This window comes from Mustelus asterias, chromosome 21 (assembly GCF_964213995.1).
Source record: "Mustelus asterias chromosome 21, sMusAst1.hap1.1, whole genome shotgun sequence".
Lineage (NCBI taxonomy): Eukaryota > Metazoa > Chordata > Chondrichthyes > Carcharhiniformes > Triakidae > Mustelus > Mustelus asterias.
In genome coordinates this window covers 67,586,675-67,658,763 of record NC_135821.1, presented here as the reverse complement: position 1 = coordinate 67,658,763, position 72,089 = coordinate 67,586,675, and the positions used below count along the sequence as shown (strand labels likewise).

At 46.8% G+C, this 72,089-nt stretch overlaps 1 long non-coding RNA gene across 3 annotated transcripts; it reads left to right on the top strand.

Moving 5' to 3' along the window:
• Nucleotides 1-12,377: 12,377 nt before the first annotated feature.
• On the top strand, nt 12,378-52,264 carry LOC144509370 (uncharacterized). Of its 3 annotated transcripts, none has more exons than XR_013500457.1 (3): nt 12,378-12,713; nt 36,616-36,778; nt 50,963-52,264. It is a non-coding gene; the product is annotated as an uncharacterized LOC144509370 (long non-coding RNA). The 3 variants fall into 3 exon arrangements; XR_013500458.1 differs by lacking the exon at nt 50,963-52,264 and adding an exon at nt 43,604-44,249; XR_013500459.1 differs by lacking the exon at nt 50,963-52,264 and adding an exon at nt 39,856-40,491.
• The last annotated feature ends 19,825 nt before the right edge of the window (nt 52,265-72,089 follow it).

Here is a 72,089-nt window from a genome sequence, read left to right as displayed (position 1 = left end):
TCATGCCATTCAATAAATACTTCCTTGTCAAATGACTCCTTCCAAAGTGAATCACCTCACACTTTGCAAGGTTAAATTCCATCTAGCTTGATGTATTTAATGATAAGTAATAATTTTTTGGGCTGGATTTTATGCATGCTATGATCCCCATCCAGCTAAAATGTTGGGGGTCTCTGGGTAGGGGGAGGCTGCTCACTTCCACCCGCTTTCCTGCTGGCTGCCATTCAGCAGTGGAATGCTGGGAGCAGCATTAATTGCTTCAGGGTAAGACTTCCATTCCAATCTGGGAGGCACAGTGGCACAGTGGTTAGCACTGCTGCCTTCACAGCGCCAGGGACCCGGGTTCAAATTCCCGGCCTCGGGTCACTGTCTGTGCGGAGCCTGCACGTGCTCCCCGTGTCTGCGTGGGTTTCCTCTGGGTGCTCCGGTTTCCTCCCACAGTCCAAAGATGTGTGGGTTAGGTGCATTGGCCATGCTAAATTCTCCCTCAGTGTTACCCGAACAGGAGCCTGAGTGTGGCGACTAGGGGATTTTCACAGTAACTTCGTTACATTGTTAATGTAAGCCTACTTGTGACTAATAAATAAGCTTAAATTTAAAATCTCCGGACAAAGTCCCACCTGAGAGAGCTGCTGGCCAATTGGATGTCTTGATGTGGAGATAATTGGATGTCTGGCAGTGCTGTAGTAAGAAGTCTAACAAAGAACAAAGAATAATACAGCACAGGAACAGGCCCTTCGGCCCTCCAAGCCTGCGCCGCACATGTGCCCAACTAGACCATTCGTTTGTATCCCTCTGTTCCCAGTCTGTTCATGTAGCTATCTAGATAAGTCTTAAACGATCCCAGTGTGTCCGCCTCAATCACCTTAATTGGGAGTGCATTCCAGGCCCCCACCACCCTCTGTGTAAAATACGTCCCCCTGACATCTGTGTTGAACCTTGCCCCCCTCACCTTGAACCTGTGACCCCTTGTGTTCGTCACCTCCGACCTGGGAAAAAGCTTCCCACTGTTCACCCTATCTATGCCCTTCATAATTTTATACACCTCTATTAGGTCGCCCCTCATCCTCCATCTTTCCAGGGAGAACATCCCCAGTTTACCCAATCTCTCCTCATAGCTAAGACCCTCCATACCAGGCAACATCCTGGTAAACCTTTTCTGTACTCTCTCCAAAGCCTCCACTTCCTTCTGGTAGTGTGGCAACCAGAACTGGATGCAGTATTCCAGATGTGGCCTAACCAACGTTCTATACAGCCGCAACACCATATGCCAACTTTTATATTCTATGCCCCGTCCAATAAAGGCAAGCATGCCATATGCCTTCTTGACCACCCTCTCCACCTGTGCTGCCACCTTTAAGGATCTGTGGACTTGTACACCCAGGTCCCTCTGTGTTTCCATACTCCTGATGGTTCTGCCATTTATTGTATCGCTCCCCCTTACATTAGATCTACCGAAATGCATCACTTCGCATTTATCCGGATTAAATTCCATCTGCCATTTCTCCGCCCAATGTTCCAGCCTATCTATATCCTGCTGTATTCTCTGACAATGTTCATCACTATCCGCAACTCCAGCACTCTTCGTGTCGTCCGCAAACTTACTGATCACACCAGTTATATCTTCCTCCAAATCATTTATATATATTACAAACAGCAGAGGTCCCAGTACAGAGGTTAACAACACCAGGTTAAAGTTAAACTTTAATGAAGTTTCAGGTTGGACTTTAACCTGGTGTTGTTAAACTTCTTACTGTGTTTACCCCAGTCCAACACCGGCATCTCCACATCAGTGCTGTAGTGCCAGCAGCGCCAGGTTGGTGCAGTGGCCACTGTTGGAACTGCAGGCAGTCCCTGAAGATGAAGGGCACTTTAGGGTATGGCTGGGGCCAGGCTGGCAGGTTCAGGAAGGTTGTCGGGGGGTGGGTGTTGAAGGTGCTAGATTTTAGAGGCCAGGAGGTTGGAGGGTACGTTGGCAGAAAGACCCGTAGGACACCATCAGGTTGAAGAGCTCTGATCAGAAGAACCTCTGCCACTTCTTTGCCGATACAAAGGGGATGTACATTAACAGCAAGGAAAACACCTCAGTGCAGCGGAAACCAGTGACTGCCATCCATTGGAGACTCATGGTGAAATAGAGCGTTAACAAAGCTCTCCCAGCTCTCCCCAGACTGAAACTTGGTGCCTCCAATGGGTCCACGAGTCCTGGAAAAGAAGTCCCTTGTGCAGCTGAAGCTGCCTGGCTACCTTCCCCTTGTGGGCCTCCTCTTGCCTTGGGTAAAAGGCGAGGATGGACCAAAGGCGCTTATGTGCCCATCAATAGGCCCAAGCTTGAGGAGGCCGACTGATAGCTCCACTGCTCCTTGTAAATTGGAGATCATAGAATCCTACAGTGCTGAAGGAGGCCATTCGGCCCATTCAGTCTGCACCGACCGCAATCCCACCCAGGTCCTATCCCCATAACCCCATGCATTTGCCCTATCTAGTCCCCCTGACACTAAAGGGCAATTTAGCATGGCCAATCCACCGACCTGCACATCTTTGGACTATGGGAGGAAACCGGAGCACCCGGAGGAAACCCATACAGACATGGGGAGAATGTGCAAACTTGACACAGACAGTGACCCAAGCCGGGAATTGAGCCGGGTCCTTGGCGTTGTGAGGCAGCAGTGCTAACTACTCATAGAAATTATAGAAACTCTACAGTGCAGAAGGAGGCCATTCGGCCCATCGAGTCTGCACCGACAACAATCCCACCTAGGCCTTATCCCTCTAACTCCACATATTTACCCTGCTAATCCCTCTAACCTACACACCCTGGGACACTAAGGGGCAATTTAGCATGGCCAATCCACCTAACCAGCACGTCTTTCGGACTGTGGGAGGAAACCGGAGCACCGGAGGACATCCATGCAGACACGGGGAGAACATGCAAACTCCACACAGGCAGTGACCCAAGCTGGGAATCGAGCCCGGGTCCCTGACGCTGTGAGGCAGCAGTGCTAACCACTCTGCCACCGTGCCACCCAGGTAGGTCAGGGTAGACAGGTAGGTAGCAGGCAGGCCAAAGTGCTGCACTCTACAAGCCTCCCCTGCTTGAGGGAGAGCTTAAAATCCAGTCATTGTTGCGCCTTACATCAGAGTCTGGTAAGAAAATCAGAAGTCAATGCCATGAGCAACCTATTCATGTTCATCCAATAAATGGATTCATCTTTACTCAACCACTCTCAGGGGAAGGAAGATACGGTTAAAATAGTCAATCAAGGGTTACCCAAAGATTCCAAATGAGGTCACGATCACTGTCTATTATACACAATCCTCTCCAATATCATTGTACTTCAGAGCAACTCAAATTGTCATTTGGTATGTTTGAATAATTTTACATTTAAAGAAATTATTTTTAGCGGTTATAATGAGCATATAATGCATTCTCATTTCTCTGGGGGATGTCATTTAGAAAAACAATTGAAATAAAATGAATCTCCAGAGTTGGTCTAATGCACTCATTAGCCCCCAGAACAATTGCACAATAGAATCTGGGAAACTTAAGCGACAGCAGGGGAATTCAAAAGGAAGAGGCAAGAGGAGAAATGGGGAGGGAAAAAAATGAAATGAAATCTTTCGAGGCCCTTTAATCTATTTTGTATACAGCTCGGTACCTAGTTATCATAGAACCCCTACAGTGCAGAAGGAGGCCATTTGGCCCATTGAGTCTGCACCGACCACAATCCCACCCAGGCCCTATTCCCGTAACCCCTCATACTTACCCTGCTAATCCCCCTGACACTAGGGTTAATTTAGCATGGCCAATCAACCTAACCCACACATCTTTGGAGTGTGGGAGGAAACCGGAGCACCCAGAGGAAACCCCCGCAGACACAGGGAGAATGTGCCGACTCCGCACAGGTAGTGACCCGAGGCCGGAATTGAACCCGGGTCCTTGGCGCTATGAGGCAGCAGTGCCAACCATTGTGTCACCGTGCCGCCCCATTATCCGGGATGACCATTATGTACGGGATCCCGAGTCCATCATTGGTGTAACATGCCCTAACACTAGCCTCCTTATTTGCATATTTGGAAGCCAATGTCTCCTCATTTGCATATTTGGAAGCCTGGTGAATCTGTGGAATTCTTTGCCACAGAAGGCTGCGGAGGCCAGGTCATCGAATGTATTTAGACAGAGACAGATAGGTTCTTGATTGGTAAGGGGATCAAAGCTTACGGGGAAAAGGTGGGAGACTGGGGTTGAGAAACAGATCAGCCATGATTGAATGGTGGAGCAGACTCGATGGGCCGAATGGCCTAATTCTGCTCCTATATCTTATGTTCTCATGTCCTGCTACAGTTGCCCTCAGGAGACAACAACATTCCAGAAATATCTGTGTCCCTAGCCAAGCTGTTCCAACACTGGCATCGACCCGGCAATGTGGAAAATTGCCTTGTCCTCAAAAAAGGCTAAATCCATCCTCTCCAATTACCACCCTTCAGCCTGTTCTCGATCATCAGTAAAGTGACGGAAGGTGTTGTTGACATTGTTATCAAGAGGCTCTTACTCAGCAATAATCTCCTTACTGATGCTCAGTTTGGGTTCTGCCAGGGTCACTCAGCTCCTGACCTCATTACAGTTTTGTTCCAAATATGGACAAAAGAGGAGAACTCCAGAGGTGAGGTAAGAGTGACAGGCTTTGACATCAAGGCTGCATTTGACCAATATGGCATTATGGAGCTCTAGCAAAACTGGAGTCAATGGGAATCAGGGAACAAACTCTCTGCTGGTTGGAGTCATTCCTGGCACAAAGGAAGATGGCTGTGGTGGTTGAAAGTCAGTCATCTCAGCTCCAGGATAGCACTGCAGGAGTTCTTCAGGGTAGTGCCCTCGGCTCAACCATCTTCAGCTGCTTCATCAATGACCTTCCTTCCATTATAAGGTCAGAAGTGGGGATGTTCGCCGATGATTGCACAATGTTCAGCACCATTAACGACTCCTCAGATACTGAAGCAGTTTATGTCCAAATGTATCATGACCTGGACAATATCTAGGTTTGGGCTGACAAGTGGCAAGTAATATTCATGCCACACAAGTGCCAGGCAATGACCATCTCCATCAAGAGAGAATATAACCATCTCCCCTTGACATTCAATGGCATGGCCATAGCTGAATCTCCCATTATCAATAGCCTGGGTGTTACCATTGACCAGAAACTTAACCAGGCCAGCCATATAAATTCTCCCTCAGTGTACCCGAACAGACGGCGGAGTGTGGCGACTAGGGGACTTTTACAGTAACTTCATTGCAGTGTTAATGTAAGCCTACTTGTGACTAATAAATAAAAACAAAAAAAAACAAAAAACAAGATACTCACTTCCTGGTTTCCCAATGCCTATTGACCATCTACATGGATAGGTGCAGCTCCAACAAAACTCAAGAAGCTTGACACCATCCAGACAAAGCAGCCCCGCTTGATTGGCACCCCATTCACCACCTTAAACATTCACTCCCTCCAGTACCAATGAGCAGTGGCAGTATTGTGTACCATCTATAAGATTCACTGCAACAACTCACCAATGCTCCTTCGACAGCATCTCCCAAACCCAAGACCTCTACCATCTAGGAAGTCACATCACCACCTGCAAGTCCCCTCCAACTCAGTCACCATCCTGACTTGGAAATACATCTCCATTCCTTCACTGTCATTGGGCCAAAATCCTGGAACTCCCTCCCTAAAAGCACTGTGGGTGTACCTACAGCAGGTGGATGACAGAGATGGCCCAGCACCACCATCTCAAGGGCAATGAAGGATGGGCACCAAATTCTGACCTAGACAGCAGCGCCCACATCCCGAGAAAGACTAAATGAAAAAAATATTTCTCCCATTACCCATTCTAAAAAGTTAGAAATGAGAATATCATCGCCTCATTAAAATCAATGGCATTTCAATTTTGCTGCACCTATACCAATTCTCACATCAGTGAAACTTTGTCTGGTAAATATTAGCACTGATAGGATGGCAGTGCATGAGTGTCCTTCCAACCATTCTCTGCTAATATTTAAATGTTGTGTTGATGGATGCTGCTTTAAAGGACATGTTCTGAACCCAGCGCACAGTCATGTCAATAAAAATATTCTGTTTCGCTTTTTAAGCTATGTTTGTCCTTTAAAGCATTTGTGTGTATCTGTGTGTGTGTGCACATGTGTACATCTGTGTACCTTTTTGTGTGTGTGTGTTTGCTTGTGCATATGTTAAGTTTATTTATCAGTGTCACATGTAGGCTTACATTAACACTGCAATGAAGTTACTGTGAAAATCCCCTAGTCATCACACTCCGGCGCCTGTTCGGGTCCACTGAGGGAGAATTTAGCATGGCCAATGCACCTAAACAGCACATCTTTCAGAATGTGGGAGGAAACCGGAGCACCCGGAGGAAACCCACGCAGACACGGGGAGAACGTGCAAACTCCACATAGACGGTGAGCCAAGCCAAGAATCGAACCTGGGACCCTGGCTGTGTGAGACAACAGAGCTAACCACTGTGCCACCGAACTTCCCATGCATGTGTACACTTGTGTGTATGTCTGCACCTGTATGTATGTGTAACTGTGTGTGTGCTTGTTTGTGTGTGTGTGTTTGCATGTGCGTGCGTGTATGTATGTGTGTACCTGTGACTCTTTTAAGCAAGCAAAGCAAATTAAAACTAATTAACCAAATCAGGATAAATGAAACAAAAAGCAAAGGGAACAGACGGTTGAAGGGTGGCACAGTGGTTAGCACTGCTGCTTAGTGCCAGGAACCCAGCTTCAACTCTAGCCTCGAGTTACTGCCTGTGTGGAGTTTGCACGTTCTCCCCGTGCCTGCATGGGTTTCCTCCGGGTGCTCCGGTTTCCTCCCACACTCCAAAGAATATAAGAACATGATAAATTGGCGGTATTGGCAGGGGGATTAGCAGGGCAAATATGTGGGGTTACGGGAATAGAGCCTGGGTGGGATTGTGGTCAATGCAGACTTAGAACCATAGAAAATTACAGCTCAGAAACAGGCCTTTTGGCCCTTCTTGTCTGTGCTGAACCATTTTATGCCTAGTCCCACTGACCTGCACTTGGACCATATCCCTCCACACCCCTCTCATCCATGAACCCGTCCAAGTTTTTCTTAAATGTTAAAAGTGACCCCGCATTTACCACTTTATCCGGCAGCTCATTCCACACTCCCACCACTCTCTGCGTGAAGAAGCCCCCCCTAATATTCCCTTTAAACTTTTCTCCTTTCACCCTTAACCCATGCCCTCTGGTTTTTTTCTCCCCTAGCCTCAGCGGAAAAAGCCTGCTTGCATTCACTCTATCTATACCCATCAAAATCTTATACACCTCTATCAAATCTCCCCTCAATCTTCTACGCTCCAGGGAATAAAGTCCCAACCTATTCAATCTCTCTCTGTAACTCAGCTTCTCAAGTCCCGGCAACATCCTTGTGAACCTTCTCTGCACTCTTTCAATCTTATTTACATCCTTCCTGTAACTAGGTGACCAAAACTGTACACAATACTCCAAATTCGGCCTCACCAATGCCTTATATAACCTTACCATAACACTCCAACTTTTATACTCGATACTCCGATTTATAAAGGCCAATGTACCAAAGGCACTCTTTACGACCCTATCCACCTGTGACGTCACTTTTAGGGAATTCTGTACCTGTATTCCCAGATCCCTCTGTTCAGCTGCACTCTTCAGAGTCCTACCATTTACCCTGTACGTTCTTCTTTGGTTTGTCCTTCCAAAGTGCAATATCTCACACTTGTCTGCGTTAAATTCCATTTGCCATTTTTCAGCCCATTTTTCTAGTTGGTCCAAATCCCTCTGCAAGCTTTGAAAACCTTCCTCACTGTCCACTACACCTCCAATCTTTGTATCATCAGCAAACTTGCTGATCCAATTGACCACATTATCATCCAGATCATTGATATAGATGACAAACAACAATGGACCCAACACCGATCCCTGCGGCACACCACTAGTCACAGGCCTCCACTCAGAGAAGCAATCCTTCACAACCACTCTCTGGCTTCCTCCATTGAGCCAGTGTCTTATCCAATTTACTACCTCCCCATGTATACCTAGCGACTGAACCTTCCTAACTAACCTCCCATGAGGGACCTTGTCAAAGGCCTTGCTGAAATCCAGGTAGACAACATCCACCGCCTTCCCTTCATCCACTTTCCTGGTAACCTCCTTGAAAAACTCTAATAGATTGGTCAAACATGACCTACCACGCACAAAGCCATGTTGACTCTCCCTAATAAGTCCCTGTCTATCCAAATATTTGTAGATCCTATCCCTTATCACACCTTCCAATAACTTGCCCACCACCGACGTCAAACTTACTGGCCGATAATTTCCCGGATTTCTTTTGGAACCTTTTTTAAACAACGGAACAACATGAGCCACCCTCCAATCATCCGGCACCTCCCCCGTGAATACTGACATTTTAAATATGTCTGCCAGGGCCCCTGCAAGTTCAACACTAGCTTCCCTCAAGGTCCGTGGAATACCCTGTCCGGTCCTGGGGATTTATCCACTCTGATTTGCCTCAAGACAGTGAGCACCTCCTACCCTTTAATCTGTAAAGGTTCCATGGCCTCCCTACCAGTTTGCCCTTTTTCCGTAGACTCCATGCCCGTTTCCTCAGTAAATACGGATGCAAAAAAACCATTTAGTATCTCCCCCATCTCTTTTGGTTCCATACACAGTCTACCACTCTGGTCTTCAAGAGGACCAATTTTATCCCTCACTATCCTTTTGCTCCTAACATACCTATAGAAACTCTTTGGATTTTCCTTCACTCTGTCTGCCAAAGCAACCTCATGTCTTCTTTTAGCCCTCCTGACTTGATGGGCCGAATGGCCTCCTGCACAGTAAGGATTCTATGTTACTGAACAGAACAAAATCTTGAAGGAAGCTTGTAAAATTAAGTCAAAATGTTGACACACGCCAGCCCCTGCAGTGTCCACTGGTCCTGGAAGGACTCAGGCTTGCCAGTGGACACTGTATGCTCCCATTCCAAGGACACCCGGCCAAGAACATATTAATGAATGAGGGGCATTTAGTTGGGCCAAAGGATGCCATTGAGGTCCTACTGCTTGGATCTGTTATTGGCCAGTTTGTGTGTGTGTGTCTGTAATGAGAGGCAATATCGATTAAAATTGGAAGAGAAAAAGTTGTCTCATCATTGAGACAGAGTGGAACCGTAACGTTGCGAGGCTAGAATTACCTTTCATACTACAAGACTGGAGAAGAAAAGCAGCAAGAGGTTGGAGAGCGAAACCGAGCTTAATCTAAGAAGGGATTGTGTCACAAACGAAAGTTTATTAGATTACACTGGACGTAGTGTTTTAATCCTGGTCTTTAACACCAGGTTATAAACAGCTTTCTCACAGTTGCCACATTTCATATAGCCAGCCTACATGCTTTTCCATTAAAATGCGTTGCAAACATATGACCTACACTTCTTTGTCAGATCCAGGATAATCTGCTTGCTATTTTTGCAGCCATGTATTATAAACTGTCTCACTCCAGCAGACAGAGCTATAATTTGGAGCCAGATAGAAATGTTGCCAAACTGCCTAGCGGTAGAAGCAACAGTAAGTCCTCATTAGCAGTGAAAATATGAGCAGCCATCTCTGCCTGACCTTTTGTAAAAATGTAGCTAGTCAGTCACCTGCGGAGCCTGCAGCTAAGCAATGGAGGCCATGGATAACAAACTGGGATCTACTCAGGAGAACTGATAGCTTTGTGAAGCAATGAAGCTGATCTGAAGATGTCAACAGGCGCAATAATATACCAAATACTGAAGCATTGTGACTCACGGGAATAGAGGCAGAGATCATTCCGATAGAAGGATCCAGAAAGAAGTCTCACAACACCAGGTTAAAGCCCAACACATCCCGCCCGTTCTCGGGATGTGGGCGCTCCAAAAGCTCGTGCTACCAGATAAACCTGTTGGACTTTAACCTGGTGTTGTGAGACTTCTTACTGTATTCACCCCTGTCCAACGCCGGCACCTCCACATCAAGGATCCAGAAGTTAAAGTGTAAACACAAAGTGTTGAATTGATCTCTGGGTGACAGCTGTACACGGTATCCCTCACTAAGAGTAAAAGAGTAAGAGTAAAAGTCTGAGGTCACGTACCAATCGACTCGAGAACAGCTTCTTCCCTGCTGCTGTCAAACTTTTGAATGGACTTACCTTGCATTAAGTTGATCTTTCTCCACACCCTAGCTATGACTGTAACACTACATTCTGCACTCTCTCATTTCCCTCTCTATGAACGGTATGCTTTGTCAGTGTAGCGCGCAAGAAACAAGACTTTTCACTGTATACTAATACATGTGACAATAATAAATCAAATCAAATCATATCAAAAAGATTCGGTGGCACAGTGGTTAGCACTGCTGCCTCACTGCGCTAGGGACCCGGGTTCGATTGCCGGCTTGGGTCACTGTCCATGCAGAGTCTGCACGTTCTCCCCATGTCTGCGTGGGTTTCCTCCGGTTTCCTCTGAAAGATGTGCGGGTTAGGTGGATTGGCCATGATCAATTCCCCCTCAGTGTACTGTAACAGGCGCCAGAGTGCGGCGACAGGGGATTTTCACAGTAACTTCATTCCAGTGTTAATGTAAGCCTACTTGTGACTAATAAATTAAAAAAGGATTCACAGAAAAGCAAGAAGGTGGTACCTTGCTCAACTGAATCTTATTTATGCTTGATCCCTGACAGCGAATGTTAATTCTGTGAGACATCGCACCTCATCTCCAACCTCCGGCTGCAGTCATGCACTATAGATCGTGATGAAGTGTCGGAACCCGTGCCTAACTCAAGAATGCTGTGACACGGTTGCCCGTTTTCGGAGCACAGATCTACGATTGAGCTCAGGACTGTCTGTTGGTTACTCTAATTCTACACAATCCTGCATTAGCTGCCTAAGCTTTCAGGATAATCCTCAAGAACAGCAAACCTGTATTTATATATTGTATACATGGGCATAAAGCAACGTTTGATACAGGGCTCAAAAAAGCGACACCATCCAGGACAAAGCAGTCGCTTGATTGGCACCACATCTACAAACATCCACTCCCTCCACCACCGACGCTCAGTAGCAGCAGTGTGTACTATCTATAAGATGCACTGCAGAAATTCACCAAAGATGCTTAGACAGCACCTTCCAAACCCACAACCACTTCCACCTAGAAACACAAGGGCAGCAGATACATGGGAACACCACCACCTGCAAGTTCCCCTCCAAGCCACTCACTATCCTGACTTGGAAATATATTGCCATTCCTTCACAGTCGCTGGATCCAAATCCTGGAATTCCCTCCCTAACAGCATTGTGGGTCAACCCACAGCACATGGACTGCCGCGATTCAAGAAGGCAGCTCACCACCACCTTCTCAAGGGCAACTAGGGATGGGCAATAAATGCTGGCCCAGCCAGCGACACCCGTGTCCCATGATTGAATTTAAAAAATACTTAGAGAAGTTTCTAAAAGGAGGAAGGGGATAGGAGGTAGGCAGGTGGAGAGTCTTCGGGAGGGAGTTCCAGAATTTAAGGGCTTAGACAACTGAAGGCACAGTCAGCAATGGTGGATTAAAAGTAGGAAAAAATTCAGACTTAAGCATAGGACTCAATCTCTTTTCCATTTTAGGAAAGATGGCAAGCCCTTGGAGAGGGTGCAGAGGGATCCCTGTTCCATACAGATAAGAAGCTGGGATTATTCTCTTTAAACCAGAGAAAGTTAAGGGGAGATTTAATAGAGGCATCAAAATCTTGAACATTTTCGATTCAATAAATAAGGAGAAACTGGTTCATAGAATCCTTACAGTGCAGAAGGAGGCCATTCGTCCCATCGAGTCTGAACCGAAGACTATCCCACCCAGAGCCTATTCCCATAACCCCACATATTTACACTGCCAGTCCCCCTGACACTAGGGTCAATTTAGCATGGCCTATCAACCTAACCCACACATCTTTGGACTGTGGGAGGAAACTGGAGCACCCAGAGGAAACCCACGCAGAGAACGTGCAAACTCCACACAGATAGTAACCCAAGGCCGGAATTGAACCCGGGTCTCTGGAACTGTGAGACAGCAGTGCTAACCACTGCGCCACCTTGTCGTTCCAACAACTGAAAGGTCAGTAATTAGATAGCTCACTGATTTTAGATAATTGGCCAAAAGAGTCAAAGCTGTGAGAGGGGAAACTATTTTCTGCAGCGACTTCTGGTGATCCGGGTCACGCTGTCTGAAAGGGCAGTGGAAGCAAGTTCAATAGTAACTTTCACAAAGAAATCGGATAGAGGAGAGAATTACAGGGCTACCAGGACTGAGCAGAGGGAGGCAAACAGCTCCTTTCAAAGAGATGCCACTTGCACAACGGACAAATGGCCTCCGCATGGGCTGTACGATTCTATAAGCTAATATCAGAAGTTAAAGCAGGTCATAAATATACCCTGACAGCTGCTCTGGTATATAAAGGGCAAAATTAATTCCAGCCGGCTTCAGTGCGTTAAAAATGAATTCTCAACTGGATGCAGTCGAAGCGTTTGGAAGCTCTGTGATACCACTCTGTATTTAATACATGCTCTGTGGCTGCTGCCTTTCAGTGAAATGAGGACTGCAGCTCTCGGCCAAGCTTCAAGGTCACATTTTCCAATACATGAGGTAAAAAAGCCACTGCCGTGCCTGTCCAAACTTAGTTCTGCTCTGTACAGCTTGACCTGATCTGTTCCAGTCAAACCTCATCTGACACACTGCTCGCTGACAACTTGATGTTTGGCCTTGTTTGTTCTACCCTGTGGCCTCTCTCCGTCGCAACCTCTGCCCATTCCACGCCCCAGCTCTGGGCCGCCCTCGATCAATGTATTATGATAGCTGCCGTATCGTGACGGTCATCTGGTAGAATGCTGATTGCCTGCCTCGATCTCTCCAGTGCCCGTAGATTGAGGGATTTGTAAGGTTTTAGATTGTAATGCGTTCAGGCACAAGAGTTGGATTCCCACTGCAGCTTATGAAATAAAATCGCCAGATTCTCCACTGATGGTATGTTTGCAGGATAGACTGTCCCATCTGTTGTGTTCCAATCAGTTGGGCACGCACACACACACACACACAGTGGCATGGCTTCAATGCCACCTTCTGTGCGATAAGTATTGCATCCCAGGTGTCCGTAGCGGAGGGGCCTTTTTCCTTGCCAGGCAGCACTCTCGCCCTAGTAAGGGGTGAGGGTTTTCCAGTCCTGCCCACGGCGGGAATTGGCACAGGCAGGACTGGAAAAGTTGGAGAACGGCCAAAGGTCTTTGGGACGTTGGGTGAGGATTTGCGGTTCCACCAGCCTGTCCGTGGATTCAAACCCCATCAGATACTCATCAGAGGGGGTGCCGCAGTGTTGGGGGTGCTGCCTTTCGGGTGAGGCGTTGTGCCAAATCCTGGTCTGCCCTCACAGACGGCCGTGGCAGATCCCACGGCACTATTTTGATGAAGGACATAGGGAGGTTCTGACCTCTTGAGCCTCCCCGATTTTAATGGCTCCACCATTGGCAGCCATGCTTTCAGTTACCCAGGCCCTTCGCTCTGAAACTCCGTCTCTAACCGTTCTGCCTCTCAACCTCATTTTCCTCCTTTAAATTGCCCCTTACAACCGACCACCTTGACAAAACCTTTGGTTTTCTGCCCCAGTGCCCCCTGATGTTGCTTGGGGTCAAACTTGTTTTATAATGGATGGGATGATTTGGAGATGACGGATGTCCCTCAGCGCCAACCCCCTGCCCCGCACATCCCCCCTCCCCCACCCCGTCAGCCACTGAGTACCTTTGAACAAGGGACACCAGCTCTCTCTCCCGCAGCCCAGGAGATTGCAAACATGCCAGTGCTTGCAGCCATACTCCCCTCATGATGAGCCCTCCACCCGCCATTGGGTTAATACCAGCCACACTGAGATTAGGCCCTTGAGTAGGCATCAGTTGGCCAGTTAAGGGTCTCAGTTGGTGGCAGGGTGGGAAGGCCGCCCGTGAGCCTTCCTGCCAGGGACTTAACTGGGGTGGAGGTGGGAAGGTGGTGGGGACTCTGACCACCATTCTCCCATCAATTGCCACACCACTAAGATTGCCCTGGGGGAAGACACAAGTCTCTGCCAATTTCATCTTGTTGAAGCAGCTTGGGCTGTTTTACAATGTTAAAGGGGCTACATAAATGCAAGTTGTTATTGTTAAAAGAAGCTATATGAATGCAGGTTGTTACTAAAAGAGGCTATATGAATGCAGGTTGTTGTTGAAAGAGGTTATATCAATGCAGGTTGTTGTTGGAAAAAGCTATATCAATGCAGGTTGTTGTTGAAAGAGGCTATATGAATGCAGGTTGTTGTTGAAAACAGCTATATCAATGCAGGCTGTTGTTATAAGAGGCTATATCAATGCAGGCTATTGTTGTAAGAGGCTATGTCAATGCAGGTTGTTGTTGTAAGCAGCTATATCAATGCAGGTTGTTGTTGTAAGAGGCCACATCAATGCAGATTGTTGTTGTAAGAGACTATATCAATGAAGGTTGTTGTTGTAAGAGGCTATATCAATGCAGGTTGCTGTTGAAAACGATTATATCAATGCAGGTTGTTGTTGCAAGAGGCTATATCAATGCAGGTTGTTGTTGTAAGTGGCTATATCAATGCAGGTTGTTGTAAGAGGCCATATCAATGCAGGTTGTTGTTGTAAGTGGCTATGTCAATGCAGGTTGTTGTTGTAAGAGGCTATATCAATGCAGGTTGTTGTTGTAAGAGGCTATATCAATGCAGGTTGTTGTTATAGAGGCTATATCAATGCAGGTTGTTGTTGTAAGTGGCTATATCAACGCAGGTTGTTGTTGTAAGTGGCTATATCAATGCAGGTTGTTGTTGTAAGAGGCCATATCAATGCAGGTTGTTGTTGTAAGTGGCTATGTCAATGCAGTTTGTTGTTGTAAGAGGCCATATCAATGCAGGCTGTTGTTGTAAGAGGCTATATCAATGCAGGTTGTTGTTATAGAGGCTATATCAATGCAGGTTGTTGTTGTAAGTGGCTATATCAATGCAGGGTGTTGTTGTAAGTGGCTATATCAATGCAGGTTGTTGTTGTAAGAGGCTATGGCAATGCAGGTTGTTGTTGTAAGTGGCTATATCAATGCAGGTTGTTGTTAGAGGCTATATCAATGCACGTTCTTTTCTTTTTCTCTTTTCGATGTGAGACAGGGCAGATTCACTCAATCCCTCGTAGCAGCTTTGATAGCGGGTCCCACATTAAACCATCAGGAGCCTGTATAAAATATAAGCCACGCTACAAATCTCGATGTCAGGGCTTACTGTGCTTGGTCTCAGCAGTCTAATCAACATTTTGTTTCTTATCTGAACATTGCCCCAGTGCGACTGTATTGTAAATGGTTTTAATCCTTATTTTGATAGCGTTAGATTAAACCATGCTGAAGCCGGTCCAGTCACCAGGAGTACGTGGGGCTATACATAGTCTTTTGCAATCAGGTTATCTGCGGAATGTGCTGGAGATCGTGCCCTCCCATTCTTTGGAGCAGTTGTTATCAAGCCTCCTGAGATTGTGTTAATGAGTGTCCTTGGTGATTAGGTCACCATCTGGTGGTAGTTTGTCATCGATTGGATTTAGATGAATCAACAGGCCAAGGAGAAAGAACAGCTTTACACCAAGGCTGTATGAAGATATAACTCAGACCGGCGGCATGGCATCACATCACATTTGAGCTTTCAAGTGTGCTCAATACCCCCAGAGGGCGGCATGGTTAGTACTGCTGCCTCACAACGCCAGGAATGGAGGCTCAATCCCAGCCTTGGGACACTGTCTGTGTGGAGTTTGCACATTCTCCCTGTGTTGATTCCGGAGTTGAGAGGGTTGGCTTGTGAGGAGAGACTGAGTAGACTGGGGCTACACTCATTGGAATTCAGAAGAATGAGGGGAGATCTTATAGAAACATATAAGATTGTGAAGGGAATAGATAAGATAGAAGCTGGGAGGATGTTTCCACTGGCAGGTGAAACTAGAACTAGGGTGCCTGGCCTCAAGATAAGGGGAAGCAGATTTAGGACTGACTTGAAGAGGAACTTCATCATACAAAGGCTTGTGAATCTGTGGAATTCCCTGCCCAGTGAAGCAGTTGAGGCTACCTCATTGAATGTTTCTAAGACAAGGATAGATAAATTTTCGAACAATAAAGGAATTAAGGGTTATGGTGAGTGGGCGGGTAAGTGGAGCTGAGTCCACGAAAATATCAGCCATGATCTTATTGAATGGCACAGCACGCTCGAGGGGCCAGATGGCCTACTCCTGCTCCTTGTCCTTATGTTCTTATGTCTGCTTGCGTTTCCTCCGGGTGCTCCAGTTTCTTCCCACAGTCCAAAGATATGCAGGTTAGGTGGATTGGCCATGCTAAATTACCCCTTATGATCTAAAGAATTGCAGGTTAGGTGGATTGGCCATGCTAAATTGCCCCTTAGTAACTAAAGATGTTCAAGTTAGGTGGATTGGCCATGCTAAATTGCCCCATAGTAACTAAAGATGTGCAGGTTAAGTGGATTGGCCATGCTAAATTGCCCCTTATTGTCCCAAGATGTGTAGGTTAGGTGGATTGGCCATGGTAAATGCACGGGGTTATGGAGATAAGGTTGGGAAAAATGGCCTGGTGGAATACTCTGTGAGTGCAGATTTGATGGGCTGAATGGAGTCCTTCTGCACTGGAGGGATTCTATGATCTTCTATGAATAAGTTCCCATCTTGCTTGTCATTGTAAAGATACGAGATTCTGTCCTTCTCTATAAGAAGGAGAGAAAACCAATGACAGATCCATTGAAGGGTGCTTTCATCCACATCCTCACGCGATTATAACAATTTGGGCATCGGACATCCACTGTTCCCCAAGATAAAGAACGATGTGTGATGGGGGGGGATTAATTAAAAATTACAAAAAGAAATGGTCTTTAGCTTTAGATTTTTGGAACTGAATCTTTGATGGTGTCAGAACCATTGGGTCTGGAAACCAGCCAGTAAATAGGCTGCGAGAATTGAAAGACGTACCTTGGAACGTGGAGCTCAGGACTGATGGGTGAAGGCTGATGGGTGGTGGGTGCCCACCATCTGGCACTGAGTCCAAGTCAGCTCACGGGTAGCTCCTCAGAGGCAGTGAGGTGGCACACCAGAGATGGGTCAGTTGATGCTGCCCTGTCTCCAACAGCAAGAGCTCTTCTGCTTCCCCTCCATGAATCCACAGAAACAAAAGTAGGACCAAGAAGTTTATTTTTTGGTTGGTGATCGCTATAGACAACAACATTTTTTAAAAAATGTGATTGTGGACATGGCCGTTGCTGGCTGGGCCAGCATTTATTGCCCATCCCTAGTTGGCCTTGGAGGGCAGTTAAGAGTCAACCACATTGCTGTGGCTCTGGAATCACATGTAGGCCAGACCAGGTAAGGTCGGCAGATTTCCTTCCCTAAAGGACATTAGTGAACCAGATGAGTTTTCCCGACAATCGACTGTGGTTTCATGGTCATCAGTAGATTCTTAATTCCAGATTTTTTATTGAATCCAAATTCCACCATCTGCTGTGCCGCGATTCGAACTCTGGTCCCCAGAACATTAGCCGAGTTTCTGGATTAATAGTCATGATAATACCACTAAGTCATCGCCTCCCCTAACAACAACAACTTGTATTTAAATAGCACTTTTAAGAGAGTTAAACATCAAGAGACTTGGGCACAAAAATCCATGCTGGCACTCCAGTGCAGTAATGAGGGAACAGCTGCATTGTCTTTTCAAAGAGCTGTTGAACTAATGCTCTCGAGCCGGTGTGAAAGACCCCATGATACTGTTCTGAAGAAGTCACAGCATTGTTGTGGCACAAAAGGAAGACATTTGGTCCATCATGTCTGCACCTACCCTCCACATGACCACTATGACCCAATACCATTGCCCAGTTTTTCCCTGTGCCCCTGTGCATTGTTTCTCTTCAAATAATAAGTGCAGGGGGAGTTCCCCTAATGAAGCAAAGAACAAAGAACACTACAGCATAGGAACAGGCCCTTCGGCCCTCCAAGCCTGTGCCAATCATGATACCTGCCTAAACTAAAACCGTATGCACTTACAGAGTCCGTATCCTTCCATTACCATCCTATTCATGTATTCGTCTAAATGCCCCTTAAATGCCGCTATCGTACCTGCTCCCACCACCTCCCCGGGCAGCGCGTTCCAGACATTCACCATCCTTTGTGTAAAAAAACTTGCCTCGCACATCTCCTCTAAACTTTCCCCCATGCACCTAAAACCTATGTACCCGAGTACCTGACTTTCCTACCCTTGGAAAGAGAATCTGACTATCCACCCTGTCCATGCCACCCATAATCTTGTAAACCTCTATCAGGGCCGTCCCTCAACCTCCGTCTTTCTGGTGAGAACAAACCGAGTTTATCCAACCTCTCCTCGTAGCTAATACCCTCCAGACCAGGCAACATCCTGATAAACCAATATTTATCCCTCAACTGACATCAAAAATAGTAAGTAGTCTCACAACACCAGGTTAAAGTCCAACAGGTTTATTTGGAATCACGAGCTTTCGGAACGCTGATTTGATTTGATTTATTATTGTCACATGTATTAGTATACAGTGAAAAGTATTGTTTCTTGCACGCTATACAGACAAAGCATACCGTTCATAGAGAAGGAAACAGAATTTAGTGTTACAATCATAGTTAGGGTGTAGAGAAAGGTCAACCTAATGCGAGGTAGGTCCATTCAAAAGTCTGACGGCAGCAGGGAAGAAGCTGTTCTTGAGTCGGTTGGTACGTGACCTCAGACTTTTGTATCTTTTTCCCGAAGGAAGAAGGTGGAAGAGAGAATGTCCGGGGTGCGTGGGGTCCTTAATTATGCTGGCTGCTTTACCGAGGCAGCGGGAAGTGTGGACAGAATCAATGGATGGGAGGCTGGTTTGCACGATGGATTGAGCTTCTTTCACGACTCTTTGTAGTTTCTTGCGGTCTTGGTCGGAGCAGGAGCCACACCGAGTTGTGATACAACCAGAAAGAACCGCTGCTCCTTCAAAGTTCAAATAAACCTGTTGGACTGCATAGTTTTGCTTTGTGGGACATTGTTGCACATGGGTTTTACAACAATGAGAACACTTCAAAAGTCCATAGCTTGGATAAAGCGCTTTGGGAACATCTCTGTTGCTACTTAAATGTAAGTCTTTCTTTTGTTCTGGGAAGCGGCGGTCTCCCTGACCTTACAACCAGACGAGATGGTGTATTTATCCACCGAATCACGCGGATACCTTTTTGCATTTCAGAATGATCCGTAATTCAGACACTCTGAAAGGTCATTACGGCAAAGGAAAATGAATGTGTGCGTCTGTAGAAGGATTGAAGTTTTGATCCCTCTGACTAAGGGAACTACTGCAGCAACAGATCAATAATTATTTGTACACCGGCCAATTTGGATCATTTGGTAAAGGAACTGACTGAATTCAGAGGCAGCTCCGACTCGCTCCTTTTGACCTTAACAACAAAGGTTGACTTGTCATGAAAACAATTGTGTAACTGCACATTCTGGCTCCGGAATACTAATTAGAAGTTCAGAAGCTGGCTTTGCACAATCCAACACAAACAGCAGCCTCCAGGGAACTCAGTAGCAGCCAGGGCTACACTGAATTGCTTCTGACAGTAAGTTGTAGAAGTCAGCTCGCTTCTATATCTGTGTTTGACCAGGGGGTGGTGGCAAGGGGGGGGGGAGGAAAGGAGAAGAGGCAAAACAGAAATACCGCTGATCTCAAAGCTGTGACAGCAGAGGACAAGTCTTTCTGTTTCTCCAACTGAAAATGGCTGATATTTTCATCAGAATCAAGGCACGGCATGGAGCATTTTAACAATCGTTTAGTACTGCCTTCCTGCTCTCAGGGTCCGACCTAACTGTTTATCTGGGCTCTGATCCCTCCCTCCACTCTCTGAGCTGCAGTCCCTGGGACTTCCTTCTCCTTTGATTAAAATGGAATGTTCTTTTCCGGCTATTTAACTGGTTGGACGTTTCAGGTGGCGCTCTGCATTGTGGTATTAAATGCCCTGTCAGGATTTGCTTTGTGTCCAAGCAAACCAGTTCTTCCAAGCACAGTAACGGGGCATCTGTCCCATGAGAGAGTGCTGGAGGGTTTTTACTTGGTCGGGGGAGAGTTTATGATCTATTGCAAAGAGTCACAGAGGTTTACAGCATGGAAACAGGCCCTTCGGCCCAACTTGTCCATGCCGTCCAGTTTTTAACCACAAAGCAAGGGACGTGGCACGGTGGCATAGTGGTTAGCACCGCTGCCTCACAGCGCCAGGGACTCAGGTTCAATTCCAGCCTCGAGTAGCTGTCTGTGTGGAGTTTGCACTTTCTCCCCGTGTCTGCGTGGGTTTCCTTCGGGTGCTCCGGTTTCCTCCCACAGTTCAAAGAAGTGTGGGTTAGGTTGATTGGCCGTGCTAAATTAATCCAAGTGTCAGGGGGATTAGCAGGGTAAATATGAGGGGTTACGGGAATAAGACCTGGGTGGAATTGTGGTCGGGGCAGACTCGATGGGCCAAATGGCCTCCTTCTGCACTGTAGGGATTCTGTGAATTGCTCACGCTTGCCTCATATCCCTCTATACCCATCTTACCCATATAACTGTCTAAGTGCTTTTTAAAATGCAAAATTGTACCTACCTCTACTACTACCTCTGGCAGTTTGTTCCAGACACTCATCACCCTCTGAGTGAAAGATTTGCCCCTCTGAACCCTTCTGTATCTCTTCCCTCTCACCTTAAACCTATGCCCTCTAGTTTTAGACTCTCCTACCTTTGGGAAAAGATATTGACTATCTAGCTGATCTATGCTCCTCATTATTTTATAGACCTTTATAAGATCGCCCCTAAGCCTCCTACTCTTCAGGGAAAAAAGTCCCAGTCTATCCAGCCTCTCCTTATAACTCAAACCATCAAGTCCCGGTAGCATCCTAGTAAATCTCTTCTGCACTCTTTCCAATTTAATAATATCCTTTCTATAATAGGGTGACCACGGTGCATGGAGCACAGAGTGATTGGGTTGTCAAAGGGCATCAATCTCATTTGTTAGAGGAAACCTTTTGTTAAATCATGTACAATCTCTTTTTTTTTATAGTGTCACAAGTAGGCTTACATTAACACTGCAATGAAGTTACTGTGAAAATCCCCTCGTTGCCACACTCTGGCGCCTGTTCGGGTACACTGAGGGAGAATTTAGCGCGGCCAATCCACCGAACCAGCGCGAAGTAGAGGAAACCAGAGCAAACTTGCAAACTTTCAAATAATAGACTGAATTGTCCAGAAATCAGCAAAGTCTGATATCGGGTGGGGAAGGTGACATTTGACCTGCCGACAGCAATGGCGGCCTTTTCCGCCAAATCATGTGACACTTTATCAGAAAATTGCAGAGTCACGGGTACATGACAGATTGCTAGCTTGGCCATCTTTGATTCGCTCATCCCCTCCTGCCTCAGGCATTCAGTAATCTGGGTTCTGTGTTTAAAGGCCGTCCCTGCACAGTGTCGCGCTTTCTCAGACATCAGAAGGTGTTGGAAAGTCATGGCTTCCAAAAGGAGGAAACTTGCTGCCCCCAAATCAGCGATGCCTCTCTTGAGCACCTGCTGAGCGCAGTGGAGGCCCATCGCGAATCCTCTAATCCCACTCTGGGTGAAGAACCTCATCCACCGTGGCAACAGTGGTCAGTGCCAAGGCCCAACGAAAGAGGACAGCCACCCTGTGAAGGGTAAATGAACTCCTCCCTTCCGCCAGGGTAACTCACTCTTCTCATCACTCTCAACTCACACACCCATCACCCATCCACAGGGATCTCACTCACAGCCAGCTCAAGGGACGTAGAATCATAGAATGCCTACCGTGCAGAAGGAGGCTATTCAGCCCATCGAGTCTGCACCGACCAGAATCCCACCCAGGCCCTATCCCCATAACACCATGCATTTACCCTAGCTGGTCCCCCTGACACTAAGGGGCAATTTAGCGTGGCCAATCCACCTAACCCGCACATCTTTGGACTGTGGGAGGAAACCGGAGCACCCGGAGGAAACCCACGCAGACACGGGGAGAATGTGCAGACACCACACAGACAGTGACCCGAGCCGGGAATCGAACCTGGCTCCCTGGCGCTGTGAGGCAGCAGTACTAACCGCTGTGCCACCGTGCCGCCCCACTCATTCTCTCAGACACACCTTCATCTCCTCTCCAGGTGATGTCTGCACTCTGTCCGTAGCATCATTCCCCACCCATACATGCCAGGCATCCTTCTGATTTAACCTGGCAGGCATTCTGCCTCCATTCTCTCAGTCTGTCTTCCTGCAGGATGAGCTGGTTCAGTAACAGGAGGGAGAGGTCTCAGACCGCTGATGGAATGCCCAAACTGAAGGCCCCGACCGGCTTTGAGAATAGAGCCATCCAATTGGCCAGTGAAGATCTGGAGCGACGCCCAGCCAAGTGAGGATCCTGAACTACAACATCCATCAGACAAGCAAACCATCAGCGATGGCTCCTGCTCCGCACCCCCTGCCATGCACTCATGATGTCTCCTGCTCCGCACCCCCTGCCATGCACTCATGATCTCGCTTTCTTTCACAGGCACATCTGGGAAGCATCCGAGGCCGTGCACGAGTCAAGCTCTTGACCTGAGGCCCGAGGACACCTCAGAAGATGAATCTGATGGCACGCTAAGTGAAGACCGGTCACAGCGCTCACCCACACTCTCCATCTGCTCAGAGACACACACCTCGGTGGAACAAAGCAAGGCATTGGTGAGGCCACACCTGGAGTATTGTGCACAGTTTTGGTCCCCGTATTTGAGGGAAGATGTAGTGGCATTGGAGGCAGTTCAGAGGAGGTTCACTAGATTGATTCCAGAAATGAGGGGTGTGCCGTATACTCTCTGGAATTTAGAAGAATGAGGGGGAGATCAAATTGAGGTATACAAGATGATAAAAGGTATGGATAAAGTAGACGTGGAGCGGATGCTTCCTCTTGTGGGGCATTCTAGGACGAGAGGTCATAGTCTTAGGATAAGGGGCAGCAAATTTAAAACAGAGTTGAGGAGAAACTACTTCTCCCAAAGGGTTGTGAATCTGTGGAATTCGCCACCCCAAAGTGCGGTGGATGCTGGGACAGTGAAGAAATTTAAGGAGGAGTTAGACAGGTTTTTAATTGGTAATGGGTTGAAGGGTTATGGGGAGAAGGCAGGAAAATGGGGATGAGGAGCATATCAGCCATAATCGAATGGCGGAGCAGACTCGATGGATCGAATGGACTAATTCTGCTCCTATATCTTATGAACTTATGAGCCAAGTTCTAGAATAGCCTCAGGGGTCACAATCTGGTGAGCACAGCGCACTGTCTGATCCTCAGCAGGTGGAGGAGACAGGGGCATCCCAGGAGGCCAGTGTACGTGGAGCACAGCTGGAGGCCAGCAATCTGCTGAGTCCCAGTCAGATCATGAGCATCTGGACTCAGTTGTGCCTCAGTTGCTGAAGCTGCAAAGACCAACTCAGGAACATCTGGAAGGCATGTCAGGTTGCACGGCACAATGGAGGAGTCTATCTGCCTTCAGTCTGGGGTGATTTTATCAACTCCAGTAGGATGGTGGTTGCTGTGGTGACCTTGGGCCTGCGTTGTTACAGGAGCTGCACTCCATCGCTGAGGCACCGGCTGCCATCCATCAGTGTCAAAGCAAGAGGGCTACGGGGCATCTCGATCTCACTCCAGCTGCCCTTTCCCCTTCAGGGAGCCTCAGGCAGCCCTTAGGGAGGAGGACCAGCAGTCGTATATCTTGGAGCTGAGGAAGGTGTCAATATCAAACAGCAGGACCCAGAAAGTGGTCTGGAACCCTCCAGGTCTCGGCCCCCCCAGAGGACACCAGACAAGGTGATCACAGCCAACAGGGCACAGTGTTCAGCGAGCTACCTCCACCACCACTGTGGAGGTCAGGAATGCTCCAAGATACAGCAGAAGGATCAAGCACTTTAGAAAACCACATTTCCACTCTCCTCCATTAAGGGGTCTCCATGAGAAAAACCTTGTAAGATTTTGATAGTTCTACTAACTTTTAGAATTTAGAACAGATTTTAAAATCAGTTTGAAGGAATAGTTAAAATCAACCTGAACCTAAGATGACATAAAGAAACCATATATTGGAAATGGGCGAGAGGCTGATTCATTTATTTAAATTTATCTATACGTTCATTTTAATGTGCCCAGCGAGCGCTCAATCGTCCACGCTCACTGGCCTTTATGGCCTCAGCGGGAGAGGTTCTCTCTGGTGAGGAAAGCACCTTCTCCTCATGAACGGGAACAGTCGTGTTGGCCTCGCCGGTGGAACTCGAGGTCATTGAGGCCCCCCGGGGAGGCTGAGTGCATGGTGGATGTGCCCCTTGGGCAGTGTCAGCCTAGCATCTGAGCAATGCCCTGTGGACACCTGGATAATGCCCACTGGGCAGTGCCAGGGGGCAGGGCCAATGGGGGCACGTCCTCCAGAGGACGGGGCCAATGGGAGAGGGGGCCGCTGCCACTCTGCATGCAATTGGTGGGGGAGGGAGGAGGTCCGCGATTGGTCTGGGCAGCGCGGCCACGATCGGTCTGTGCGATGGGGCCGCAATCGGTCTGGGTGGTGGGGGTCGGCGGGGGCTGCATCCCGGGCCACAGGCCCCCGTGATTGCGGGAGGTGGGTTGCTGGTTGAGGCTGCTTGCAGCAGCAGAGGCCTGACAGCTCTCTCTGTGTCTGTCAGAACTCTGCTACCGTTAATGCGCATGTGCAGCATCAGAGGTCTGCACGTGCGCAAAACCTCCCTCTACAGGCTGCCTGGTGAGTTAGCCCCATCCACAGCCTCTCTGGCTAGAAACTGACCAGCCCATTTCTTTAGAGACAGAGTGCATAAGATTGGGTGTGAAAACGCACCTAAAAAATGGATCTGGAATCCTCCCATTTTCAGACTAGTTGGACACTTAGAAAACATCTTGTAAAACTCCACCCAATTGCTTCAGAAGCCGGACTTCAAGCATGTCAATGGAGCTGATGCTGAATGGTCTCAGTTGTGGAAGAATTCTCAAACTGGAAATGCCTTTCCAAACGCGTGACCAATTTCTTCACCACCTTGTGTCACATGCTTGTGTACTGCCTTCAGTCTGTGCTGCTGTGCCACCCGGCTGATATCGGGCGGGAAAAGTGGCATTGAAACCAACGATGTCATTGACGGATTTCTCTGCCATTGAGTCCGGGACTTTACAAAAACTTCAAAGGGCGGGTTTCATGACATATCACTGGTGGGGCGATCTCTGATTCGCCCGGCCTGTCAGCAACTTAGTCAGCTGAGAATCGGGGCACCGTCTCTGAGGATCGCCCCAGGGCAGAGAGAGCAAAGGAGTTCACCCTGGAACCCCCTCCCCCCGTTCCCCTCTGCCGCACCCCCTCACTGCGGCACTGGAGCCTTGGTGCTTCCCTTGGTGTTTACTTGACCCCTGCTGCCCCCCTTCCCCCTCGAGGTTCCCCTCTGTGTTACTGAAATAACAGAGGCCAGTGAATCACACACCTCTATCCTCCTCTGCAGCAAATGCGGTGCAGATAGTCACGTATCAATGCAAGAACCACCCTCTTACGAGCTGGAAGGCTGCCACGATGTTCCGGTGCCAGACAGATCATCTCCCAGAGAGTCTACCCAACTCCCCTAAACCAGCAGCCTCACCGTCGGCAAAACCTGGAGAATTACCACCCGCCTGCCGCAACTCCCACCTTGGCACTGCTCCCCGGCAGTACTCGGGCACTTCCCTCTGGCACTGCCCCCTGATAGTACCTGGGCACTTCCCTCTGGCACTGCCCCCTGGCAGTACCTGGGCACCTCCCTCTGGCACTACCCTGTGGCAGTACCTGGGCACTTCCCTCTGGCATTACCCCCTGGCAGTACCTGGGCACTTCCCTCTGGCACTGCCCCCTGGCAGTACCTGGGGACTTCCCTCTGGCACTGCCCCCTGGCAGTACCTGGGCACTTCCTTCTGGCACTGTCCCCTGGCAGTACCCGGGCACTTCCCTCTGGCACTACCCCGTGGCATTACCTGGGCACTTCCCTCTGGCACTGCCCCCTGACAGTATCTGGGCATTTCCCTCTGGCACTGCTCCTCGATAGTACCCGGGCACTTCCCTCTGGCACTGCCCCCGTGGCAGTACCCAGGCACTGCCCTCCGACACTCCAACAACAATGTAAACCTCAAATTTGCAGTCCTGGAGATATTTTCCACTCCCGTTGCCGAATCCGCCCAACGCGATGGGGAGCTGAAAGTCCGGTGCCGTTGTTTTACGTGGTGGAAGGCTGTCGCACAGGGATGCTCTGGAGTTTTTTTTTACCATGCGTCTAAAAAAAAGTCAAGGCATCTGTTTAACATTCATCCAATGGCAGCACCTTCATACAATACAGCAATCCATCAGTGCTGTTCTGTAGTGGAGCCCTTGCCCTTTAGAATGGGAAGTGAACCATAACCCTCTGATACAGAGGGGACAGAGTTACTGACTGAAGCAGGGCCTACATATGGGAATGAAAGAACCTGCACACACGAGGAAGGCGATCTTGGCCACTGCGCGGTTTGAAACTGTGAAGGGATAACAATGATGGCGAACCTGGGGAAGAGAATTACACGACACATGGTCATGCATTAAACATAAGTCAAATGTAAATATTGGAAATGAGAAACTAAAACAAAGTGATGGAAACGCTGAATAATCAGACAGCAATGTGTGGGGAAAACAGATAGATTAACATTTCAGGCCCAACCCTTCGTGAGAGGTGGGGAAAATTGCAGATAAACTGCAGTTAAAAGAAAACAAAACAAGGGAAAGGGAGAAAGTAAAAAAAAATGAGACAGATGAGGAACGGACCTTAAGGAATGGGACGCAATATGGTAGGAGTTTAGCCGAGTGGGACGGAGAGCTTCAACAGCCTCGATAGAACCCATCCAATTTTAACCCGTGGCAAGAATCAGGCCGGTTCTGTAAGGCACGGCTGATCACTCACCAGATCAGCAGGCCGTGAAGGCAAAACTCTACCCCAGTCACAGCACCACAAATACCGTCAATCTTCAAACCTTAATGGTGCCTGGCAGGATGATATTCCAGGTGGTGGTGCCCTTTAATAAGCTGCAACTTATTACTTCCTTCACTCACATCGTCCTCAAATACAGCCTTCCGATGATTAACTGCAGACTATCAATTTGAAGCCGCCTTCTTTCAGTTGGAAGAAATACATTTATTTTACCTCTCCCAGCGACAGAAAGATGCCATCTGCTCCACACGTTAATGATACAGAATCCTGCCAAACCTGACAATTAACCAACTTAAATATAAAAAACCCCTCAAAATTCAGATGAAATCCATAAAATACAACATTGAGCAGATTCCTAGGACCTCAACGCGGCAGTTAAATATATTATAATTGATATTACAATTCGCTCCTTATCTCCTGTATTTTATAATATTGTGCATTTTATTTTTTTTTGTGATTTGGGGTTTTCAATGGGGTGATTTTATTCAATTTTTTAAAAATTCAATTGTGGGTCATAGGCGTGGCCGGCCTTGGTCAGCATTTATTGCCCATGTCTAGTTGCCCTTGAAATTAAGTGGCTTGCTGGGCCACTTCAGAGGGCAGTTGAGAGTCAGCCACATGGCTGTGGCTCTGGAGTCACATGTAGGCCAGACCAGGTAAGGACGGCAGATTTCCTTCCCTGAAGGACATTAGTGAACCAGGTGGGTTTTTCCGACAATCAACAATGAATCATAGAATCCCTACAGTGCAGAAGGAAGCCATTTGGCCCATCGAGTCTGCACCGACCACAATCCCATCCAGGCCCTACTCCCACAACCCCACACATTCGCCCTGCTAATCCCCCTGACACTAGGGTCAATTTAGCACGGCCAATCTACCTAACCCGCACATCTTTGGACTGTGGGAGGAAACCGGAGGAAACCCACGCAGACACGGGGAGAATGGTATCATGGTCATCTATAGATTCTTAATTCCTGATAATTTTTAAAAATTGAATTCAAATTCCACCATCTCCCGTGACGGGACTCGAACCCGGGTCCCCGGAACATTAGCTGAGTTTCTGGATTAACAGTCTAGAGATAATACCACTTGGCCATCGCCTCTCCTGATTTATACAATTAAGTTTATTTTTAAAATTAGTACTCTGTTCAATAAAATGACTTGGTGCTACAATTTTCTGCAAATGAATCGCTACTAATGTAAAGTGAGGAATCCCCGCACCCACATGCATTTGCTTATGCTTAATTGGTTAGAGGGACATCTGCAGGAAGTTTGCACGGTAGTAATGAAAGGAAGTTTCCTGCTACACAAATTCAGACTTCCTCCGCTTCCAGCTTCATTTGAGTCAGCCAACTTTAAGACTCCGTTACAAAGAGCCCATTGTATCTTCACGTGTGAGGTTGCATGAGACGTGAGCTGCGGGGGTTAGCAAACGGTTCAGTGAGATGTTAATTCCATTTAGAATCCCCTGCAAACCTTGGGAACTAACACTCTGTTAAGTTACATCAACGGAGGGCAGGATTGTTCGCCAGGCTCAGCTCCGATGGTGAAATATCAAACTAGTCACTGGATAGCAGGGTAATTGATGTCTTAATCAAACAGTAATCACACCGGGCACCTTTATAAAAATGGTATATGGCCCTTCTTAATAGCAGCGAGTGAGTAATTGGCTTCTCTGTTGTTTCGCTGACATCAAATTTGTTTTTGTCTAACAGTGAAGTTTATAATATACAGGCTGTTGGCGGAGGCAATGTTTTGTTGTTTCTATATACAATCCCTGCATGTATCTTCAGAGAATTCTTGAACAGCAGAGCACTCCAAGGAATACATTACAAAGTTCTGTACAGCAGGATAATCTCACAACTTTGATTTCACTTCTGTTTTTTTTTATCCTTCATGATTTTAGTGTAATCCTGTCTGGGTCCACGAACATGACAACATCTGATATCTGCCATGGGTGGACAATTGTTTCCAGATATTTTGGGGATGTTGGGTGGGGAGGGGGAAAATATAGTCAAGTGAGGTCCTGTTATGGACCCACAGGGGCCACAGTGATTTAGGTAAGAAATGGGCTGGCGTCATACATCCTTAATTTAACTCTACTGATTACTCTACTCATCATAAAATCCCTACAGTGCAAAAGGAGGCTATTTGGCCCATCGAGTCTGCACCGACCACCAACCCACCCAGGCCCTATCCCCGCAACCCCAAGTATTTTACCCGGCTTGTTCCCCTGATACTAAGGGGCGATCTGCCACAGCCAATCCACCTAACCCACACATCTTTGGAGTGTGGGAGAAAACCGGAACACCCGGAAGAAACCCATGCAGACATGGGGAGAATGTCCAAACTCCACACAGATAGTCACCCGAGGCTGGAATTGAACCCGGGTCCCTGGCACTGTGAGGCGGCAGTGCCAACCACTGTGCCATCGTGCTGCCACAATTCATTAGGATAAAAGCAAAATACTGCAGATGCTGGAATCGGAAACAAAAACAGAAAATGCTGGAAAATCTCAGCAGGCCTGACAGCTTCTGTGGAGAGAGAACAGAGTTGATGTTTCACATCTGGATGACCCTTTGAAACATTGGCGGCTTTACTTCTGGGGTGGGGTGGGATCAGCTGTCTGCCCACGCCTCTGCTACCATCCCACCCCCATTCCAGCTGGGATGCATTCGGGACCTGTCCCCTTACCCTTGCTGTGGTGGAGGATGCGGTGCCGAATGTCAGGCCTGCCTTCAGGTATCATAGAATCCCTACAGTGCAGAAGGAGGCCATTCAGCCCGTCGAGCCTGCACCGACAACAATCCCACCCTATCCCCATAACTCCATGCATTTACCCTAGCTAATCCACCTGACGCTAAGGGGCAATTTAGCGTGGCCAATACACCTAACCCGCACATCTTTGGAGTGTGGGAGGAAACCGGAGCACCCGGAGGAAACCCACACAGACACGGGGAGAATGTGCAAACTCCACACAGACAGTGATCCAAGCCGGGAATCGAACCCGGGTCCCTGTCGCTGTGAGGTAGCCGTGCTGACCACTGTGCCACCGTGCCACCCCTAGAGAGCAGTAGGGAAAGAAAAACATAAAGATTGGGTCGCTTTATCGATCAAGGCTGATGTTATCGCTGTACGGAGGGATGATTTACTGCAAGGTTCAAAGACAGAATCTATCTGTTTTGAGCTAAAGGCAAAAGCAAAAAGGAGCTGTCACATCTCTGGGTGTTTACTATAGACTTCCGCATAATGAGTCGGAGACAGAGAGGTGGAAAAATAATAGAGCAGTAATAGCAGGAGACTTCTGTTACACTAATATAGGCCGGAGAATGAACAGTGCAAAGGGCAGTGAGGGTGAAGCATTCATAAAGTCTGTAGAGGAGAACTTCCTTAATCAGCATGTTTCTAGTTCACTGAGGAAGGAAACAGCGTTGGATCTAGATTTGGGGAATGAAGTGAGTTCAGTGGAGTGTGTGTCAGTGGGAGACTATCTGGCTAACAGTAATTATGGTATAATTTAGATTGAAAACAGTCGCAGAAAGGATCAAAGGTGAACGTAACCAACTGGAAGAGGGAAGATGTCAGTGATTTGAGAAGGGATCTACGCAGGTGGACTGGAAACAAATTGGTCAAAAACTGAATGAGAAATGATAGCCCTTCAAAGCCCTAAATCAGCTGGCATCAGTAAAATCGCCTTCCTGGAGTACATCATGCCCCACGACTTGCCAGTAAATCTCTGCTCTCCCAGCACAAGGACAGAGGAAGAAGTGTAAATTAGACTGGGGAATGCAATATCAAATCAAAGTATGGAAAGAGAAAGAGGGATAGGAAGATTGGATTAAGAGAGAAAATAAAGAGATAGAAAAGAAAGCAAAGTAAAAAAAAAAATTCAATTTAAATAAAATCTCCAACAACAATCAAAATCTGAAGGAATGAGAGTCCAATTTTTTAATCGTTAATTTTCCTCGCCAGAGAGGTAATTAACGCGTCTCATCGCTGCAGGAGTTCTTAGAAATTGGAATGGACAAGACTTAACATTCTGTGGCACCGTTAGTTTGCTGCCACCATACAAATACATCGGGCACGATCTTACCTGCAGTTCACGCCACACTCCCACAGCAGCGAGGTCGGAGAATTTGGTGGCCAGCCAAATCTCCGTTCACTGAAGCGGGTTGGGAAAATCCCGCCGGCGTGAATGGTGATAAGATTCCGGCCGTCCATTTTACAGCATTGGACGTACGTCAATTGTGAGATGGAAAGTGAGGTGCTGATGGCGTGAGGTTGACGCTGGAATGGTTCAACACACGCAGCAACTTCAGGATACTTGAGCGTGAAACTGTCATCCCACCTGCACATAAATAATGGCGTCGCCATTAGCCTCAATGCTACCGGCAAGAAAATCTGAATCCCTGTGAACAGAATATCGATGGGTCCCCATCGAACGTTCGCACAACTCCTGGCTCAGGCGAGATGCAAAACATTAGCAACTTTCTTGCTGGCGTGTTACCAGCTCCAGCTGCCTGTTAACCTTTATTTATCATCTATTATTTACCTTCATCGTGGCTGGGAGTGCTTCCATTTTGAATGCCGTCTATTTTCTCTTGCCTGCTCAGAGGTGGCAATCTTTAGCATCCACGCACTCCCGTCGTCTCATTCTCTTCCCTTTCAATCTTTCTCCGTTCTAATACCTGTAGCAAACAAACTGAAAAAAAAAATACTTCAGAGCTTAAGAAGCACACGCTGTTTAATGTTTAGCCACTTCAACTAACACCATGCAGCTGCCACTCAAACCGAGGATCAGAGACGTTTACAGAGTAGCGGGGGACCATTTGGCCGGGCAGGAGGCAGCAGTAAGAGAAGCCACTGTCATGCAAATTGAAAAATGCTGGAACAACTCAGCAGGTCAGGCAGCGTCTCAGAGGGAAACAGAGTTAACATTTCAGGTCACTGACCTTTCATTAAAGCTTGCTTGAATACAGACAGACTTGCGTATATATGGCATCTTAAGGGGTCTTTACTTTGCAGCCAACAGGCTACTTTTTGAAGTGTAAAAGTTTAAAGTTTATTTATTAGTGTCACAAATAGGCTTACATTAACACTGCAATGAAATTACTGTGAAAATCTCCTAATCACCACACTCCGGCGCCTGTTCGGGTACACTGAGGGAGAATTTAGCATGCCCAATGCATCTGACCTAACCCGCACATCTTTGGACTGTGGGAGGAAACCGGAGCACCCGGAGGAAACCCACGCAGACACAGGGAGAACGTGCAGACTCCGCACAGACAGTGACCCGAGGCCAGAATTGAACCCGGGTCCCTGGCGCTGTGAGGCAGCAGTGCCATCGCATTGCCCATTTGAACATCTCTATCAAGTCTCCTTCTTCTCTCCAAGGAGAACAGTCCTAATCTCTCAAATCCATCCTCATAACCGATGTTTCTCATACCTGGAACTATTCTTGTAAACCTCTTCTGCACTCTCTCCAATGTGTTCACATCCTTCCTATAGTGTGGCACCCTGAACTGTACACAATATTCCAGCTGAGATCTAACTAGTGTCTTGTATAAATTCAGCATAACCTCCTTGCTCTTGTATTCTACACCCCTATTAATAAATCCCAGGGTACTGTATGCTTTATTAACTGCTCTCTCCTCCTGTCCTGCTGCCTTCAATTATTTATATACCCAGGTTCCTCTGCTCCTGCACCCCTTTAAGAATTTTACCCCTTATTTTATACTGTCTCTCCATGTTCTTCCTACCAAAATGAATCACCTCACACTTAGAGTCATTGAGTCATAGAATTTTACAGCATGGAAACAGGCCCTTTGGCCCAACTCGTCCATGCCGCCCTTTTTTTTAAAAACCCCTAAGCTAATCCCAATTGCCCGCATTTGGCCCATATCCCTCTATACCCATCTTACCCATGTAACTATCTAAATGCTTTTTAAAAGATAAAATTGTACCCGCCTCTACCACTGCCTCTGGCACCAATCTGCCCACTCCACCACCTTGTCTTTGTCCTTTTGAAGTTCTACGCTGCCCTCTTCACTTTCAAGTTTTGTGCCATCTGCAAACTTTGAAATTCTCCCCTGCATGCCAAGATCTGGATCATGGGCTATGGGCTGGGTGCAGGAAGGTGGGATTAGAAAGGGCACCTGGGTGTTCCAGACACTCACCCCCATCTGTGTGAAAAAATTGCCCCTCTGGACACTTTTGTATCTCTCCCCTCTAAGGTTAAACCTATGCCCTCTAGTTTTAGACTCCCCTACCTTTGGGAAAAAGTATTGACTATCTACCTTGTCTATGCCCCTCATTATTTTATAGACCTTTATAAGGTCACCCCTCAGCCTCCTACGCTCCAGAGAAAAAAGTCCCAGTCTATTCAGCCTCTCCTTATAACTCAATCCATCAAGTCCCGGTAGCATCCTCGTAAATCTCTTCTGCACTCTTTCTAGTTTAATAATATCCTTTCTATAATAGTGACCAGAATTGCACACAGTATTCCAAGTGTGGCCTTACCAATGTCTTGTACAACTTCAACAAGACATCCCAACTCCTGTATTCAATGTTCTGACCGATGAAACCAAGCAAGCTGAATGCCTTCTTCACCAGTCTGTCCACCTGTGACTCCACTTTCAAGGAGCTATGAACATGTACCCCTAGATCTCTTTGTTCTGTAACTCTCCCCAACGCCCTACCATTAACTGAGTAAGTCCTGCCCTGGTTCAATCTACCAAAATGCATCACCTCGCATTTGTCTAAATTAAACTCCAACTGCCATTCGTCAGCCCACTGGCCCAATTGATCAAGATCCCATTGCAATTGGAGATAACTTTCTTCACTGTCCACTATGCCACCAATCTTGGTGTCATCTGCAAACTTACTAACCATGCCCCCTATATTCTCATCCAAATCATTAATATAAATGACAAATAACAGGTGGCCCAGCACTGATCCCTGAGGCACACCGCTAGTCACAGGCCTCCAGTTTGAAAAACAACTCTCTGCAACCACCCTCTGGCTTCTGTCAAGAAGCCAATTTTGTATCCATTTAGATATCTCACCCTGATCCCGTGAGATTTAACTTTATGCAACAACCTACCATGCGGTACCTTGTCAAAGGCCTTGCTAAAGTCCATGTAGACAACATCAACTGCACTGCCCTCATCTACCTTCTTGGTTACCCCTTCAAAAAACCTCTCCACATTGAACTTCATCTGCCACCAATCTGCCCACTCCACCACATTGTCTTTGTCCTTTTGAAGTTCTACGCTGCCCTCTTCACTTTCAAGTTTTGTGCCATCTGCAAACTTTGAAATTCTCCCCTGCACGCCAAGATCTGGATCATGGGCTATGGGCTGGGTGCAGGAAGGTGGGATTAGAAAGGGCACCTGGGTGTCCTTGGGCTGGCATGGATGAGATGGGCTGAATGGCCTCCTTCTGTGTTGTAACTTTACTATGGTTCAATGAATATATATCGGGAAAAGCAAGGGTCCCAATGCTGACCTCTGGGGAACACCACCACAAACCTTCTTCCAGGATTGAAAAATATCCATTGTTCCTTATTCTCTGCTTCCTGTTATTCAGCCAATTTTGCATCCACATTGCTATTATCCTGTTTATTCCAGAGATGCGGCCAGACCTCCTGAATATTTTCCACATTTTCAGCTTCATCTGTTTTAGGTTCTTTCTGATCATCCTGAAGTTTATATGAATCATAACTTCAGGTAATACAATAACATTGAAATTCATTGCCAGGGATTCAAAGTCAACATGCCATGAATCTTTATATATCGAGTCGTATTAATCTCATGTGATCTCCAGAGGAAACTTGAGAAAGATGGAAAGAAAGTGGAAAATGAGAAAACAAGGTGAAGTTCATTGTCCAAAATTGTTCCCAAACAGCAGTGCTCTTAATTATAATGGATACATTTATTCTAGAAGTAGCCGTAAGAAAAAAAATCAAACGATTTTTGAATGGTGAATCTGTGGAATTCATTACCACAGAAAGTGGTTGACGCCAAAACGCTGTGTGATTTCAAGAAGAAGTTAGATATAGCTCTTGGGGTTAAAGGAATCAAGGGATGTGGGAGGAAAGCAGGATCAGGATATTGAATTTGATGAAAATGAATTGCAGAACAGGCTCGAAGGGCTGAATGGCCTGCTCCTGCTTCAATTCTCTACATTTCTATAGAAGAAATTTCTTCACCCAAAGAGTCGTGAATCTGTGGAATTCACCACGACAGAAAGTAGCTGAGGCCAAAACATTGGGCCCGATTTCACCATCAAGTTGCGCCCGTTGTCGGGCACGAAAACTTGGTAAAGTCGGGCGTGAGGCGAATAGCGCAATCCGCGATCCACGACCGCCTCTGCACCGGTTCCCCCTTTACCAAGGGCCGAAAATGGCCACCGTCAGGACCGCGCCCGAAACGGGCGCAATGTCAATTTAAATGTATTTGAATGCATTTAAATTGACTAAATGGGCTGCATGCCCAAACTTACCAGCATTTCCCGCTTTACCATCGCGTTCGTCCGTCCAGATTCAGTGAAAAACAGACATGGTCCGCAAAGGTCCAATTCGGGTGCTCCAGCTTCTGAGGAGGTAAGTTCCAAGCGTCCGGCAGCTCTCTGACTCAGATCGGTGGGGTGGGGGGGCGGGGGAGGAGGGAGGTGGGCAGGTGGCTCCACTCTGATTGGTGGAGGGGGGCGGGGGGGTTCCCTGCCACTCTGACTCTGCTCAGTGACGGGGAAGTGGGGGGTCTGCTGCCACTCTGTGTGTGATCGGTGGGGGGATTCGGCGGGTTCGCTGCCACTCTGCCTCTGCTCAGTGAGGGGGAAGGAGGAGTCCACTGCCACTCTGCGTGTGATTGGTAAGGGGGAAGGGGGGCAGGGGGCCACGATCGGTCTGGGTGGTGGGGGGTGAGGGGAGAAGGGGTCAGTAGTGTTGTGGGGGTGGGGCAATGTCTGTGGGGACCAGGGGGAGGCATTATCCGGCCCGGGAGCGATGTAGCAGGGGAGCATTTTTCTATCTTTTTTTTTCTGCACATGTGCAGTTGGAGGCGCCGATCGGAGCTGCAGGAGTTCGGGCACGTTAAGCCCCGTCCACAAGCTTCTGCAGCGCGATTCAGAATCGCTGCTATTTTTTCTGGCAGAATGTGTATGGGGGCACCTGAGAACGGGTCTAAAAGTCGGATCTGAAACACTCCCAGTTTCAAGTCCGCCCAGCACTTCGAATTAAAATGGTAAAATAGGGCCCGTGGTGTGATTTCAAGAAGAAATTATATATATAGCTGGTGGGTTAAAGGGATATGGGGGGGAAGGCGGGATCAGCCTTGATAATCAACCGCGATCAAAATGAATGGCGTAGCAGACTGGAAGGACCGAATGCCCTGCTCCTGCCTCTGGTTTCTATAGTTCTGTGACTGATTGAACATTAGTTCTGGCTGTTCCATTGCAGATGTTGCTTTTGAAACACTGACGTGAGTGCATTGGGAGATTATCCGAAAACTAGAGGATTACAATTAATTTTCACCAGGCAATCACTGATCGGACTCCCTGAGGAATTTTGATTCATGGTCCAATATTGATTGCAAGCCCAAACTTACTAATTAAAAATACAGGTGAGTGAATTCTGAATTAGCTATTGATTAACTGAAAATAACTGCTAACTAAAAGGCAAGTTAACAAAATACACTGTGGCTAGGCTTTCGGAGGAATTAGAAAGGCCATGTTGAAGGCAAATATCTATAGAAATGTCTGGAAGAAAAGAAAGTTTCTGAATGTTTTAAAGTGGTGCTCCTTCTGCATGGGGCCCATGGGTGGAATTTTCCCATCCTGCTGGCCATGCAAAGGTCCGTTGCCCTCGGGCGGAATCTTCCAGAACTTGGGCGAGTGCAGCCGGAAAATCTAGCCCCAAGTCTAAACAAAGAAGGTGGGATCCTTTGACGGTCAAACCTGAGATAACAACTTCATCAGGGGTCTGCCTACAAGATAAGAAAGGATGTAGGAACAGGGGGTGGGAGTTATCCATCATTTCTTCGCTGGTTGAGGCAGAATTTTCCAGCCACGGCTTTCCCCCCCATTTCCGGAAATTCCCGCCCGAGGTTAAGTGGTCCACCAAATTCTCCGCCCCACCCGTGACAATTCCCACAGCGGATTGGCCAGGAAAAGTTTACCCCAGTGAGTTTCTTGGAGCACCAGAAATCTCAGCGCAGTTTTGCACTCTGAACAACACTGGTCCTGACTCTGTGCGGCACGGAGTAAACCCGCATTAAACCCACTTAATCTGGTGGACTGACGACAGACACAACCTGCCAAAGACAATCACACACACAACCAGTGGGCACTGCCCACATCTGCAGAGGTCAAGTAGAGCTATCTGGTGGGACTGGGGAGACTCATCGTGACTGTCTCTCTGGGCGGCACAGTGGTTAGCACTGCTGCTTCACAGCTCCAGGGACCTGGGTTCGATTCCTGGCTTGGGTCACTGTCTGTGTGGAGTTTGCACATTCTCCTCGTGTCTGCGTGGGTTTTCTCCGGGTGCTCCGGTTTTCCTCCCACAGTCCAAAGATGTGCGGGTTAGGTTGATTGGCCATGCTAAATTGCCCCTTAGTGTCCTGGGATGCGTAGGTTAGGGGGGATTAGCGGGTAAATATGTAGGGATATGGGGGTAGGGCCTGGGTGGGATTGTGGTCGGTGCAGACTCGATGGGCCAACTGGCCTCTTTCTGCACTGTCGGGTTTCTATGATTCTATGAGTTCCGACAATACTCTGGCCGAAATTCTCCCATCTTGCCCGCCGTGGGAATTGTATTGGGTGAGACAGAAAATTCGGTGGACTGTTTAAAGGTTCATTGAGCTTTGTGGGGGGGGGGTGGGATTTCTGGCCTTGGGGCACGCGCAGTGAGGAATCCCAGCCTTCTGTTTCTCTCTTGAATGACGCTGCCAGACCTGCTGAGTATTTTCTGCATTTTCTGCTATTATTTCATCGGTGTCAGGTTCCTTCCGTCAATTCTGGTTCCAATGCTATTTTAGCCAGTGCCAACCAAAGTGTTTTTCCAGCGAAAAAGTTGACTTTTTAATGCCATTTGTTATTTTCTTCCTTTTTATTGAAGATTTACAGACTAGCTTGTATTTTAAATCAATTCTTCCTGCACGTTGTTTGTCCTGACTGTAAGTAAACACTTATAGTTTTTTCCCTCATTAATCCACACAAGGTGAACCCCCACCCTAACCCCCTCTCCCCTCACAACTCTCCCCTCTCCCCTCACAACTCTCCCCTCTCCCCTCCCAACTCTCCCCTCCCAACTCTCCCCTCTCCCCATCTGGTGTATGTGTTCATACATCAAAGCCTTGATGAAACTGGGGACATTAATGGACAGAAGCGAAATGGATTTTTAGACTGCCTTTGCTTGTTTTTTAAGATGTATCAATGTCTCCATTGAAATTACAATACTTCATTGCGAGAGATTTGATTTGATTTTTGATTTGATTTCATTTCATTTATTATTATCACATGTATTAACATACAGTGAAAAGTATTGTTTCTTGTGCGCTATACAGACAAAACACACCGTTCATAGAGAAGGAAGGAGAGAGTGCAGAATGTAGTGTTACAGTCATAGCTAGGGTGTAGAGAAAGATCAACTTTAAGAACAGGGAGGTTATGTTGCAGCTGTATAAGGTGCTGGTGAGGCAACACCTGCAGTACTGTGTACAGTTTTGGTCTCCTTACTTGAGAAAAGCTATACTGGCACTGGAGGGGGTGCAGAAGAGATTCACTAAGTTAATTCTGGAGTTGAGAGGGTTGGCTTATGAGGAGAGACTGAGTAGACTGGGGCTATACTCATTGGAATTTAGAAGAATGAGAGGAGATCTTATAGAAAGATATAAGATAATGAAGGGAATAGATAAGATAGAAGCAAGGAAGTTGTTTCTACTGGCGGGTGAAACCAGAACTAGGGGACAAGGCCTCAAAATAAGGGGGAGCAGATTATGAACTGAGTTGAGGAGGAACTTCTTCACCCAAAGGGTTGTGAATCTATGGAATTCGCTGCCCAGTGAAGCAGTTGAGGCTAGCTCATTGAATGTTTTTAAGGCAGAGATGATAGATTTTTGAATAGTAAAGGAATTAAGGGTTATGGTGAGCGGGCGGGTAGGATTGAGGAAACCCACAAATCAAATCAAATCAAAATCAAACCCAAAGCTGAGTTCACGGGAAGATCAGCCATGATCTTATTGAATGGCGGAGCAGGCTTGAGGGGCCAAATGGCCTACTCCTGCTCCTAGTTATTATGTTCTTATTTTCAGTTAGATCTCTCACTTGGGCAAAGCACTGTACAAACATCCCCTGCTAATACTGACACAGGGCTTTCCCTGCAAATACTAATAATTTCCCACGGAAATCATGAGAATATTGACAGACGCCTGAAACACCCAACAAAGAGTGACATACTGGTCCAAAATATTGGGCTAATCCTGAGACCCCTGGCAGCACAGGGAGACAACAGGAATAATGAGCTTGTAAAGCAAAGAAGTAGAGAATGAAGAAATCTGTTGGACCCAATTCTGAGCACCATCGCTTTGGCGAATGCCAGTTTGAAATCATGGGCATACTTTTACTAATCCTGTCTTGCTTCCTTCACAGTGTGATTTTTTCCTTATTTCCTTTCTCTTCTGTCTTTTTTTTATTAATTAAGCATCATAGGGAGGCGATAGCGCAGATGTATCATCACTGGATCAGTAACCCAAAGTCTAGGGTATTCCTTTGGGGACCCGGGTTCGAATCCCACCACATTAGGTTGACTCTTAAATGGCTTCTGAAATGGCCCAGCAAGCCACTCAGTTGCATTCAACCACCCAACATCAACCTAGGCACCAGAAAGGACAACGGCAAACCCAGCCCTGTCGACCTGCAAAGTCCTCACTACTAACATCTGAGGGCTTGTGCCAAAATTGGGCAAAAGGTCAGAAGTAGGGATGTTCTCAGATGACTGTACAATGTTCAGCACCATTCTTGAACTCTCAGATACTGAAGCAGTCCACGTACAAATGCAGCAAAACCTGGACAGCATTCAGGCTTGGGCTGAGAAGTGGCAAGTAACATTCGTACCACACAAGTGCCAGGCAATGACCATCTCCACCAAGAAAGGACCTAACCATCACCCCTTGATGTTCTCTGACATTACAAATCGCTGAATCCCCGCTATCAACATCCTGGGGGTTACCATTGACCAGAAATTGAACTGGATTAGTCATATAAATACTGTGGCTACCAGAGCAGGTCAGAGGCTAAGAATCCTGCAGCAAGTAACTTACTTCCTGACCCCCCCATAGTGACCCATAGAACGCATTCTTTCTGGTTGTATCACAGCTTGGTATGGCTCCTGCTCTGTACAAGACCTCAAGAAACTACAAAGGGTTATGAATGTAGCCCAATTCATCATGCAAACCAGCCTCCCGTCTATTGACTCTGTCTACACTTCCCGCTGCCTCGTAAAAGCAGCCGGCATAATCAGGGACCTCACGCACCCCAGACATTCTCTGTTCCACCTTCTTCCGTCGGGAAAAAGATACAAAAGTCTGAGGTCACATACCAACTGACTCAAGAACAGCTTCTTTCCTGCTGCCATCAGACTTTGGAATGGACCTACTTTATATTAAGTTGATCTTTCTCTACACCCTAGCTATGACTGTGACACGACATTCTGCACTCTCTCCTTTCCTTCTCTATGAACAGTATGCTTTGTCTGTATAGTGCACAAGAAACAATACTTTAATTGTATTCTAATACATGTGACAATAATAAATCAAATCAAAGCAAATCAAAATCAAACCCAAAGTCTGTCCACCATCTACAAGGCACAAATGAGGAGTGTAATGGGATACTTTCCACTTGCCTGGATGGGTGCAGCTCCAACAACACTCAAGAAGCTCAATATCATTCAGGACAAAGCAGCCCGCTTGATTGCTATCCCTTCCACAAATATGCATTTCTCCACCACTGACAAACAGTGGCAGCAGTTTGTTCCACCTACACCTACAAGATGCACTGCAGGAATTCACCAATGTTCCTGAGGTTGCACCTTCCAAACACATGACCACTACCATCTAGAAGGACAAGGGCAGAAGATACCTGGGAACACCACCAAGTTCCCCTCCAAGTCACTCACCATCTTGACTTGGAAATATATCACTGTTCCTTCACTGTCACTGGGTCAAAATCCTGGAATTCCCTCTTTAACAGCACTGTGGGTGTACCTACACATCTCTGTAACCCTGCAGTGGTTCAAGAAAGCATCTCACCACCACCTTTGTAGGGCAACTAGGGATGGGCAAGAAATACTGGCCATGCAATGACACCCAGATCCTGTAAATGGATTTGAAAAGAATTACCTCATGCTTATCCAATGTAATCTATCAGATAGGTTGGCATGGTAGCACAGTGGTTAGCACTGCTGCCTCATAGCGCCAGAGGCCCGGGTTCAATTCTAGCCTCAGGTGGCTGTCTGTGTGGAGTTAATACATTCTCCCCTGGTCTGCATGGGTTTCTTCCGGGTGCTCCGGTTTCCTCCCACAGTTCAAAGATGTGCAAGTTAGGTGGATTGGCCATGTTAAATTGCCCCTTAGTGTCCAAAGATATGTAGGTTAAATGGATCAGTGATGTAAATGTGCAGGGTTACAGAGGTAGGGTGGGTGAGAGGGTGTGGGTATGACACTCTGTCAGAGAGTCGGTGCAGACTCGATGGGCAGAATGGCCTCCAAATCGGGCATATAATGCAAAGGCTCGGCACGGCTATAATATAAACCTGATCAATCAGCATCATCGTACAGTTAATGTGCATTGGGATGTGTGAGCAGTGGAACCGATCAGACACTGTAATCACCGCATTATCTTTGCGATATTAAGTTTTTAAAACATTAACATAGATTGAATAAAACTCCAGTAAAGAAAATTATTATCCGGATATCATTCGGAAAAAGAAAAATTGCTTTTTTTTTAGAGAGGTTTTAAAAGAGAATTAGATTAGAAATAAGATTTACCACCTGGTGTATTTTCCCCCTCAAACTATGAATTAATGGAGCTGATTATCCTTCACTACAGAACAATGCCAGATGTTCGTGAGTTACTTCAAGCAGTGTGCAACTTCAAAAATAACACTTTTCTTCAGAATATGATACATTTTACAAACATAATTTTAATCCTCCCATTATGCAGTGTCTTCTCATTTTGTTTTTCACAATTTGCATGTTTGGTCAAGGAAGTCAAAACTAACAAGGGTAAAAGAAACCATGAGGATAACGAGAACCATGAGTACAAGAACATTCTAGAAACTACAGCCTAAACATCATTGTAGCTGATAGCGGCACCACTTTAACATTTGCCTGTCTGTAATTTCAATGGAGACATTGGCGCATCTTAACATTGGCATGATCCCTAGCTCTGGACTGCCCGACCATCGGGGACATTCTTTCTGTGCAGGGGCGGCATGGTAGCACAGTGGTTAGCACTGCTGCTTCACAGCTCCAGGGACCTGGGTTCGATTCCCGGCTTGGGTCACTGTCTGTGTGGAGTTTGCACATACTCCTCGTGTCTGCGTGGGTTTCCTCCGGGTGCTCCGGTTTCCTCCCACAGTCCAAAGATGTGCAGGTTAGGTTGATTGGCCATGCTAAAAATTGCCCTTTAGTGTCCTGAGATGCGTAGGTTGGAGGGATTAGTAGGTAAATATGTAGGGATATGGGGGTAGGGCCTGGGTGGGATTGTGGTCGGTGCAGACTCGATGGGCCGAATGGCCTCTTTCTGTACTGTAGGGTTTCTATGATTTCTATGAGAATTTTATAAGTTTCAATGAGATCCCCACTCACCCTTCTAAACTCCCAGTGAATACAATCCTAACCGACTTAGTCTCTCCTCGTATGGCAGACCTGCCATCCCAGGAATCAACCTGGTGAACCTTTGCTGCATTCCCAAGAGAGGAAGGGAAGCAGATTGACATTTTGGGCGGGATTTTGCGGCGATGCTCACCCCAAAGCTGGACAATCCAGTCCGAGGTCCACGGACCTTTGCATGGTCCTGTCCCGCCCGGTACGATTCCTGGGACGGGCGGTACGGGAAAATTCCGCCCTTTGTGTCAAAGTGTGGTGTGCTGACGATACTCGAGGTTGACATTGGGTGCAGACAATGGAAGTATTCCACCCACTGACATTAACAGACTGCCCTGTGACAAGTGCACAGCTCCCCAAAAGGAATGCCAAATAAAACCCGGATCAAATTGACTGCGTGGTTGTGTCTGAGGCTGGCGGTTCATCTCGAGTGCATTGATTGATTCCCTATTTTAATGTCATAGTTCCACCAGTGGCTTAGAGGAACAGAAAATAACCCATCGATTGTCAACTGTTCTAACTGTGCATTGTACACAGTGTAAATAACCTGTTCTGCATTTACAGGGATTGTAAATTACAACGTACAATTTAAGTGTTTTGAAGGAACTGAATGAGCACTCTGTAAAAGCTGCGGGCACTTAGAGTTTCTTTGTTGTGATGTTGAAATTGGTCCATTTATATGGCAGAGCGACCTGAATGGATTTACCTTGTAAGTGACTCTTCTGAGGCTTAATCGCACTCTCGTATTCTTGGTCACATCTGGCTCCACTGGTTCGATTGTAACAAATGCCAAGATAAAACTGCAGGCTTGAGGGTCTACTCCTGTTCCCATGTTCCTATGTAACATGCAGAGACTGCGATTCCCAGTGGAGCAGGTGCCACAGAGTGGTGATAAACCTGAAGCCATCACAGTACACAATTGAATATCTTACTCTAAAGCTGTGGTTGATTTTATGAAGTGTAGGACTAATGTTTCACATATGTGAAACATCATTACGATGATTTATACCTGTGAAATGACACTTTTGTTTTTGCCATCTCTGTTGTTAGTTTGGAAATTCATTAAATTCTGACCAGGAGCTGTGCACCTGTGGAATTATAGAAATACATCACCAGTATTGGGCAGCCTTTGCTTTTGTGAAAGGTTGCCATAAGTCACTTGTGCTCGTCTGTCACTCTGGTGTAAATATCTAGTCGTTCACATCCATTAAAAAAATGATTGAATACACCACCAATATTTGCTTTATCTTTGTTAGGATACGAGATGAGAAGCCCCAAGGTGTATTATGAAGTCAGGCTAGACCCCAAAAATTTGCTATTTTGGCCTGAGTGTGAGGATAAGATGTTTTATTCCACGGACAATTCTCATACATTCATAAGTTCATAAGATATAGGAGCAAAATTAGGCCATTCGGCCCATCGAGTCTGCTCCGCCATTCGATCATGGCTGATATGCTCCTCATCCCCATTTTCCTGCCTTTTCCCCATAACCGTGCAACCTATTACCAATTAAAACATCTGTCTAACTCCTCCTTAAATTTACTCACTGTTCCGCACTTTGGGGCAGCGAATTCCACAGATTCACAACCCTTTGGGAGAAGTAGTTTCTCCTCAACTCTGCTTTAAATTTGCTACCCCTTATCTTAAGACTGTGACCTCTCATCCTAGAATGCCCCACAAGAGGAAGCATCCGATCCATGTCTACTTTATCCAGATCTTTTATCATCTTGTATACCTCAATTTGATCTCCTTTTATTCTTCTAAACTCCAGAGAGTGTGGGCCTAAACTGTTCAATCTGTCTTCATACGACAAACCCTTCATCTCTGGAATCAATCTAGGTCAATCAATCAATCAATTCTACTGACAAACTAGGAGCTTTTATCAAAACAAATTTTGTTTAACAACACAGTTTAACTATAACAAATGAATTAGCTTAAAATTTAACAATTGAACAACATTTAAACATGACAAAGCACAATTCTTAACTGCTTATCTATCCCTACAAGTTCCAATTCAAGCAATATTTCTCTTAAACCCCCTCATTAAAATTAGTTAGCAAAACACAAGCTTACTTGCTGTACTTAGGTTGCCAGGTTTGGAGATTTCAGACAACCTCTGGAGAGATAGACAGAGAGACACATCTTGCATCTTTCAGAATCAGGCAGTAACTGCTTGTTCTAAAATGAAAGAGAAACTGTGTTTTCCCTGCAAACTTAGCTCCTCTCATTAAGCACATGACTCTGTCCATGTCAATCAAGCTAATCAAAACTCTACTCTGAAAGCCCAGGGAACACCTAAGTAAACACAAAAGCATTAGCCTTGCTTAAACAAATAATCTATGTACTTATCCTGTTCTCCCAGCTACTAATTTGAAAATTTTCCCAGACAAATCGGCACCCTGCAAAACAGATCTGAATTCTAACCATACCCCTTACAAGAAACATGATATAAATATATTTCTTAAAGGCACAGTTCCATCACATCTTGAAGAATATGACTTGCATTACAGTTGATATAACCATTGGTCGTACTAAAACCATTTTGTGACATGAAGACCTGATTTGAAGAGAGAAAAACATTACTTTGTTTTTATGTTTTGCTCCCTTTTGTCTGAAGGAGGTGCCTCAAGCTTTTTGGTGATTCCATACGTTTCACCAATTCTCCAGTACCACAAGTATGTTGCCATATGTTGCCGTTTTTAAGTGAGTCTAGACAGTGAGTGTCAGCAATGGTGGAGGCATTGGTGTGACCACACCTAGAGTTTTGTGCTCAGTTGCCAGCGCACATTGGATGGGCTGAAGGGCCTTTTCTGCACTGTATGACTTTATGACTCTACGACCTTGCTTAAAGAAGGACATATGTGCATTGGAAGGAGTTCAGAGAAAGTTCACTTCAGCTGATTCCTGGGATGAAGGGTTTGTTTTATGAGCAGGTTGGACCAACAGCCCATTAGAGTTTATAAGAGCGAGAGGTGATCTTACACAGATAAGATCCGGAGGGAGTTTGACAGAGTAGATGCTGAGAGGATGTTTCTCCTCATTGAGGAGCTGAGAATTGTGGGCACAGTTTTGAAATAAGGATTAAGGTCGGGATGAGGTGGAATGCCATCTCAGTAGATGGTTAGTGTTGGAATTCTCTGCTCTAGTGAGCAGTGGAGGCTTACTGTTTATATTCGAGACCAAGTTAGGCAGGTTCCTGATTGACAAGGGAGTCAAAGGTTATGGGGAGGTAGATAGGAGATTGGAATTAAAGCTACAGTGAGCTTAGCTGTGATCTCATTGAATGACGGAGCAGTTTGATGCATCGAAAGTCCCGCTTCTGCTCTTATTTCTTCTGTTTTATCAGCTGATCCTGATCCTGTTGCCAACTGAAGAGCCTTGTACAATTATTGGGTGACAAATCACAGCCACGACTGTCTCAGCATCCACACCTCACCCAGGAATGTTGTGTCACCATTGTCCAGGCCAAGACTGGCAAACTCAACACATGATGTGGAGATGACGGCGTTGGACTGGGGTGGGCACAGTAAGAAGTCTCACAACACCAGGTTAAAGTCCAACAGGTTTATTTGGTAGCACGAGCTTTCGGAGCACTGCCCCTTCATCAAGTCTTTTTTTTTTCCTGTTCTTGGTGTGCATGTAGATGGCGTAGTTCTGTTGTCTTGTCTGCTTGGCAACTGTTTCTCAGCTGGTCTGTGTCCTGGGCGCAAGTTGAGAATATGGACTCGATCTTGGTTTCCAGGTTGTGACGTCTGCTGTAGAGCTGGTGTATGAGGTGATTGAGGAGTGTGAGAGAGGTACAATGGCAAAGTCTCTCAGCGTAGTCTGTGTTATAGGTTGACCGAAGTGGGTTCGTGATCTGTAGCCCTTTCGGTATCTTGTCTGCTTTCTTGCATCTTTGTAGAAACTTGATGTCTGTGTCGATATGCGCGATCTTCTTGGAGATCCTCTCCACTTTGAGCTGGGAGTGATGCCTCTTCATCCTCGCCTGATGAAGGAGCAGCGCTCCGAAAACTCGTGATACCAAATAAACCTGTTGGACTTTAACCTGGTGTTGTGAGACTACTTACTGAAACTCAACACAGACAAAAGGTTGTGCGTGGGACCTTTCAGTTGGCCAGGACTGACAAACACCCATGTATCCTTCCTCAAAAAGAAGGCTAGTGACATAGTTTGATGTAAAAATGTTGCACCATTTTTCATTTGTTTTACCCTGGACGTGAAGCAGCTGAAACCCAGCCTCTGTTCGTCCGCCTCGGGTGGCGTCGTGGTGAGCACTGCTGCCTCGCAGCGCCAGGGACCCAGGTTCGATTCCCGGCTTGGGTCACTGTCTGTGTGGAGTTTGCACATTCTCCTCGTGTCTGCGTGGGTTTCCTCCGGGTGCTCCGGTTTCCTCCCACAGTCCAAAGATATGCAGGTTAGGTTGATTTGCCACGCTAGATTGACCCCGAGTGTGAGGGGGAGTATCAGAGTAAATACGTGGGGTTACGGGAATGAGGCCTGGGTGGGATTGCGGTCCGTGCAGACTCGATGGACTGAATGGCCTCCTCCTGCACTGTCGGGATTCTATGAAGTCAATATTCTATGAAGTTTTCACATTGACACCACTGATTAAGATGGCAGACGGCTCTGGAATCTGTTCTGCATGCAGCTTTTGAGGACAGAAGCATTACACATCTGGACACAATCAAAAATTGGCTGCAGAATTAAGTGTATCTGTCTCAGTTACAGTAGGAATTCGGGGTCAGCTGGTGAATGGGAATGCATTCCAACAGAGTAGTAAGTCTTTCAGCGAGAGTTGCCAAAAGAAAACTGGCTTATCCTTTCGTCTGAACAATATTCCAAAGATATCAATCTTAAGCCCATATTAAAGTCTACTGTTTTAAGTGGAGATGGTTATGCTGCCTTCACTCATGCCTTCCTTGTTTTGAGGTTATTCATGAAGGCCCTGCCTTCTCAACCTTGCCCCTCGCCTGAGATGTGGTGATCCTCAGGCTCAGTCAGAACCCAGTCAGCTGCCCCCCCTCACAGGGGAGAGCAGTCTGTGGTCACCTGGGACAATGGCAACTTTACCTTTACCTTGTACACTTGATTTTATTCATCAACTTGCCTCTAAGATGCAGCTCACCCTCTGTAAACAGTATTCATAGCAACAGGGCACGAGTAACTTCAAATAAGTTTTAAGTTGAAGTTTATTTATTCGTGTCACAATGTAGGCTTACATTTACACTGCAATGAAGTTCCTGTGAAAATCCCCGGGTCACCGCACTTTGGCACCTGTTTGGGTAACACTGAGGGAGAATTTAGCATGGCCAGGACACTTAACCAGCATGCCTTTCAGACTGTGGGAGGAAACCGGAGCACCCGGAGGAAACCCACATAGACATGGGGGAACGTGCAGACTCCACACAGACAGTGACTCAAGCTGGGTCCCTGGTGCTGTGAGACAGCAGTGCTAACCACTGTGCCACCGTGCCACCCTATATGTTGAATTGTTTGGGGAGGTATCTATCAATCAGTGAATAAACCCTATATAATGGAGTGTTCCATCAAATGAGCCATTTATGTTAATATTTGAATACAAGAAGACCTTCAATTTTACATTTTAAGAAGTATTGTTAACAGAGTAGTGTTAGGGTAAATATAGACATCCTTCTTTATAGCAGGAAATTTACTGGCCTGCTTACCTCAGGAATTGGAGTGGGCAAGGGGTAGACCATGGAAAGGTCCGTTGACCTCAGATGGGATTTTCCGGTTTCGGGACGAACAAGGCCGTAAAATCCCACCCTACATCATAATGAAGGGTAATGCAGCATGATGTGGTTGATAAGCTACTATGTGCTGTGGGAGAGGTGATTCAGGAACAAAGGGACCTCGGTGTTTATGAAGGTGGCAGGACAGTTTGAGGCCATTGGTTAATAAAGCACACAGCATCTTGGGCTTTACAAATAGGGGCATGAAGTACAATAGAACATAGAACATAGGTGTATAAAATTATGAAAGGCATAGATAGGATGAACGGTGGGAAGCTTTTCCCCAGGTCGGTGGTGACGTTCACGAGGGATCATAGGTTCAAGGTGAAGGGGGGGGAGGTTTAACACAGATATCAGACGGACATATTTTACACAGAGGGTGGTGGGGGCCTGGAATGCGCTGCCGGGCAAGGTGGTGGAGGCGGACACACTGGGAACGTTTAAGACTTATCTAGACAGCCATATGAACGGAGTGGGAATGGAGGGATACAAAAGAATGGTCTAGTTTGGACCAGGGAGCGGCGCGGGCTTGGAGGGCCGAAGGGCCTGTTCCTGTGCTGTATTGTTCTTTGTTCTTTGTCTTTGTTATAGAACATAGAAAAACTACAGCACAAACAGGCCCTTCGGCCCACAAGTTGTGCCGAACACATCCCTACCTTCTAGACCTACCTATAACCCTCCATCCTATCAAGCTCCATGTACTCATCCAGGAGTCTCTTAAAAGACCCTATTGAGTTTGCCTCCACCACCCCTGACGGCAGCCGATTCCACCCGCCCACCACCCTCTGTGTGAAAAACTTACCCCTAACATCTCCCCTGTACCTACCCCCCAGCACCTGTGTCCTCTCGTAGCAGACATTTCCACCCTGGGAAAAAGCCTCTGAGAGTCCACCCGATCTATGCCTTTCAACATCTTATACACCTCTATTAGGTCTCCTCTCATCCTTCGTCTCTCCAAGGAGAAAAGACCGAGCTCCCTCAGCCTATCCTCATAAGGCATGCCACTCAATCCAGGCAACATCCTTGTAAATCTCCTCTGCACCCATTCAATCTTTTCCACATCCTTCCTATAGTGAGGCGACCAGAACTGAGCACAGTACTCCAAGTGGGGTCTGACGAGGGTCTTGTATAGCTGCACCATTATCCCCGGACTCCTAAACTCAATCCCTCGATTGATAAAGGCCGATAGTGTGATGATTGTCCCTTTAAGGATGAATCTGCAGAGTAAGGGTCGCATGACCTGGGGAAGGAATCGGGGAGCAGGGTGGGGCATCACCCTGCCTGGTAAAACACAGGCTTCTGTACTCAGAGCCACCCCGGGAGCTGATCGCAGCGACGTGGCTGCAAACCTCTGTATAGTTTCAACCTGTGAATAAATGAGTTGTGTTTTCCTTAAACTGGTGAACACCAATCTTTACAAAAAGCAAAGAAGTTATGTTAAACCTGTGTAAAACACTAGTTCAGCCTGAACTGGAGTATTGACACCAGGCTTTAGGAAGGCCTTGGAGAGGTTACAGAAAAAATTCCGGAGAATCCCAGAGAATGGTTCCGGGGAAGAGGGACTTCAGATATATTGAAAGATTGGAGAAGTTGGGACTATTCTCCTTGGAGAAGAGGAGGTTGAGGGGAGATTTGATGGAGCCATTCAAAATCACGAGGGGTCTGGACACAGTAGACAGAGAGAAACTGTTCCCAGTGATGGCAGGATTGAGAACCAGAAGATGCTGATATACGAAGCAGTGGGGAAAATCGAGAGGAAATCCATTTTGACACAGTGAGTGGTTAGGATCTGGAATGCATTGTCCAAGAATCCGGTGGAGGCAGGGTCCACTGAGGCTTTCTAAAGAAAATTGGCTCATAATCGGAAAAGTAAGAATTGGTACAGCTATGGAGAAAGCAGAGGAGTAGCACCAGGTGAATTGTTGCTTCGGTGGGCCAATATGGGCAATGATGGGCTGAATGGCCTCTTGTGCTGTAACCATTATATGATTCTATGACTGAAGCAATCCATTCTTACTGACAACAACGGTCATTTTGTGAAGTCTAAGCCGTATTAGGGTTTACCATTGAATGTTTTATCCACCCACTTGTGATGGAAAAGATTGTAGGATTTTAATCTCAGGCGATTTGGATTTGGCGTTGTTTCTGATTACTTGGTTATGCCTTTCAGAATGCGCAGGGACCCAGCTGCTGGGGTTAATGAAAGCTCCATCCTTGACAGGAGGAATTGGGATGTATGACAACCATAATTATCGCAAGACATCTAGAACAATGTTTACACAGGATCAAGTCACGAGGTGGTATCTGGAGCTGGCATCATGAAAGGGGCCAGATGGACTTCTGATTCTAGTGAACAACATTCTTCATGGTCTCACATATCACACATTCTCTGTAACTAATCTGCTTCCTACACCAACACATTTGTTCTCAGTTAATCCATTGGTTGCATTTTTTTTTTCACGTTACTCTTGCACAATCTACAGGCCAAATTATTTAACACTTAGCTGCTTGAAAGAAAACGAGATGTGGAGATGCTGGCATTGGACTGGGGTGGGCACAGTAAGAAACTTCACACCATCAGGTTAAAGTCCAACAGGTTTATTTGGAACCACGAGCTTTCGGAGCGTTGCTCCTTCATCAGGTGAGTGGAAAAAAAAAAGACCATGGGAACGTAAACGCAGGGCATTCGACCCCTTCAGAGGAATTTGGCAGAATTTCACTAGCTTATATGAAGGTAAGGGGGGTGCGGGGAGATTAGATTCATAGGACGGGATTTTCCAGCCGCGCTCACCCAAAAACTGGAAAATCCCGCCTCAGGTCAACAGACCTTTGCATGGTCCGTGCCCCTTGCCCGCTACGATTCCTGGGGCAGGTGGGACGAGAAAATCCCTCCAATAGAATCATAGAGCAATACAGCACGGAAACAGGCCCTTCGGTCCAACTGGTCCATGTTGACCATGGTGACCTCCCAGCTAGTCTCAATTGCCTGCGTTTGCCCCATATCCCTCTAACCCTTTCCCATCCATGATGTACTTATCCAAATGCTTTTTAAATGTTGCTATTGAACCTGCCTCAACCACTTTCTCTGGCAGCTCATTCCAGATTTGCACCACCCTCTGGGCTCTCATAAAATAAAACTGGTGGCCTGCCTGTGACATTTGCACCCACCTTGACCTGTCACCCATATTCTGCTGGGCGGGTAAGGTGCTCGGCAGCCCACCCTTCCTTGGGTCTATTGAGGCCCTTAAGTGGTCAATTAATGGCCACTTCAATGTTTCTCTCTCCACAGATGCTGCCAGATGTGCTGATACATTTTCTGCTTTTATCAATACCTATTACTTCCTGTCACTCAGTCTAGGGATGGACTGTGTCTTGAGCCATTTTGTCATCTTTGATTTCACGGCTTTACCTGGTAGATAATTCGAAACGTGGTTCATCCTTTGAATAAAGAACATTTTTCCACATGACCTTATTTAAATTGACTTTTTACTGAGGGCGGCACGGTGGCACAGTGGTTAGCACTGCTGCCTCACAGTGCCAGCGACCCGGGTTCGATTCCCAGCTTGGATCACCATCTGTGCGGAGTCTGCACGTTCTCCCCCGTGTCTGCGTGGATTTCCTCCAGGTGCTCCGGTTTCTTCCCACAATCCGAAAGATGTGCTGGTTAGGTGCATTGGCCATGCTAAATTCTCCCTCAGTGTACCTGAACAGGCGCCAGAGTGTGGCAACTAGAGGATTCTCATAGTAACTTCATTGCAGTGTTAATGTAATCCTACTTGTGACACTAATAAATAAACTTTAAACTTAAATTTATATCCAACTGTCCCAACTAACCATTAAGTGATATTCCGAATCCACCTTATCAATGACATTTAACACATTATATTCCAATGGTAGGGCCCTCCCTTAACCCACTCAAGACTGCTGAGATTCATTTAGATCATAGAATCCTGACAGTGCTGAAGGAGGTTATTTGGCCCATCGACCCTGCACCAACCCACGTATTTACCCTGCTAATCGCCCCTAAACTACGCATCTAAGGGGCAATTCACTGTGATCAATCAACCGAACACTCACATCTTTGGAGTGTGGGAGGAAACTGGAGGACCCAGACGAAACCCACGCAGACACGGGGGGAATGTGCAGACTCGGCATAGGCAGTCACCCGAGGCCGAAATTGAACCCGGATCTCTGACGCTGTGAAGCAGCAGTGCTAACCCACTGTGCCACCCATTCTGTTAGCTTCTAGTTATTGCCTCTGAGTTGTCACATTGCTTATCCAGTATCCAGTAAATCATCCTCAGTTTGCCAACTCTGATGGGCAACCACAACTTCTGTGGACCTAGAGATGAATTGTTGACTGAACATTTGACCAGGGGGTGAGATAATTGCAACCAAGCCCAATATTCACACTTTCTTGCAGGTATTAACAGGCAAAATCAGGAGCAGGGAGTCTGACTCATATTCCATTCCCTTGCCCAGCGGCACCAAGGCTATTTGTTGGCTTTTTGTACCCCCCCAAATTATACATTTTTCATAAAATTGTAGGTATGCAATACAACACAATTCAACTGTTGACTGTACACATCATGCAATGTGGGTCATATATAACACATGGGACACTAGGGTGCTTCACTCCAATTACAAAGCAGGGTTGCATTCTAATAAACATTGAGCTGAAGGGGTTTTACACTGGTTCCAGCCCTTGGCATCCTGAAGTGGGAGGGCTCCAGACCATAACCTTTTCCCATGAATCCTTTGCAATGGCTAAGCAAGCGTTAGTCTGCCTCTCTGCACCATGTTGCTCTTGGAGTGTGCCTGTCAGCAGCACTCAGCCATGGACAACTCTTTGCAATGTCAAACCAACAAGTTTTGGGCGGGCGGACTAAAGAGATTCCTTCACTGAGTTGATGGCCCTCCAGGGACAGCTGATGTTTGGGCCTCGATGCATCGCTCAGGAACAGTCCGTGCGTAGGCCTGCTCGGGATAATCCTTGACAAGAGTCACCGCACCTCTTTCCAGATGTTCTTGAGAACGTTCTAGAAGGGGACGGGTGATGGCTTCTTTATCCCGACCTCGGCTGGTAACTTGGCCAACTCGGTTCAGAGAATGAGTCAACTGTGGGGTCCGCCCAGGTTGGCACAACTGACAGTGGTTCATTAATTTACAAGCTGAGTCACAACGTGCCCCATTGCAGACGATAACAACATCCCAGTCATCCGCGGTTTGAATTAAGGGGAGGAAGGGAAACTGCGAGTGGTTGAGTCTGTAATGTAAGGCTCCTGAAGGAGGGGCTTTGTACACCGCCAGCTTCCTGAGAAGTGACTCATTCAGCAATTCTCAACCTGGTCCCTGAAGTTGCAGAAAACCTGAGCTTGTATCCAGTGAACAGTAAAAGGGAATGGAATCTCTCTGAGCACTAATGGAGTTGCTGTTAATCAGTGAAGTATGATCTGATAAAAAATGCTTAATTTATTTAAACAATATAACTTTTCCTGCACCCGTCTTGACGTAGATTGATTGGGTCATTGCAAAAGCTTTTAGTACATTAGTGCTTCCTCTTAGTCCAATTAACTTAGTGGTAAAGATATATCAGGGTTATTCGCAAAGATAGGAAAATCTTTATGACCTGATAGTTTGAAGGTTATTTAATGTATTCACCAATCCAGTTTTTATTGTATAAAAGCTACCCTTAATCAGTCTTAGCCAGTTCTATTTTCCGGCAAGAATGTATTTGTCTGAATAAAGCAACTGCGTTGAAACTTGATTTAGAGAGTAATTGCTGAATAGGTGGCATTTCGAGTTAGGTGCGCAGGATGTGGATAGATTGGGGCTGCATTGAGACTTTCACTGTAAAATACAGACTCATTGAAGTTTTGTATGACTATGGATTTCAGTTAAAAAAAAAGAAAGTCTTGCATTAATATCGCACCTTTCATTAACGTCTCAAAGTACCTTTCAACCAATTACGTACTTTTGACGTGTAAGCGCTCGGTAATGTAGAAAACACAACAGCACATTTTACACACAGTTCAATCCCACAAACAGCAATGTGATAATGACTGATGTTACCGACAGGGTCTGGAGAGAACTGAAATCTACGTAGCCTTTCTCTCACTGTCCGTAATCGGTGTGGTTCTTGAAGAGGAGGATGTGAGCATTTCTTAGCCCCAGGAGTATCAAAGAGTCATCATAGAGTCACACAGTGCAGAAGAGGCCCTTCGGCCCATCGGGTTTGCACTGATGGGCGAGAAACACCTGAACTCCCACCTAACCCCATCTACCAGCACTTGGCCCATAGTCCTGAATGTTAGGATGTTCATCCAGACACCTTTTAAAGGATGTGAGGCAACTCGCCTCCACCACCCTTCCAGACAGTCACCATCCTCTGGGTAAAAAAGGTTTTCCTCACATCCCCCCTAAATCTCCTGCCCCTCATCTTGAACCTATGGGCCCCGATTTCACCATCAGGTTGTGCCCGTGTTTGGGCGTGAAAACTTGATAAAGTCAGGCATGAGGCGAGTAGCGCGATCCGTGCCCGCCTCCGCGCCGGTTCCCCCTTTACCAAGGGCCTAAAATGTCCACCGTCAGGACCGTGCCCGAAAAGGCTCTCTGGTGTGGGGAGGGAGGGGGAGTGGGGAGGGGGGGAGGTGGGTCAGGGGGCTTGCTGACTCAGATTGGGGGAGGTGGGGGGGGGGTTGGGGGCCGAGGGGGCAGGGGGGTCCGCTGCCACTCTGTGTGTGATCAGTGGGAGGGAAGGAGAGGTCTGCTGCCACTCTGCATGCGATTGGTGGGGGGGAAGGGGGGGGTCCGCTGCAACTCTGCGTGTGATGGGTGGAGGGGGCAGGGAGGGCCAGTGATCAGTCTGGGTGGTGGTGGTGGGGGGGAGTTGGGGGAATAAGGAGATCAATTATGTTGTGAAGGTGGGGCAATGTCCGTGGAGGCCAGGGGGAAGGCATTATCCAGCCCGGGAGCGATGTGGCAGGGGAGGGTCTCTCTATCTTCTTTTTACTGCGCATGCGCGGTTGGAGGTGCCGATCGGAGCTGCAGCATTTTGGGTGCGTTAAGCCCCGCCCACAAGCTTCTGCAGTGCGATTCGGATTCGCGGATATTTTTGCAGGCAGAGTGCGTATGGGGACGCCTGAGGACGGGTCTAAAAGTCGGATCTGAAACACTCCCAGTTTCAAGTCAGCCCAGCACTTAGAATTAAAATGGTAAAATAGGGCCCCTATGTCCCCTTGTGACTGACCCTTCAACTAAGGGGAACAGCTGCTCCTTATCCACTCTGTCCATGTCCCTCATAATCGTGCGCACCTCGATCAGGTCGTCCCTCAGTCTTCCTTGCCCCAACAAAAACAACCCAAGTCTACCCAATCTCTCTTCATAACTTAAGTGTTCCATCCCAGGCAGCAGGAGTGGGCAGTCAATTCATATAACAACAGCAAACCTTTGTGGGTTCACTAGTGTCCTTCAGGGAAGGAAATCTGCCACCCTTACCCGGTCTGGCCTACATGCGACTCCATATACCCACAGCAATGTGATTGACTCTTTAACACCCTCTGAAATGACCTCACAAACCACCCAGCCCAAGGGCAGTTAGGGATGGGCAATAAAAGCTGACCCAGTCAGAAATGCCCACATCCCATGAATGAATTGAAGAAAGGATTATTTATTCACACTCTCACCCTGGAGGTCTAACATTAGGTCCATCCCTAAGCACGCAGACACACATGTGCCACTCACACCACACATGCACGCGTGCTAAGACATATGCACACATGCAAGGATGAGCACATGAATGCACGCACGCAAAATACACGCACATATGACATGTGAACTCTAGATAAGTTCAAGTAGCTGAAGTTGAAGGCTGGGTTGGGGGCCGATTAGTGGTGGGGTGGAGTTGAGGGGGTGGGGGGTGTGAATAGGATGGGGGGTAGTGGGGGAAGGAAAGAGTCACAGGGGACAACGGGTGAAGCTGGGGTTGGAGAGGGGGTGGAAAAGACTTCAGATGGAGAGGAGACTGTGGCTCCTGAAGCTAATGGAGCACAACGTTAAAGACAGAAGGCTGGATTTTCAGCCCCTCCATCCCCCCCACCCCCACCCCCACCCTCCTGCTGGCTTATTTTTGGGTCCTGACACTGCCTCCGGGCTTTTGCATGCCCTGCACCCTCTGTCACCGGGGAACTGGAATGTCTCGGTGATGCACCATTGATTCACGCAAAGACTAGATGTTGTGAAACAACAGGCTTTTATTAATAAGAACAGAAGCACTCCCAAACCGATGGCTAACCCGAACTGTGGCAAAAGGGGCGGAGAGCAGCCACCTTTATACCCCGAGGAGGGCGGAGCCCCGGATTGAGGCAGCAGGGGCGTGCCCAGGCATATCCCATATACAGACAGTATTACAGCGGTTCACCACACTCGGAAAATTCCAGCCACAGTTACGAGGTGGAACGGGAGAACCGCATGAATTAGCGATTAGCGTAGCGGGACAGAAAGATTCCACCCTGTAACTATCCTCCCTCCTCCGGTGTGCGATCCCTCCTTCTTGTTGTCGGCAGGTTTGGCCTGGGATGGAATGTGATGAGAAGAGATGGAGGAGAGGTTGGGAAGCATGCGTGCCTGCTGTGTATCCTCCCCAGTAAGGGCTGAGAATGGAGTCTGTGCAGCGTTGAGGTGATAGTTGAGGTGCTGGTGATGTTATAAAGTGCACGTGAGGTCATCAATGCCGATGTGTCTCCCATTAACACTGTGTGAGATCCCTGAGCAGGGTAACCCTCTGAGTGCATGATGCCATTATAAAAGTGGGAGATTAAAGCCAGGAGAAGGTACACGTACCCTGGCAGAGCAGATGAGATCATTCACTCTCTTCCTACACTGCATTGCGTTTCTTGAGCAGTTGCCCGACATACTGACCGCCCTTGCAATGGCTTCCCAAGCCAGCGAGGTGTGCTTGCTGGGCTTCCTGAAGCAATCCCAGGGGTCGAGGGTATCTCAGTGTTGCCACACACCATTTATGAGCACCTCCAGGGAGTTGTTGCTGAACTTTGGAGTAGCGTTCTTCTTTGCCGCAGCCATTTCCAGATGTGTTCTTCACCAAGCTAGGCTGGAGACAGTGCGGGTAGTGTTTAAATATGGAGGCTGGACCTTTGAGTCCATTAGATAACAGTGCGGTGGACAAATCAGTCCTTGACTCACCCCGTGATTCGGAGAGAAACTCACCTAAGCTTCATTAATGAGCAAACAAGAGTGAATTTGGACACAACGTCCCACCACGCTGCCTGATTGGAACTCTGCCCACCAGATCACACTGAAAATCTGCCCGCCATCACACTTAGTCTCTGAAAAAGTTCCACCCAGGGAGTCAACATTTATTTGAATGATTGATAAAATTAGAACAAGAACACCACCAAACATTGTAAAGGGTTAGAGTTAATTCCAATAGCAGTGATTAGCTGACACCAGGAGTTCTTAAAATTTATTTGTTCCTAGGATGTTACAAAGTCAGCATTTGTTTCCCATCAATAATTGCCTTGAGAAGGCAGTGGTGAGCTGCCTTCTACAGTCCCTGTGCTTGAGGTACACCCACAGTGCTGTTAGGGAGAGAGTTCCATGATTTTGATCCAATGATAGTAATAATGGTAATGTATTTGCAAATCAGGATGGTGAGTGGCTCGGGGCGGGAGCTGGTCTTCCTAAGAAACAGCTGCTCTTGCCCTTCTAGTGGCAGAAGCTGCAGGTTTGGAAGGTGCTGTCGAAGGAGCCTTGGTGAGTTGCTGTAGTGCATCTTGTAGATGGCACATACTGTTGTCAATGTGTGTTAGTGATGGGTGAATGGGATGCAAATCAAACAGATTGCTTTGTCCTTGATGGTGTTGAGCTTCTTGAGTGTTGTTGGAGCTGCACTCATCCAGGTGAATGGAGATTGTTCTGTCACAAACCTAACTTCTGCCATGTAGCTGATGGGCAGGTTTTTGTCAGTCAGGAGGTGAGTTACTCTGTGCAGAATTCCCAGCCTCTGCCCTGCTCTTGTAGCCACAGTATTTATATGGTGGGTCTAGTTAAGTTTCTGGTCAATGGCAACCCTCAGAGTGTTGATAGTGGGATAATGCCATTGAATATTGACTATCAAGGAGACATGGTTGGATTCTCTCCTGTTGGAGATAATTATTGCCTGGCACTTGTATGATGTGAACATTATTTGGATTTTAAAAGCCTATAGATTACATCAGGAAGAAAAGACTGAGGAAGTTAAGGTGTCCTCAGACCTAAGGCCCTGGGAAAGAATGAGTTTGTGAAGAGATAATGAGATAGGTCTTGATTTCAGTCCCATGAAGTTCCAAGGAGGAAAATGGGAATGGGAATTGCTAATAGACCAAGTCCATTGAGTTCATCTTCTGCCCTCCTGGTCACCACCAACGGGAATAGAGTTGTTGTTTAACCATTGGAACCGATCTCTGTCAAATATTCTACAACAGACTCAGAAGCTGCACCAATGGTGGCGAGTTTTTGGAGGAAAACGTTCACTTTGAAATTCCAAAATGCCGGAAAGTGCGCCAAATAAAATGTCAAGAATAAACCCTTCTGGGGATGAAGATGCCCCGAGCATCATCCAAACAAATCTTTCAACTTCACCACTTACATCCTTGCTCAGAAATGTCTAATTCTACAATGTGCTTTTGTGTATTTTAGCTTTGATTTCCTTCAATACAGATGGCAGAATGTGCTTTCATTTTACATAATAACAAGCATTCAACTGCACAAATACAGCCCGCAATATTTATTTGGGTGAATTGTTTCCGAAGCCAGTTGGCCAGCTGTTGTTGATGTTCAAGGCTGACACTGGGGGAACCCTCATCCTTAAACCTAGTGTGACTTCTACTCCAGTGAATGCACAGTTGAAGCCTTTCAAAGGGTGCATCAAGTCAGTGAATATGATATCCCCTTTTACCCATCTATTCCTAAGGAGCAACGTCAGGAGAATCTGTGGGGGCAGAGTTGACCACTTTGAACAAGCTTTCCAATTAACTATTTAACTATTGCATCTTCTCTCCCAAAGAGGTACAGTCCTTAGGAAGGACTTCAAAGCCATAAATCATCTCCTGTCCTATTAACATTCCTCAAGCTCCCCCATGCCCGTCCAGCAATACACATTGATTTTAGGGAATGTGGCTTCATTGTTGCAGTACACATTTGTTGAGATATGTAAAGGAAGTAGGTATCCAAGGTAATAAGTCTTGCTACCAGCTCTTTGATTCAATTTACTTAATATTCTTTACTTTACGTCAGGACCGAGAAAGAAGCTTTGATTTGTGGAGGTAATATGAAAGTAGGAAAACCCTTTCTATCCAATATAACTCTCAATAAACAAAAGGTTTTATGTAATTTCTTTCAAAATTAGTTTTTTGGTGCACTCATTCTCATAAAAGTGAGGGATGGCAGAACAGGGAACAGAATATTATTCTTCTTTGCAACTGGTAACAGCATCAAGCATCTTCAGGTCAGAAACAGCTCATATTATCAGCTAAGCAGCAATGTGAACAAATCCACAAATATATTTTCAAACAAGACTTCATGTATGGATTGGTTTAAACCAACGCCCAGAAGGAAATGATGGGGCAAGCGCAACATAAAACTAGCATCTGCAGTAACCTGGCTTTCAGTAGGCTTGTCCCTCAGCTCGACATTCCCAATTCCCATTTTTTTTCCCAATTCCCAATTCCCACATGGTAATCAGTAGATTCATAATTCCAGAATTTTGTGGAATTCAACTTCCACCATCTGCCATGGCGGGATTCAAATCCAGGTCCCCAGATCATGGATAGCACAGTGGTTAGCACTGCTGCTCCACAGCGCCAGGAACCCGGGTTCGATTCCTGGTTTGGGGTCACTATCTGTGTGGAGTCTGCACATTCTCATTGTGTCTGCGTGGGTTTCCTCCGGGTGCTCTGATTTGCTCCCACAGTCTGAAAGACGTGCTGGTTAAGTGCATTGACCGTGCTAAATTCTCCCTCCGTGTACCCGGACAGGTGCTGGAGTGTGGCGACTAGGGGAATTTCACAGTTGCCTCATTGCAGTGTTAATGTAAGCCTTACTTGCGACTAGTAAATAAATTTTAACTTTACTTCATTAGCTGAGTTTCTGGATTAATAGTCCAGCCATAATACCACGCACGAGGTATCGCCTCCCATTTTCTTGTAGCTTCTCCGTGCGGGCGAGCTGAACTCCATCACTCTGGTGCATATTCCTGCCCCCTGATTAGTTGCTGGTTACCCTCCCAAATTCGAGACTTGGGCGGTTTGTGCGTCCCCTGCACTGCTCACGGACTGAAGTTAAAAAAAGCCACTGTTTACATTTGAGAATGCAATCGGAGAGCGAAAATGTCTTTCTCCAACATGCTGTTGTTGAAAATTAAGGACAGGCCAGTCGATAGAAGGTGCTGACCTGCGACCTGCATTCTTCGATGTCTTGGTGTTGTACACACTCTGTAATTAGTCCCAATTAGCACTGGAATTGGAATGCAGTTCATGCGGACGCTTGTTCGCTCGTACCTGGAAGGAGATTGCTTGTGTATTGTGACAGATTCAGGTCAGACTCATCTTGTTACCTGACCTCCACTTAACCACTGTAAACTGCCTGAATGAGCTCGGAATAAGTAGCAACGTGAAGCAGACAATTCGCAAAAACTGGAGCGTTTCCTGCTGGGCTTCAAACTGGTGCAAACCAACCAAGGGTGCTGTAATAATTCCTCGGAGGCTTAAGTCCCTTTGTCAAAATTCCTTTATTTACAAGATCCAACAACACTATACAGCACTCTCAGTCTGCGGTCTACACCCGGAGAGCCAGAGGAACTGGCACTCCTGTTTAACTACAGAGCACGGGGCTTCCTGATTGGACCATCAATTTGACCCTTAATCAGGGACATCTTTTTGTGTCCAACCAAATAAACAAAATTAAATTAACTTAGGGACAACTCAAAAAGGGGCAGCTCCCAAAAAGGAGGGGAACCGCCCGAAACAAAAGACAAAGCAGAAAGGAAACTTAAAACATCAAATTAAAATGTGATTAAGGGGGTCAATAATACACCCCAGTCCCTGCGGTGCCCAGCGGGTGCGGAAGGCATCAACGGTGCCCTCAGACACCGCATGTTCCCTCTCCAGGGACACCCGGCCGCAAATGTAGCCACGGTAGAGGGGCAGACAGTCGGGTCGGACGACCCCCTCGGTCGCCCGCTGCCTGGACCTGTAAATGGAACGCCTTGCCAGGCCCAGGAGCAGGTTCACGAGCAGGTCCTCCTCCTTCCCCGCCCACCCGCCCGCCCGCCCTCCCCCCCACATCCACCCCCCCACTCCCTCCCTTCGCACAAGGTGCGGCCCTTAATCAGGGAGTTCATATTCAAGCAGGCCAACCTCAATTGCCCGGTTAAAGGTGCGTTACCTTCCTCTGAGGCCAGCAGTTTAAATGGGCGAGAGACAGGAGAATTGGGCATGAGCAAGACCAAAACTGGGCGAGCAACCTGGAGAGTTTGGGTGGAGACTTAGCTGAAAGTGAATGGGGGGCGGGGGTGGGGGTGGTGGGGGGGCGGGGGGGGGGGGGGGGGGGGCGGTGGGGTGGGGGGGTGATCTTTAAGGTGGATGGTAAGCAGATATTTGAGTGACAGCTCGAGACTTTCTGAGCAGTATTAAAAAGGAACAGTCCCACACATCACCAACAGCAAAGAGACCAGAATGAAGTTGGATAATTTACAAATGGGGCTTTATTCCATTTGCACTCTTCATTCTATGATTGTCCAACATTACGTCAATCTTGTTCAGTGAATCCAGGCAAACTGTTTACTGATAAAACTGCTTTGATTTTGATTTGATTTATTATTGTCACATGTATTGGGATACAGTAAAAAGTATTGTTTCTTGCATGCTAAGCATACCATTCATAGAGAAGGAAATGAGAGAGTGCAGAATGTAGTCATAGAATCATAGAATCCCTACAGTGCAGAAGGAGGCCATTCGGCCCATCAAGTCTGCACTGACCACAATCCCACCCAGGCCCTATCCCCGCTTAGTTACCCTGCTAATCCCACTAACCTATCACATCCCAGGACACGAAGGGTTAATTTAGCATGTCTAATCAACCTAACCCGCACATCTTTGGACTGTGGGAGGAAACCAGAGCACCCGGAGGAAACCCACGCAAATACGGGGAGAATATGCAAACTCCACACAGACAGTGACCCAAGCCGGGAATCGAACCCTGGCCACTGAAGCTGTGAGGTGGCAGTGCTAACCACTGTGCCAGCGTGCCCCTAGCTATGACTGTAACTAGTGCTACAGTCATAGCTAGGGTGTAGAGAAAGATCAACTTAATATAAGGTAGGTCCAATCAAAAGTCTGACGGCAGCAGGGAAGAAGCTGTTTTTGAATCGGTTGGTACGTACCTCTGACTTTTGTATCTTTTTCCCGATGGAAGAAGGTGGAAGAGAGAAGGTCCGGGAGCATGGGGTCCTTAATTATACTGGCTGCTTTGCCAAGGCAGCGGGAAGTGTAGACGGAGTCAATGATGGGAGGCTGGTTTGCATGATGGGCTGGGCTACATTCACAATCCTTTGTAGTTCCTTGTGGTCTTGGACAGAGCAGGAGCCATACCAAGCTGTGATACATCTGGAAAGGATAAGATAATATTCAAATGCAGGGGCATGAGGGGGATTGACAGTCTTTGAATGTTACTACACTCTATATTTTGACTACTTTGCTTAAAAATATGCAGAAAACGGGAATGGTTTCTTATATAGCTTGAAATCTATCCTCTAAAGTTTAAAAAAAGTTTATTTATTAGTGTCACAAGTAGGCTTACATTAACACTGCAATGGAGTTACTGTGAAAATCCCCTAGTTGCCACATTCTGGCACCTATTCAGGTACACTGAGGGAGAATTTAACATGACCAATGCACTTAACCAGCACGCCTTTTTGGACTGTGGGAGGAAACCAGAGCACCCGGAGGAAACCCATGCAGACATGGGGAGAACGTGCAGACTCCACACAGACAGTGTCCCAAGCCGGGAATCGAACCTGGGTCCCTGGAGCTGTGAGGCAGCAGTGCCGCCCATTGTCCAATGTGCTGCTGACTACTGTTCACTGTTGAGTTTGCAGGAGCCAGTGGCTGAAGTGGGAATCTGAGAAAGTGTCCAACATTACCGGTGAACTTAACCCTCAGTGGGAGCCCCATTTCTGCCATTGCGGAACTTAGGCTAACTTACTTGGCATCAGGAAGCAACGGCTGTTGTGTGGTACAATTGTCTGGAAGGTCTGCAGGATTTTGGGGCTGATTCACAAATACAGGCCCGGGGTTAATTTTACCTGCTGACCGTACCCATGTTTCTTACCCTTCAGTGTCCAGACTTTGTGGGGGCGGTTCTCCGGCCATGTTGCATCCACCACAAATCCCGATATGTCGAGAAAATACCAGGAGAGCCCTGGCATGAGGTTTGCGACAGGCACCAAACCAGAATGTTCCGGGCCCGCCCCAGCAAGGGTGTGAATCTGATTACCATTTGTTTAAATAGATCTGTATTTGCAAAGGCATCTTGGCGCCAACATCTCTGCATCATCTCCACAAATGGAGACCAGCCGTGATGGCCACGCCAGGGGCCTCGGAGGCCACCGTAGCCCCCAAGTGGTCTCGGACATGGGTAGGGCAGTCAGGTTGGCGTTCATAGAATCCTACAGTGCAGAAGGAGGACATTCAGCCCATCGAGTCTGCACTGACCACAATCCCACCCAGGCCCTATCCCCATAACCTCATACATTTATCCTGCTAATCTCTCTGAAACTGAGGGGCAATTAAACATGGCCAATCCACCTAACCTGCACATCTTTGGACTTTGGGAGGAAACCAGATCACCCGGAGGAAACCCACACAGATACAGGGAGAACATGCAAACTCCACACAGGCAGTGACCCAAGCAGGGAATCAAACACGGGTCCCTAGTGCTGTGAGGCAGCAGTGCTAACCACTGTGCCACCGTGCTGCCAGGTGGCATTGCCATGGTGCTGGGTGCAGTGCCATGGGGGTTTGACATGAAGGGGGAAACATTGGGAAGCTCGACACCATCCAGGACAAAACAGCCTGTTTGTTTTGCATGCCATCCACTCCATCACCAATGCACTGTGGCAGCATTGTATACCATCTACAAGTTGCACTGCAGCAGCTCATCAAGGTTCCTTCGATGCCCAGGTGCCAGTGATCTATGTTCTGTGGGGGGATGGGTGGAATATGGTATCAGTGAGGGGGTGGTTCTTGGTGTCTGTGGGGAGAATGGGTCCTCAATAAAAACGTTGCGATGGGGGGTGCCCTTTAAAGAGGACTCCCTGATTTCTATGAAGCCAAGCTTGCCGGCATGTTTGGGTCCCTCCCCTTTCCCAGTCCAAAAAATGACTGACCGTTGGAAGATCAGGATCAGGTTGGTGCTGGACATGCCGGCGTGAATCGCACTGGTTTTCTCACCGGAAATAACATCCTTGGGAAAAATTCCATCCTGTGTATTCCATAGAGACTTCCTGAACGTAATTGCGCAACATTTGCATTTCTATAGCACCTTTCATGACCTCTGAACATCCGAGGTGTTTTATGGTCAACAAAATACTTTTCAAGTGCAGTAAAGTGATCTCATACTGAATATCAAAAGAAATGAAGAGTGAGATAAAGAAGAAAAAGTGTGCTAACGACCAATGTCAGGTGGATAACAGCATGGTGAACCAGGCTGGATACAGAAGGCTCAGAGGCAGAGTGGCAAGACAAATAAAAGAAACAAGGCGAGAGTGTGAATAGAGACCAGCAACGAACATAAAAGAGAATCCCAAAGTCTTCTATTGTCATATAAATATTACAAGGATGATAAAAGGAGAAGTAGGGTTGATTATGTTACAAAAAGGGGAATTAAACATAGAAACATAGAAGGTAGGAGCAGGAAGAGGCCATTCGGCCCTTCGAGCCTGCTCCGCTATTCATCGCGATCATGGTTGATCGTCCAACTCAATAGCCTAATCTTGCTTTCTCCTCATAAACTTTGATCCCATTCGCCCCGAGTGCTATATCCAGCCGCCTCTTGAATACATTCAATGTTTTTGGCATCAACTGCTTCATGTGGTGATGAATTCCATGGGCTCTCAGGTGGAGGAATTACAGATGGAGGTGGGAGAACAGTTGAGGTATAAAGTGAATACTTTGCAATCTGTCTTTACCAAACAACATATCAAAAAATCCTCCATTTGTGCACATCTTCTGTCTACAAAACCATTCTTCATTTGTTTTGTGTTTTAGTTATGTGAAAGAATTAACCTTTCTAATTGGAAATTGCTATGTCTGTATTTATAATGGAAACTGTCTATGTAAATTTATCCTGCTCTAATGATAGCCTCCTGTGAGTGGGGGAGCTATCGCTCTGTGTATCTCTCAGCTCCTGTAGGGAGCCTTTGATCATCAAAACAACTTAACTGCTCCACTTCCAAATTATCTTTTGCGACAAAACTACAAATAATAAGAAATTAAAAATCAAGACAGAATGGATGACTTTTAGCTGGGGACTGTATCATCGGCGTGTTCTTGGTCCGATGCCCTTTCTTGCTGAAATCCTGCTGCGTTCATGTCGATGGAATCTTACAGGTTTCCCAGCAGGGGAGGGTGCATTCAATGGGAAATCTCGTTGACAATGGTGGGACCATAAGATCCCGCCACCAGCCAGCGGCCTCCCATTGCTGCCAAACGCACCGCGGAGAGAGAGCAAAACACCCCCCCTCTCACTTTGTTTCCCCTAAAGAATAGATTTAGTTCTGATCAGTCAGTTTTACATGTGGATATGTGCATTCCAACACTAATTTGATTTGATTTGGTTTGTCACATGTATTGGGATAGTAATGGAAAAGTGTTGTTTCTTGCGCGCTATGCAGACAAAACATACCCACAGTTTGCATGATGCACTCGGCTATGTTCACAACTGTGGTAGTTCCTTGCGGTCTTGGACAGAGCAGGAGCCATACCAAGCTGTGATACAACCAAAAAGGATGCTTTCTATGGTGCACCTGTAACAATTGGTGAGAGTCGTAACGGACATGTTGAATTTCCTTAGCATCCTGAGAAAGTAGAAGTGTTGGTGGGCTTTCTTAACTATAGCATCAATGTGGAGGCACTAGGACAGGTTGTTGGTGATCTGGACACCTAGAACCTTGAAGCTTTGGGCCATTTCCACTTCCCTGTTGATGTAGACAGGGGTATGTCCTCCACTACGCTTCTTGAAGTCGATGACTATCTCCTTCATTTTGATGACATTGAGGGAGAGATTAGTATCGTTGCACCATTCCACCAGTATCTCTATCGTATTCCTGTACTTTGTCTCATTGTGGTTTGAGATCTGACCCACTGCATTGGTGTCATCAGCAAACTTGAAATTGGAATTGGAGTGGAATTTGGCCACACTGTCATAAGTGCATAAGGAGAATTGTAAGTATTCACTAAAGAGTGAATGCCATGCCTACCAGAAAATACTGCACAGTATTTGACAGCTTTCATGTTCTAACATTGAGTAAAGGAGTTATTATTGATACTGAGTCAGTTTTGACAGTGGAGACGGTGGTTAACGTTGAGGGCCATGTGTGAGAGCGGGAATAGGTCAAAAATGACAGTGGCAATTACCTGTGCCTTATTGAAAGCAAGCTAATAGTGTGTGCTATAGAGACTGCTTGAGTACTGCTCACAAAGCACCGAGAGATTTGATCACCCATGTGGTAAACTCCAAATACCTCTATCACACTGATTTGGCTAGATATATTTCCAGGTATCGATTACCTATTAACTAGCTCTTATCAAACTTCACCCCTCTCTGCGTTGGCTATTTACACCTCAACACGTTAGGCACAAAGAAATTCCTCAATTCTGGGCATAATAGAGTCTTCAGAAAATGCACGCAATCCGTCAGCATTCCCCACAAGTTGATGCACATGCCTTTCAGCAAGAATTCATTTACTGACCCTGGATTGTAGCGCTGACTTCAGTGTAAACAAATAGTTGGGATTTTTTCAGACGTTATCTGTGCAAAGAAGGTTGCACTCCATCTTTCTGGGTTGGGGAAATTATGTTTGGGGTTGTAAGAACAAAACTTTGGCAGCTTCCCAGCTGTGAATGGCTACCAGAAAACATTAAGATTGTTATCTTACTGCGTTAGCAAATTTTCTGCCTTAATATTCCGATAATTAGAAAAAGGATTAAAGGCAAGCTGAGGAGGTGTGTCCAACCCTCTAGTTGTGAGATGATTAAATGAGACAGGAGCTGCGGAAGCCAATTGTTTACGGTCTACAGTAGGGTGGTGAGCACTGTGGAAGCAGTCCCATTGCCATGGTTTCTTATGCATTGTGAACAGTGTGTCATTGCAACTGGTGCTAAGCTCACCAAAGAGATCTCTCAGCAACGAACTTCAGAACTGCTAACATATTAGGTTTTCTAACAGAAGGTGTTCCAAGAACTGAATGTTCCCACAAAACTTCTCGAACTGAGCAGCGAATTTTCCCAATGTGCATTCCATTTTATCCTGTTCACTGCTTTTAGTTCCGAATAGGGTTTTAAGCAGATTTGGATGAAGTTTCATCGCTGCTTTGATTTAAGTATTTCCCTCGGACATAATCATCCACAAGAATAAAGGGAAATTCTAAACCTACACAATAAAGATGACAAAAGATAAACTGCGAGAGAGAGAACTGCAAAGTGCCCAGTTCTGGCGAAGGGTTATCCTGACTTGAAACGTTGCTTCTATTCTCTCTCCACAGATGCTGTTAGACCTGCTGAAATTTTCCAGCATTTTCTGTTCTTGTTGTAAAGAGTTTGGCTCAAGCAGAATAACTCAGGAAAAATTATTTTTCATAGAATCATAAAATCCTGCAGTGCAGAAGGAGGCCATTCAGCCCATCCGCACCGACTCTTTGAACCAGCATCTTACCCAGGCCCACCCCACCCTGTGCCCCATTCCCATAACCCCGTAATCTCCCTAACCTACACTGCTTTGGCTATAAGGAGTGATTTAGCATGGACCGTTATAAACCAGCCAGAATATTCAACATGGGAGATATTAGCCAAAGTATTGTTAGATGCCAAAGAATGTTCATTTAATCATATAACAAGATGGAGCTTTCATAAGAAGGTAATTTAACTGATGCATTACCTGGAGATTCAGTACTTGTACATCGAAGTACAAAATTCTCAGTGAAAACTTTCTCTGCTGACATTAATCTGCCTTGTGGGGCAAGTGGAAGTATAAAGTAGGGAAACTGCTGAGGTTTCTGCCTCTCTCACAAAGATCGATAGATGGGGAAAATCATTTGGCGCACATTTTTAGAATAAACCTACTTTCTTTCCATGTCCTCCTCCCCTCCAGTTCACAGCATCCAACTGTTAAAACGATTCCAGGCATAGCTGGCAAGACTACTTGGCAAAGTCTGAGTTTTACTGGAAGAGAAATAACTCCCAAATATCACTGCTAATAAGTGTTTCAGTATTGCTCTGGAGCTTTTCCTCTCTCTTTATTTATTCATGTCACAAGTAGGCTTAGATTAACACTGCAATGAAGTTACTGTGAAAATCTCTTAGGCACCACACTCCGGCGTCTGTTCGGGCTCACTGAGGGAGAACTTAGCATGGTCAATGCACCTAACCAGCACGTCTTTCAGACTGTGGGAGGAAACCCATGCAGACACGGGGAGAACGTGCAAACTCCGCACAGACAGTGACCCGAGGCCAGAATTGAACCCCCGTCCCTGGAATGTGAGGCAGCACTGCTAACCACTGCGCCACCGTGCTGCCCGTACTCTGAAGGAGTACCTGCAAACTTGACTTGGATCTGCCTCCATGACAGAAAAGCAATGGGATACTTTGTGGTGAAATAGTGCAATGTTCGGGTTACGCAATGGAGCAACGCGTTGGGCTGTTTGTGGACAAAGTGTTGCGATGCTTAAGTAAAGCCGTGTCCCTTTTAAACCAAACCATGGGGCGGCGCGGTGGAACAGTGGTTAGCACTGCTGCTTCACTGCACCAGTGATCCAGGTACAATTCCAGCCTCGGGTGACTGTGCGGAGTTTGTACATTCTCCCCGCGTCAGTGTGGGTTTTCTCCGGTTTCCTCCCACACTCCAAAGATGTGCGGGTTAGGTTGATTGGCCGTGCTAAATTGACCCATAGTATCAAGGGAATTAGAAGGGTAAATACATGGGGTTATGGGAATAGGGCCTGGGTTTGATTGCTGTTGGTGCAGGCTTGATGGGCCGAATGGCCTCATTCTGCACTTTAGGGATTCTATGAAATAGAAATTTTAATGAGCTAACGAGGCCCAAGGTAATAAAGACGTGAATCTCCCATTATCATTCTTTCAATTTTCTGTGTGGTGGGGACAGGGTATTCGGAGGTGTGGCTCTCTAAGTTGTTTGCTGTAATTCTGTGGGTCTCTGAGCTCCGAAGTTTCAAACCGGTGATTAGAACGGAATTGAGAATGTCTGGGGGAAAAGTACAATGCCCGACTGGAATGGAGGTCTGTGCAGCCACTGAGACCTAAGCAAGTGTCACTGTTATTTAAATAGTATTGCAGGCAAAAGTAGCTTGAAATGGGCTTGGCAGAAGGCATGTTCTCTTGATTTGTTTCTCATTTCGACCTAATTTTTTAAACAAAAGTATTGTGGTTTAAACTTACTTTTTTTGATGTGAGTCATTTGGACACTGGAGTCAGTATAGGAAAGTAAGGAGGAGGGTGACGAATGAAATGGAGTTAGTGCCCATTAGGAAATGAAGAGCAGGATTTTGGGTGAGCTGATGTGTTTGGCACAGTGGCACAGTGGTTAGCGCTGCTGCCTCACAGCGCCAGGGATCTGGGTTCTATTCCGGCTTGGGTCACTGTCTGTGTGGAGTTTGCACGTCCTTCCTGTGTCTGTGTGGGTTTCCTCCGGGTGCTCCTTCCTTCTCCCACAGCCCAATGATGTGCAGTTTAGATGGATTAGCCAAGGTAAATACGTGAGGTTATGGAGACAGGTCAAGAGTTGGGCCTGTGGGTAATACACTCTTTTGGAGAGGATTAAGATTAAGTTTATTTATTATTGTCACAAGTAGGTTTACATTGACACTGCAATGAAATTACTGTGAAAATCCCATCGTTGCCACACTCCGGCGTCTGTTCAAGTACACTGAGGGAGCACTTAGCATGGCCAATGCACCTAACTAGCACGTCTTTCAGACTGTGGATAGTGGTACAGACTCAATGGGCCAAATGGCCTCCTTCTGTACTGTAGGGATTCTGTGGTTCTACGATACTTGCAGAGAATAAAAGGTGGGAGTTCAGCCAGGTCCACATTAGGAAAGTCAGTTGCGGATTTGACAAAGGCATGAACCTTTCCCATCCAGGACAAGAACAGCAGATGCATGGGAACACCACCATCCACAAGTTCCCTTCCAAGCTACACATCATCCTGACTTGGAAACGTATCACCATTCCTTCACCACTGTCGCTGGGTCAAAATCCTGGAACTGCCTCCCTAACCGCCTACACCAAATGAACTGCAACTGTTCAAGAAGGCGGCTCACCACCACCTTCTCAGGGGCAATTAGGAATGGACAATAAATTCTGGCCTGATCAGCGATGCCCATATCCCCTGAAAGAATTTTAAATAATGAATGAGGGCTCCAGCAACAGGTGACTGAGGTTTTGTTACCTCTCAACTCAATTATTTCAATGCACCCCTGGCTGCTCTCCCCAATTTCAGCCTCGGTAAACTTGAGGTCATCCACAGTCCAGCTGCCCATAGCCATGCCCGCACCGAATCCCATCCACCCCTTGTGCTCAATGACCTTCATTGGTTCCCAATTAATCAATGTCTCAATCTTGAAATTCTTATCCTTGTTTTCAAATCCCTCCATGGCCTCATCACTCCCTGAAATCACCTCCAGTCCCACGATGCATTGAGAACCTCTGCTCGCAATAATTCTAACAACTTGATCATCTCCAATTTTAACTTCTTGATCCTTGGTGGCTATGCCTTCCACTGAGAAAACCTTAAGTCTCGAGAATTTCCTCCCTAAACCTCTCAGTCTCGCTATCCCTCTTTTTCCCTTTGGCATTCACCTTAAAATCTACCACTTTGATAAAATTTTAGGTCATCTGTCCTAATTTTGCACGGTGGTTAGCACTGCTGCCTCACAGCGCCATGGACCTGTGTTCGATCCCCAGCTTGGATCACTGTCTGTGTGGAGTTTGCATGTTGTCCCCGTGTCT